This window comes from Pinus tabuliformis, chromosome 6, assembly GCF_031772625.1.
Source record: "Pinus tabuliformis cultivar Carrire ecotype Pingquan chromosome 6, CPIR1, whole genome shotgun sequence".
NCBI classification, from domain to species: Eukaryota; Viridiplantae; Streptophyta; class Pinopsida; order Pinales; family Pinaceae; genus Pinus; species Pinus tabuliformis.
In genome coordinates, this window is record NC_142292.1 from 1532982275 (window position 1) to 1533054363 (window position 72089).

Genomic DNA, 72089 nt, shown 5'->3' on the forward strand with positions numbered 1-72089 from the left:
AATCACATGCATATTCCATGCATGCCAAAACTAGTGAGGAAAACATACATGCAACTCTATACCTGGAAGAAAATCTCATTGTAGTTGTTGATCCCAAAGTCCTCTTGTGCTTTCCTGCTCTTCCTTTGCCTTCTCGCTCCAAAAGTCCAAGTATGCCACACTCCTCCAAGTGTGCTCCAAGAAAAATCTAAGTGTCCAAGAGTATGAGAGAGAGAGAATAGAATGTGAGCTCCAAAACTGAACCGAGAAAAGTCTGTGAACAGATCCTCAAAAGCCTTCTTTTTAATGAGACCTCTGTTTTCTTCATTTTTCCATTATTTTCCTTCATTTTCCTTCTCACATGCAACTTGTGACCTTTCACCTCCCTTTTCTCCTAATTTCCATTATTTTCAAAAATAAATGTGCCAAAATTCCATTTTTCCTTTCCAGATCCTTTTCCATTGCCTTTACCAATTTTCTTAGCCATTAATCAATCACCATTGATCCCCATCACTATGATTTTCCCAAACATTCAACTTGGAATACGTGTCCCATAAACAATGGTTATTATTTTTCCTTTATTAATTTTTATTCATGGAATTTTCATGAGGGTTGTTATAGAACCCTCCCCCTTGGGGGAAAACCATCCTCGGTGTTCAACAACACATACAACCAATAAGGCTATTGTAAGCAAAACATACTGCCCATGGAGCTTTATAAATTAGCTTATTGTTGTATTTACAATGATCATCCTGCTGAGAATCAAAACGACATAACAACATAACAAGTATAACATCCTAATGACATGACACCCATATCGCTTATTGGAGCTTTATAAAATAGCTCATGGTGGTATTTACATCCATATACATATGTACATATACCAAAAAATCCACTCAACTAGCGCATAATGAAGGATACATAGCCCACATCTGATCCACCATCTCTCATGTAGATTTACCGGGCCCAAAGTGCTTCCATTGCACTTTAACCTGCTCGATTTCTTAGTTCCAGAGCATGATCATATTTCTATGTAAAATGCATTGTGGTTTCGGCTAGAATTCACCTTCTCGTTCTACCTGCAATACAGAATAGGCAATCACATGATCAACATCTTTAACATACTTCTTCAGCAATGACACATGGAAAAAATGATGCACTTTCACTGTCAGAGTTAGTGCAAGTCGATATGCTACTAGCCCAATCCTCTCATTAATCCTGAAAGGTCTACAAAAAAGGGGTGTTATCTTGGTACATGATCCAATCTGCAAGGAGATATTCTTCAGTTTGATGTACAAGTACACATGTTCCCCAACTTGGAACTCCTTAAACAACCTATTCTTATCTACATATTTTTTCTGCCTATCCTATGTTTATTTCAAGTTCTTCTTGATTACCTGCATTTCTCGCTCCATGTCTTCCAAAATGTCCAGTCTAATCAACACCCTGTTAATTGTATCACTCCAACATATGGGACTATTACAATTCTACCCATACAATGCCTCAAACATAATCATCCTCAGGGACTCCTAGTACTCATTGTTGTAAGTGAACTCTACAAGTGGAAGTTATTCTTCCCACTTTTGTTGCTGATGCAAGACACATATCGTCAACATGTCATCCAATATCATGTTGACCCTCTGTAGTTGTCCATCTATCTGAGGATGATAATTGTACTGAAGGACAACTTTGTGCCCAAATCGGCAAATAAGTCCTTCCAAAACTTGGAAGTGAACTTCGCATCCCTGTCTGACACAATATTTTTTAGAACTCCATGCAATCTGACCATGTCCCTAATGAATACTAATGCTACATCACTAGCTGAGAATGTAGAATTCACGTGAATGAAGTGTGCTATCTTTTTCAACTTTTCCACCACTACCATGATCGAATCATGTTGTCTCACTATCCTCAGAAAACGTATGATAAAGTCAATGGAAATGACTTCGGATTTCCACTATGGAATTAGAATCAACTATAGCACTCCACCTGGATGCTTACACTCTACCTTCACCTACTGACAATCCAAGCACCAAGCCACAGACTCTAATATGTCTCTCTTCAAATTAAGCTAATAATAGAATTACTTCATTGCTATCAACGTCTTCTGATAACCTGAGTGTCTTGAATATGGTTTTGCATGAAAATTCCTAAAGATCACCTTTTTGAGTTCACTGTTATTTGGCACATATATCCTGTCCCTAAATCTAACCAATCCATCTACTGTGAGATGATAGTCCACATCCAGTGCACCTCCATCTTTACTTGTATCTGTACCCATACCACTACATGCACCTATACCTGTACCGTACCACTACATGTACCTATACCTGTACCCACACCACTACATGTACCTGTACCTATACTCTGCTGCAATATGTGCATAATCTCCATATAACTGTCACCCTGCTTAGCTGCCTACAAGATCCTATCCTGCAAATCTATCCCATAGCATCTCATAGTTGCTATGTGATTTACCTATATTTGCCTGCTATGAGAATTTCTACCCTGTTCTCTTTACCTTTGATATACCTGATCTCAAAGTCAAACTCACTGATCGTAGCCAACCACCGAGCCTTCTTTCCATTCAAATTCGGTTGGTCAAATAGATGCTGCAAACCACTGTGATCATTAATCAATAAAAACCTCTTGCCAATAAGATAACGCCTCCACATCTTCAATGAATGTATGATCACTAGCAACTCAAGATCATGTGTGGGGTATTTCTACTGGTGCTCATTCTGTTTCTGTAACTCATAGCATACCACCTTTCCATCATGCATAAGGAATCCACCAAATCCTCTGTTGCAAGCATATGTACATACTACAAACTCCTTATGCAGACCTACAATCTTTAACATGGGTACATGTGTCAACAACTACTTGAGCTACTCAAAACCAATCAGATACTCCTTTTTCCATTTAAAATTATTACCTTTCCTCTGGAATGATGTGATAGGATAAGCAATTCTCGAGAATTTCCTGATGAACCTCCTGTAATAAAATACTAACCCCATGAAATATCTCACCCCATCCATATTCTTGGGGACTGCCCACTCCATGATAATTCTTACCTAATCTAGGTCCACTGCTATGCCATCGTTGGAAACCACATGTTCTAAATAGTGTACCTCAGTCTGAAAGAAACTGCACTTGCTGATCTTAGCATACAATTGATGCTCCCTCAACAATCTCAACCTTGTTGCTAAATTATTAATATGCTCTTCTTCATTTTTTGAACATACTAATATATCATCAATGAACACAATAAAAAACTTGTCCAAATTTGGATGCACCACACTATTCATCAAGCACACAAAGGTATTTGGAGCATTAGTTAAACCAAATGGAACTTCAACAAACTCAAATGCCCATACCTAGTCTCGAAAGTTGTAGTGTAGATGTCATCTTCTTTAATGCATACTTGATGATATCCAGATCTCAGATCAATCTTTGAGAACATTACTTCTCCCTTCAACTGATCAAACAAGTCATCAATCCTCAATAACAGATACTAGTTCTTGATGGTCACTTTTTTCAACTACATGTAATCAATGCATAACCTGAGAGTACCATCGTTCTTCTTCACAAACTTTATCAATGTGCCCCATGGTGATACGCTTGGCCTAATGTATCCCTTGTCTGACATTTACTTCAACTATAGCTTCAACTATACCAACTCTCAAGTTCTCATCTTGTAAGTTGCCTTTGATGCCGAAGCTTCCCCTGGCACCAACTCAATAGAAAAGTCAATTTCCCTATGACGTAGAAAATCTAAAATATTTGGAGGAAATACATCCTAAAACTACTGTAGAATTGTGTACCTACTCAAAACATTTGTATCCTCAACTTACTTACCCTTGTTACTAGAAATTTGCACTGCAAATAACACACACCGTTTCCTGCAACTATGTTTGGCCTACATAGTTGTCACCATTATAATTGATGTGTCTTTCTTCTTACCCCGCAAGAATCTTAGTTCCCCATTGTCATCCAACCACTCAATGGATTTGTTGTAACAATCTACCTTGGTTTTATGAAGGTACAACCAATCCATGCCAAAAAACATATTGTATGATCCCAAGGTAATACATTCAAATGTGTTGAGGTAGGCATACCATTCAAATAAAAATCACAAGCTCTTACCCTATGATGAACTCGTTTATTGTACCTATAGCCAACTGCAATAACCAAGATTCTACATGCACTTATTTTTTCAAACCACACTTATCCACGAGTTCAAGATCAACATAACTATAATTATATCTAGGTTCAATCAAAATATAAATAACTTGATCACAAATCTTAATGTCCATCTTGATAATAGATGTTTGGTGATCTGCATGTCTATTATCCAACATTGTATAGATCTTAGGAATACTCTATCCCATATCTCCCACTGTTTGTGCCTCTTGAGAAATTTAGATCTATGGTCTACCACCTTAATGATGTGGACAATCTCTCTTGCGATTCTCTCCTCCACAAGTCTAGCACTACAAAGGCTTCCAACCTTCATCATTGTTATGCTCCTCAGATTGAGGTCCTTGTTCTCTGTGAGATGCATTGAACTTCTTAGATGGAATTTTATTCTCTTTATTACTTGTACCCTAAGGTCTTGATCGCTTCTTGTCCCATTTTCCTTTGTTCGTTGCATTAACTTTCTAGTCCATCTTAGTCTCAGATCTGTGTTTTGATTACTCGTAACAATGCTTTAGCTTCCAAATGGCCTCCTCCAATGATCTAGGCTCATCAAACTCAATCCTGTCCTTGAATTCTATTGACAACCCACTTATGAATCTTTGAATATTGGCCTTCTCCTCCTTGAAGTAAGGCACATACCTCAACATCTCCAAGAAATAGTTAGTGTACTCATCTATCATTGATCACATCTTTAGCTCATAAAATTGTTTTTCCCTGTCATGAAAGTATCTCTATGATAGGTACTTTTTCATGAATGATCTCTCAAATTCACTCCAAGTCAACTCCTCCTCATAAATATCTCTGTCGTTCTTTACATATTCCCACCATATATGTGCTTTACCTTTAAGACTGAATGTAGATATTATGGTTTTCATATTCTCTGAATAGTCATGCAACCTAAAGAACTTCCTCATACCAAGTAACCATGCCTCTGCATCGTGTGACTTCTTCATCTCTCCATCAAACGTAGGTGGATTTTATTTCTTAAAATCATCCAAAAAATATCCACTTTCACTCGTCCTATAAGGATGTAACAATGTCAATCACAAAGCATGTCAGAACCAAAACTAGAATAGTACCTACGTCCATCACCTCTCCTATTTGGAGTGTCCAAGAGCCTACCATTTCTAATCTTGTCATCTGTATCTGACCTATATCCACCAGTAAACCTATTCCCCATTAGTTCTATCCTCTTCCTCGTGGCTGATCTGAAGTGGTCCATGTCGTTGATGTCAACTAAACCGAAGCACAATAAACCAACATACATTAACATACTTTGTGGATGATACTTTGTATGCAAGATCAAAAAATCAACATAATACATGTATAACATATTCATGATAACATTTAGAAATATAACACATAAGCATATAAGATGTTGAGCCTCAAACCTGCATTTCTTTACACATCCTCTCAGCCTCCTTTTCCTATTCATTTCCTTCTTTTGCCACTCATTCCCTCCATCAAATTGCTCAAATCATTGTATTTTATGACTTTTTACATGGTTTGCTAATTATGCTAATGACTGTTGTTGGTTTAGAATTTTGGTTCAAAGTGCTGCGTTTCCGCAGCTGATCCCAGTTTCCGCAGCCAACCCCGGATTCCGCAGCTGTTTTATTAAATGACATGTTCCAGGTGTCCTCCGGGAAGAAGAGCCACATGGGCAAGTTCGTGGAACCAAGGACATGGTGTGTGTCCTTCCAGCTCACCCAAACCGGTCATAAAAACCCGTGGTCAACGAGGAAGCAAATACGGTCAAACAGAGGTCATTGGCGGTGGCACGGCTCTGCGTGTTCTGTTTTGGAGCACGTGAAGAACAGGTGGCATCTCCCTTAGCCACGAAGACAGTGGGAAACATGAATCCAACAGCAGATTGAATGCCCACAACGACCGTTGCCTAAATCCGAGGACGCAGCAAGATTACGCGTTTTTACACAGCTGCTTGAATAGCTTAGTTTTCGTTAAGTTAGTTTGCTTTCCTCTGCTATAAATAAAGCGTCTTTGAACGCTGGATAGTTAGTCATTATTCCATTTTGTAAAATCTGTTGAAAACTCTTTTGTAAACGTTTTATAAGCTCCCCACTGTATTTTACATTTGCTGATTAATCTATGAGAAGACTGTTCTGTTTCTAAGCGTGTAACTGCTCTTTGGATTGGCTGAAGTAGGCAGAGGGCCCCTGTTTGCTACAGCCACTGTACAGTAGTTTTACTTTTACTTTCTCGCATTTATTTTTCTGATTTCATGTATATTAATGTACAGTTACCTTTATGAATTGCTGCATTTTATTTTTCAACATGTATATTAGTGTACATAAACTTTGAATTCTGCTGATTTACATTTCTGCACTTTTGTTCATGACTGATCAGTGTGTTATGCAGGTTTCTTAGGCGAGCCCGGGACAGTTTTCTTTCTTTTCTTTTTACAACTAGTGGCATGTGTGATCATCTTGTCTAGGCTTCTGACTTTTACTTTTCTGCAGTGTGATTTTCATTAGTATCATTTCTTTTAACTTGCACTTTACTTTCTGCTCAATAGTTATCAAGTTGTTCATTTATTGATGGTTCTTTTTCTATAATCAACTAACTTTATTGGAGCCAAAATATCACTTAGTGCAGCTTGGTTTATTTTGCTTTAAGACTCACATTACTGACCTGTTCGTAATTGTTCTCACATGATTAAGAAAGGGTTAAAATAGTGTGATTTGTCTCACTTAGATTTCACATTGACTAGATTTAAATGAAGAGTTAAAATAGTGTAAAGTAGTGTAAAGTAGTTGTTCTTGCTTTTAATTGAGTTAATATAGATTTCATTTTCATTTTCATCAGCAGCAGAGATACTGGGCCGATGCCATTAGCCCTTTATTTGATTTTAAGCTTTGATTTTATCACAATTGTTGTTCAAGCTTTCTTTTAGAATACCCTTTAAGTTTCAAGAAATCACTTAGAAATCATCACAATCACCCACGTTCACTCACTTTATTACATCTCCATCACATCACATTAGGAAAGATACAATCAAAAACAAACCAAAAAGATAAAAACGACAAAAGATTAAGAAAAGGTTATCTAAGTACATATAGTACACCTCACTTCATCAGCTTACGAGCCCCGGGTTGACATTTAAAAGTTGCAATTTAGACATCACTAAATTGACCAAGGAAATTGATAACATCTCAAAGTATGCTCTCCTCTTGCACTTAATGTGATCTGGAGGATCAGAAAAGAGAGAGTTATTGGTTTAATAGTTTCTTGAGTATGCTCTCTTCTTGCACCTAGAGTGACCTGGAAGATCAGAAAGAGAATTATTAGCCCGACTTGAAGAAAAATAAAAAAAAATGACATGCATAGGGCAAGAGATTCTAGGGGAAGGTTTTTAGCTAGAGCCAAAAGTTCGATTTTTACAACTCCATCTACTTCAAGGAATAGACAAGAGACACCTCCATCATCTCCAACTTACACTCCTAGCCCTAGGATTCCTGGAATTCAAGAGGCAGGAGTCGACTCTCCCATACCTTCCATCGAATCTGAATTAGAGAGAGATCCTTTCCTTCTTTCTCCAGAGAGACAAATTGTAATTGAAGAAGTAGAATCACCTGAAGAAGAGGGAGAAATTCCTTCTCATACACCTTTAGTAGAAGAACCAGAAGACTCTGAAGTCTCCAGGGAAACTAACATGACAGAGGAAGGAGCAACTGGATTTGGTAGAGGTAGAGGTAGAGGAGGAGGAGGAAACAGTGGAGGAGGTAGAGGTAACATTGGAGGAAATAGGGATGGGGATAACTCATTCAGGTTTCCTATAGTTGATGAGGACTCCCGAGCCACAATGAAAAACATCTCACCATCTGTCCTCCCAAACTTCCATGGGTTTAGGAATGAGGACCCTGAAACATTTCTATTTGAGTTTGAGGTAGTGTGTCGAACTTATGATTATCTGGATGACTCTCAAAAACTCAAACTGTTTCCTTCAACATTGAAAGGAGCAGCCTTGAAATGGTTCATGGGATTACTCACTCAATCCATTAGGTCTTGGAATGATATGAAACAGGCATTTTTGGATAGGTACCTGGACTATTGTATGCCCACCAATCACAAGGATGAGGTGTTCAAAATGATGCAAAAAGAAGATGAAAACTTGGAGGAATTACTTGAAAGATTTCAATATAATCTGAAAAGAGCAAAAATGAGTAACTTGGATGAGGAAACCTTGAAAGCCCTTTTACTAAAAGCCATTAGAGATGAATGGATAGATCTTTTGAATATGATGGGAAAAGGGGATGTATCTCAACTTCCACTTTCTGATATAGCAGAATTATGTGTCCATCTCTCAAGGGGGAAATCCAAAACTCAAAAAGGGCCTAGAGATCCTTCTCTCATCAGAGCAAATAAATCTGCAACTGGATCGGTAAGTAGGGCTGAGATTGGCAACATGCTTGATGAATTCAAAACTGACATCTTAGGGAGTCTTAGTGAGCAACTAGACACCCTTAAGATTCACAATAAGCAGAAAGCAGAAGCTGAGGCTTTGGCCATCTTTTGCCCAAAGTGTAGGAAGAAACATGCTCTAAGGGAATGTCCCTTGGATGCAAAAGTTGTAGAAACATGTGTAATTTGTTCAGAGAACCATGAGACCAAGGATTGTCCTTCAATTCCTAGGCTCAAAGCTGTCTTTCAAGAAGATCCAAATACAATCGAATCTCTCTGTTTTGTTGCAAGGAGACCTTGGCAGGGGCAACAAAATCAAGGGTTTAACAACTCTATGAATTTTCAACCCCAACCAAATTGGAATCCTTGGCAACAACCTTGGTCCCAACCTCAAAATTCTTTTCAATCATGGGTACAATGTATGCAAAATCCTTATGGGAGATTTGCTCAATTTTACCAATATCCTCCATCTTTTCAAAACCAACAAGCTCCACAACTTCCAAATCAAAATCCACAACTATCATTGCCATTTCCACAACAAAAACCTTCTCAACAGAATCCAAATTCTCAACTCTTGCTTCCATTCCAACAGAAGTCAAATCAACTTCCTTCTCAGCCATTGCCAAACCCCAATAATAAAAACCCTCAAAATGCCTACATGATGGAAGGTCAGCAATTTCCTACCTATATGATTGTTCCTCTCAATGAAGTACAACTCAGATCAGGTAGAGTCTTAGATAAACCTTCTATAAATGATCAAAAGCAAAGCATTTTTGAGGAAGAGTCTCTTGAAGCCAATAAGGGTTCTGAAGCATCTCTTCAAAACCCAAACACTCAAAAAGAAAAAGAAAAAAAATTAACCCCCACAACTCCCATAGCTGAGCAACCTGCATCCTTATCCACACCTCCTTTCCCTGAAAGATTACAAATTGATAAAGGAGTGGAAAAACAAATTTGGTTGCCTGACTATAATTTTCTAGATGAATTGAAGAATGTCTGTATCAAGATTCCCTTGTTACAAGCCATTAAAGAGATTCCTATTCTAGCAAAAACAATAAAGGAGTTGAGTCTTAAAAGACTAGGAAGGAAACCAAGAGATACCAGAAGGATCCACCTGGTAGGAAAAATTGCAGATATCATGATGGGAAAAATTACTATGCAGAAATATGTAGATCCTGGTAGTCCAATTGTCAAAACACATATCAATGGGGTAGAAATACCAAATACTTTGATTGATTTAGGGGCTGCTATCAACATCATGAGTAGACAGACTATGGACCAGCTAAAACTTCCTAATCTTCTTTTTACACCTACTTTATTGCAACTTGCAGATCGATCAATTATTAAACCAGATGGTGTATTAGAAGACATTCCAGTCTCCCTAGACTCTTGGGAATATCCAGTGGATTTCATGATTTTAACTCCCAAGAGTAATCTAGGAGGACATCCTCTTATTTTAGGAAGACCTTGGCTAGCCACAGCTGATGCTTTCATAAGTTGTAGGTATGGGGATATGTATATTTCTGATGGTAATTCGACAAAGAAGTTCAATCTGTATCCTCTAGCAAAAGCAATTACAGAAATAGGGGATAATGAGTGGGTTGATGATGAAGATACTATACAGCCTGTCTTTACCATTTCTGAGAGTAGTGAAGATAGTCAAATTCTGAACACATTAGAAAATTTTGAACCATCTTCAGAATATGACCACACACAATTTCAGTTGGATTCTGACATTGAGTGTCTATCATCTAGACAGATGTCTCTTTTCTCTATGGAAGAATTTGGTAGTTCTGCCATTGAGATTTTTCCAGGAAAAACACTGAATATCAACGAAAACTTGGAAAAATCACAACAGAAAGAGCTAACCAAAGTCTTGCAAAAGCATTCTACTGCATTTGCATGGGAATATACAGATATGAAAGGTATTGACCCGAAGACTTGCATTCATCACATATATATTGAGGAAAATAGTAGACCAATCAGACAACCTCAAAGAAGGATGAATCCAAACCTTAGGGAAATAGTGAAAGAAGAGCTCCAAAAGTTACTTAATGTAAACTTCATTTACCCCATTTCAGATAGCCGGTGGGTTTCTCCTTTGGTTATAGTACCTAAAAAGAATGGTAAATGGAGGGTTTGCATTGATTATAGGGAATTGAACAAAGCAACTTTGAAGGATCACTTTCCTTTACCCTTTATTGATCAAGTATTAGATACTTTAGCAGGTAAAAAGTATTTCTCATTTCTGGATGGTTTTAGTGGTTACAATCATATTCAGGTAGCACCTGAAGATCAGGACAAAACCACATTTACCTGTCCATGGGGGACTTTTGCTTACCGAGTACTTCCTTTTGGATTATGTAATGCACCCGCAACATTTCAAAGGGCAGTATTAGGAATCTTTTCTGATATAATTCATGATTGTGTAGAGGTCTATATGGATGATTTTACAGTTTATGGTAACTCATTTGAAGAAGCATTAGAAAATTTGGAAAAAGTCCTTATAAGATGTAAAGAAACAAATCTTTCATTAAGTCATGAAAAATGCTTCATGATGTTTACTGAAGGGATTGTTTTAGGACATCATATTTCAGGAGATGGAATTAAAGTTGATAGATCAAAAGTTGAAGTCATCTCCAAGTTACCTATTCCAAATTGTCAGAAAGATGTTAGAAGTTTTCTTGGATTTACTGGATATTATAGAAGATTTATTGAAAACTTCACTAAGATAGCATCTCCGCTTTTCAAATTGCTTACAAAAGACTGTGAATTCAATTGGGATCCTGACTGTCAATCTGCATTTGAAACTTTAAAAACAAGAATATCTGAAGCACCCATTTTGAGAGGACCAAATTGGAAACTTCCTTTCCATATTTCTACAGATGCTTCAGATACAGCTCTAGCAGCTGTGTTGGGTCAAAAGGATTTAATTCCTTATGCCATTTACTACACCAGTAAAAATTTGACTCCCACTGAGTTAAATTATACTGTGACTGAAAAAGAGTTCTTAGCCGTTGTTCATGCAATCAATAAGTTTAGACATTATATAACCGGCTATGAAACTTTTGTCCATACTGATCATTCTGCAATTAGATATCTCATGAATAAACCTGTTACTAATAGCAGAGTTACAAGATGGCTTTTACTTTTACAAGAATTCAATATTGCTGTGTTAAATAGACTAGGGAAACAAAATACAGTAGCTGATTTCTTGTCTAGAATCCAAAATACTAATGAAGATTCTCCTGTAGAGGATAAGTTTCCAGATGAATATTTGTTTTCAGTAACTACTAAAACCCCTTGGTATGCAGACATTGCTAACTATTTGGTTACAGGGAAGCTACCTCCACACTTATTTCCTAATGAGAAAAGGAAAATCATTCAGGAAAGTTCAAAGTATACATGGATTTCTAATGAATTGTTCAAAACAGGGCTAGATTGTGTGATCAGAAGATGTGTTCGGGAAGATGAAATGTCTGACATCCTTAAGGCATGTCATGATGAACCGTGCGGTGGACACTTTGCTGACAAGAGGACTGCCTATAAAATCCTTTATTTGGGATATTATTGGCCTTCTCTCTTTAAAGATGCAAAACAATATGTTAGAAGGTGTGACAGCTGCCAAAGAGGTGGGAGACCAACTCTTTCAAATGAAATGCCATTAAAACCACAGGTACTCATCAAACCCTTTGAAAAATGGGCTTTAGATTTCATTGGACCTATCAATCCACCATCTAGACAAAAGAAGTATATATTGGTTTGCACTGATTATGTTACTAAATGGGTAGAAGCCAAGGCATTGCCTTCTGCCACTGAAAATTCAGTTGTTCAATTTCTTTTTGAGGATATTTTTACTCGTTTTGGTGTCCCAAGAGAAATTGTGATAGATCAGGGAAGTCAATTTACATCTAACTTGATGGAGAAGCTGATGGAAGAATACAAAATTAAGCATAGAAAATCTACTCCATACCATCCGCAAGCAAATGGTCAAGTGGAATCCACAAATAAAGTTCTTGAGAGCATCATCACCAAAAATGTTCATCTCCATAGAAGAGATTGGGCAGAAAGGCTTCCTGAAGCCTTATGGGCCTATAGAACTACATGGAGGAACACAACAGGACATTCTCCCTATGAACTTGTTTATGGGAAAGAAGTCTTGCTCCCCATTGAGTTTCAAATCAAGACCTTCAAGATGGCAGTTCAGTTGGGGATGAATCTATCAAAAGCCCAAAAGCACAGAGTGGAGCAGCTGAATGAGCTAGATGAAATAAGACAAGATGCAATTTTAAGGACTGATCTAGTTCAGCACCACAGAACTAAGTGGCATGACAGATATATCAAGGAGAGAAAGTTTCAAAAAGGAGATTGGGTGTTACTGTTTGATTCCAAGTTTAAAGACTTCAAAGGAAAATTTCAAACTCATTGGCTTGGACCATATGAGATTGATGAAGTCTTTAGCAATGGAGCAGTTCGAGTCAAGACTATTGATGAGTTTCAAACTCCTCTCATTGTGAATGGCCACCGATTGAAAATTTATCATAAGCCACTCTCAAAAGAGGACTTTGTCAAAATATTCCAAGAAAATTCTACAATGAGGCTGGTGGAGAAGAATTCTTCTCCTCCATCAGCCTAGTTTTTGTTTCTTTCAGTTAAAAAAAATAAATAAATAAATAAATAAATAAATAAATAAATATCTCTTGTATAAGCCAATCTTGAATTGGCAGTCTTATACAGAAAATATAAGGTGAAAATCAGGGGCACCTGGCACTTTATATTTTCCAAAAAAAAATCTCTCTCTCTCTTTCCATCTCATTCGCCATTTCATTTCATCCACCTCACTTCCATCTCCATCTCCATTCCACTTCATTTTCATTCCATTTCATTCATCTCATTCCATTCCATCAATAAAAGTCCCTCTCAGGACTATTTCATTCAGTTAGTTCTTTTTCTAACTATTTTGTGAAGTGAAAGGAGTGTTGTCTCAGTTTCCGCAGCTGGGAACCGTTTCTGCAGCTAACACCAGTTTCCGCAGATCGAAACGATTTCCGCAGCCAGCACACTCTGTCTCTACAACCAGGATTACTCTGTTTTCAAAAAAATCACAGTCAGAGGTATCATCATCACCAAGGGCAGCAAGGATATGAGGCATCTGCAAGATTAGAAAGCAATAATGGGTCAGCAACCTTAATCAACACATGGAAAACTCATGAAGGTATGATCAAAATCTTTTCCAAACAACAATTTAATGTCATTTTATGCATAATTATTAAATCGTGGAAAGAGCCACTAAATGCAATGATTAGGCAAGATCATCCCACTCCTCCTCCACGATAATGCTTCATCCACCTCATACCTTTTTAACGGTCCCCTAATCATCATTAATTCAAAACTTGAAACGGGGCTGCTCCTCCATTACTGGTCGTACCTCTGTGACGTAACCCAATGTACCACGACTCTCCTTACCGTCATTTCCGCAGCCAACGCTGAGACGTGTGCGTAAGCCACCCGACTCTAAAGGATTCGGCCGTTATTCCGTCCACTTATCACTCTATTTCCGCATGCATCGAACTCATTTCTCGTGTTGTCTTCTACTCCCTCGTACTCACACCATTTCCACTTTCATTTCCGCTGCAAACTCCACAGCTCTGTTTCAAACCCTGATTACAGTTTTGCAATACGCCTTGCATTTCGTTACGGCTACTCCACTTACAGCCGTAATCCACCTGTGTTTTTTCCCGTAAGCATCGGCTACACCACTTACAGCCGTAATCCACCTATGTTTTTTTCTCGTGAGCATCCTCCTTGAGCATCCACACACAGTCAAAGCTTCAGCCGAAGTTGAGAGCCGAAGATGGGGAAGCTGCTTAGAGCTGAACCTGAGGGTCCGAAGTATTTAGAAGGGTACCCACAGACGAAGGAAGCATTAAAGAAAGCGAAGTGGTTGAAGTTCATTCAAAAATTCAGAGGGTATGATAAGGAGGTAACGAAAGCATTTGCTCGATCCTTCAATGGACACACCGTGGAAGTAGGGGACCTGAAATTCACAATAACAGAGGCCACAATAGCAGCAGCAACCAGTTTACCACAGCAGGGAGACAGATGGTTTAAGAACAGAGGGCTGGAAGATCAGGGATGGAAAGACATGCTTAAGAACCCAGGTATGGATACTTCCATATTTACCAAAGGAATTCCTGTGAACCTAATTAAAGAAGAATGGTCTGCGCTGTTATTACTTGTTCAGAAGTTTATTACATGTGAGGGTAGGTTTGGCACTATGTATATGTACCATGCAAGGATTATGATGAATTTCATGGAAGGCCATGCCCTCAATTTACCCTACTTTCTGTTAGCAAGCCTAAAGAAAATGAGTTCCATTGTCCAAAAGCATGTAGGCCATATTGAATCCCACTTGTATCATCACGGGTTCATTAGAATTCTCATAGAAGAGCAATTGAAGAATAACAAGGATACATGGGAAAAGTTTCTAATCAGAAACCATTTCCAAGAGGTGACTGAAGCCTCTAGCAGCTCCCCTAGAATCCCAAAAAGAAGTAGGAGAAGAGAAAGAGATGTTACAGCCCAAGATCCTCCTATAGTAGAAACTCAAGAAATTGCTCAAGAAGAAGAGGAGGGAGCCAAAACTAAGAAGCAGAAAAAGGATAAAGGGAAAACAATTGTTCAAGAATCACATCCATCACCTGAACCTTCAGTAGAAGAAGACTCTCAAACCTTGGTTGATAGACTAGCACAACTTCAAGCTGCTGCCCTCTCAAAGAAGAAACAAAAAGAAAAACAAAGTGCCCAGCAAAAGAGCACTAGTGCACAAGTGAGAAGAAGCAGTAGACTTAAAGGAAAAATGAGTGTGACTAAACAATCACATTTCATTGACTTAGGAACACCTAAAAAAGGTCCAGCTCAGCAAGATATAGAGGCAAGTCCTCCACGTGAGGAAAGTCCTTTTCAACAGGAAAGAGAAAACAGTCCTCCTTTATCAGAATTTGAGTTCAGGCCGAGAAAAACACCTGAGGTTGATTCCACCCAGCAAGAAGCCTATAACTACTTAGAGACCTTGGAGCAATCAGTTGCAGGTCCAAGCACTATATTGCCCCTTGATGAACAGGTCAAATCTTTAAAACAGGAGGTGTTTGAGCTAGAAGTCCTGAACCGGCATATTAAACAAGAAAACGAAGCATTGAAAGAACAAAGCAAGGTGGACAAAATTGTCCATGACAATACCATGCTTCACTTAGGACTCTGGCAGAAGAAGAACAGAAAATTGAAGAGAAAATGTAAGAAGCTGAGCAGGGCATTGATCAATTTGAAATTCAGGTGTTTAGTCAGAAAACCAAGGACAATTTTGGCAGCAAGGAGAAAGAGAAGAAGGCTAGATGTTTTGGCAGAAGCATCTGAGCACATGGATTGAAAAACAATGACAAAGTTTTGGTTGCATGAGGACATGCAACACCTTCACAATGGGGGTATGTTGAGCCTCAAACCTGCATTTCTTTACACATCCTCTTAGCCTCCTTTTCCTATTCATTTCCTTCTTTTGCCACTCATTCCCTCCATCAAATTGCTCAAATCATTGTATTTTAGGACTTTTTACATGGTTTGCTAATTATGCTAATGACTGTTGTTGGTTTAGAATTTTGGTTCAAAGTGCTGCGTTTCCGCAGCTCACACAGGGTTTCCGCAGCTGATCCCGGTTTCCGCAGCCAACCCTGGATTCCGCAGCTGTTTTATTAAATGACATGTTCCAGGTGTCCTCCAGGAAGAAGAGCCACATGGGCAAGTTCGTGGAACCAAGGACATGGTGTGTGTCCTTCCAGCTCACCCAAACCGGTCATAAAAACCCGTGGTCAACGAGGAAGCAAATACGGTCAAACAGAGGTCATTGGCGGTGGCACGGCTCTGCGTGTTCTGTTTTGGAGCACGTGAAGAACAGGTGGCATCTCCCCCAGCCACGAAGACAGTGGAAAACATGAATCCAACAGCAGATTGAATGCCCACAACGACCGTTGCCTAAATCCGAGGACGCAGCAAGATTACGCGTTTTTACACAGCTGCTTGAATAGCTTAGTTTTCGTTAAGTTAGTTTGCTTTCCTCTGCTATAAATAAAGCGTCTTTGAACGCTGGATAGTTAGTCATTATTCCATTTTGTAAACTCTATTGAAAACTCTTTTGTAAACGTTTTATAAGCTCCCCACAGTATTTTACATTTGCTGATTAATCTATGAGAAGACTGTTCTGTTTCTAAGCGTGTAACTGCTCTTTGGATTGGCTGAAGTAGGCAGAGGGCCCCTGTTTGCTACAGCCACTGTACAGTAGTTTTACTTTTACTTTCTCGCATTTATTTTTCTGATTTCATGTATATTAATGTACAGTTACCTTTATGAATTGCTGCATTTTATTTTTCAACATGTATATTAGTGTACATAAACTTTGAATTCTGCTGATTTACATTTCTGCACTTTTGTTCATGACTGATCAGTGTGTTATGCAGGTTTCTTAGGCGAGCCCAGGATAGTTTTCTTTCTTTTCTTTTTACAACTAGTGGCATGTGTGATCATCTTGTCTAGGCTGTTGACTTTTACTTTTCTGCAGTGTGATTTTCATTAGTATCATTTCTTTTAACTTGCACTTTACTTTCTGCTCAGTAGTTATCAAGTTGTTCATTTATTGATGGTTCTTTTTCTATAATCAACTAACTTTATTGGAGCCAAAATATCACTTAGTGCAGCTTGGTTTATTTTGCTTTAAGACTCACATTACTGACCTGTTCGTAATTGTTCTCACATGATTAAGAAAGGGTTAAAATAGTGTGATTTGTCTCACTTAGATTTCACATTGACTAGATTTAAATGAAGAGTTAAAATAGTGTAAAGTAGTGTAAAGTAGTTGTTCTTGCTTTTAATTGAGTTAATATAGATTTCATTTTCATTTTCATCAGCAGCAGAGATACTGGGCCGATGCCATTAGCCCTTTATTTGATTTTAAGCTTTGATTTTATCGCAATTGTTGTTCAAGCTTTCTTTTAGAATACCCTTTAAGTTTCAAGAAATCACTTAGAAATCATCACAATCACCCACGTTCACTCACTTTATTACATCTCCATCACATCACATTAGGAAAGATACAATCAAAAACAAACTAAAAAGATAAAAACGACAAAAGATTAAGAAAAGGTTATCTAAGTACATATAGTACACCTCACTTCATCAGCTTACGAGCCCCGGGTTGACATTTAAAAGTTGCAATTTAGACATCACTAAATTGACCAAACATAAGCATATAACCATTATTCTAGCTAGAGTCCAGTCATCAATGCATGACCTTATCAACTACACGTACCATGACTTCATGCATGACAACAACCACCACATCACTATACAATTGACCACATGTGAATACTAACATGCATAAACAATGCATAATCAACCATGCATTCATGATTACACACTCCACAATAACACCATCAACTTCCCATGGAAACCTCACTGCAACCATAACCTATACCAGAAAAATGTGATAATCACATGGTCTTACAACACAAGAAACACATATGCAACCGACATGAATGCATAACCAAGACACATCCCATCTAGTCTGAGGGGTGAACCATGCTTTGATACCACTCTGTAACACCCTCCTCCCACATCTACCCAAGTAATTGACTAACCGAGGTAAACATGTGACGAAAAGTTATTATGATATTATTCGACTCCCTATGTGTCTGTTAAGGAACTGGAACTGACAGAACACATCGCACAGACCTTCCAAATCATAAACAAAACTCGTAGGAGCCATCCCAACTACTCGGGTATCTAACCCCTAAGTCTGATTAAAGTTTTAATGCTAAACCCCTGAACGCTCCCTTGACATGGACTAGGGTGCGTGTAGGAGGCTCCAAATTCTCCCACAACAAGGGCAAGCGAGCGTGTGGGGACTCTTTTGCCCAATGTTGTGCTTGTTAGAACCAGAATTAGAGTAGTACCTATGTTCATCACCTTTTGTATCTAGAGTGTCCAAGAACTTGTCATCTCTGATCGTGTGATCTCTATCTGAACTATACCCACCAGCAGACATATTTCCATATGCCCCATTAGTTTTATCGGCTTACTCATGGCTGATACAAAGTGGTCCTTGTCGCTGCAATTCTGAAAAACTCTAAAGTATCACTGCATTTACCTCTGCTTGTTTCTCATGTTCTTGTATGATTCTTTCATTGTCTTCCTTACAACTTCTTATTTCCGCCTTTAACCTTCTTAGTGTGTCGACCAAATCAGAAGAGTTCCCAACATGACATTGCTCATCTGATCCATAGGGAGAGTCTCGGGAACTATAGTCTATCGTCTTGCTAGTCATATTTGATATTCTTCCTGCAAGGTATATCATGTTAGCTAAACCAAATCACAATAAACCAATGTACCTTAGCATACTTTGGGGAGGATACCTCATTTGCAGGGTCAAAAAATCAACGTAATACATGTATAACATAATCATGACAACATATAGAAATATAACACATACACATATAACCATGTAACCATCATTCTAGCTAGAGTCTAGTCATCAATGCATGACCATATCAACTACACATACCATGAGCTCATGCATGAAAAAAACCACCACATCACTGTACAATTGACCACATGTGAATACTAACATGCACAAATAATGCAAAATCAACCATACACTCATGAATACACACTCCACAATGACACCATCAACTTCCCATGGCAACCTCACTGCAACCATAACCCATGCCATACAATTAAAACAAGCACATAGTCTTACAACACAAGAAAAACATATGCAACTAACATGAATGCATCACCAACACATATCTCACCCAGTTTGAGGGGTGAACCATGTTGTGATACCACTCTGCAATACCCTCCTCCCACATCTATCCAAGTAACTAGCCAACCAAGGTAAACATGTGATGAGAAGTTACTATGATATGATTTGAATCCCTATGTGTTAGTTAAGGAAGTGGAACCTACGAAACACATCACATAGACCTTCCACATTAGAAAAAAAACTCCCAGGAGACATCCCGACCACTTAGGTAACTAGACCCTAAATCCCACTGAATTTTTAATTCACCAAACCCTTGGATGCTCCCTTCATATGGATCAGGGTGCATCTAGGAGGCTTGAGACGCTCCCACATCAAGGGAAAGCGAGCATCTGGGGACTTTTTTACCTAGTATTGTGCCTACAACTCTGGGATTTATGTCACTTTTTCAGGCCCAGAGAACATCTCACTACCCAAAACTCAATGATACCTTCAGAGATGAATTTACACAACATAAAAATGATACATTTATAAAAAAAATTACAAGGACTAGATTATACCCCTTCTAGCCATGACAGAAATTTCATCAAACATGTCACAAACATGAAAGCTACAGGTCTTAAAAACATAACCTACTATAGGGGTCTCATACTTTTCTGGGAATAACTAAGAAGCATTGATGATTAAACAAATTAGCTACAATTTCATCTATTAGGCCATAGATACATTGTTCATTCATTTACAAGTAAAAACATGATGAGCTCCATACATAACCACTGTCATAATACATGTACATAACCAACATAATAAAAACATAAATACCAAGGGAAAAATAACCATATCATCCACATATAAACCAATATAATACTCATGAATTAACAAGGGGAAATAACCTCATTCTTTCACATCATGAAGATGAACCACCGTTGCTGGTTTGAAACGTCAATCTAAAGAAAACTAATGCGATGAATCCCAAAGATGATGTACACAAATTTGAAGATCGCAGAAACCTTAAAGACAAAAAGACCTCATATTAATTATGAAAATGCCAACCAACTGTGGGAATTCCAAGAACCACCTAACTGTAGACATGGTTGAGCCAAATCTCTCTTCAACCAGTCACCCCGTGCCATATTCGAAGCATGAATGTCGGATCTCATGGAAAATCCATCAAAACCAAACAAGGACTTTGAGAGGCCAAACCACCTCAACCCATCAAACAATGATTCCACCTCATGTCCGGACATCACAAACCATCACTAGATTGTTCTCTACCGAAGCCTTCTAGAGTTCAAGAGCATTTGTTCCAACCAACGCTTTCAAGACTATTAACTCAACCCACAACTATCGTTGGGCGTCCAAAGTGTTTGTCTAACCAGGGATTCCAGGACTAATAACTCAACCCACCAAGGGATTCCAAAGCGTTTGTACAACCAAGTCTTCCAAGACTAGTAACTCAACCCAAGCTATTACAAGGCTTCCTGAGCATTTGTCCAACCAAGGGTTCCAAGAAATAGTAACTCAACTGAAGCTAAAGGAAACATGAGAACTAACCGAAAAATGAATAAATGAACCCACAACACCATTGCTATCCAGGAAATGACAAGGATAGGAAAATCCGTTGTCAAACTAGGAAATCCTCCATGTCAATGAAAAATCATGACCAATAAACCACATGCACATGTCATGCATGCCAAAATTAGTGAGGAAAAAATGCATGCAACTTGGTACGTGCAAGGGAAACCCACTATAGCTAGTGATCTCGATGTTCTCTTGTGATTTCCTTCTCCCTGTTTTCCTTCTTGCTCCAAAAATCCAAGTATGCCACACTACTCCAAGAGTGCTCCAAGAAAACTCTAGTGTCCAAGTGTACGAGAGAGAGAGAGAGAATACAATGAGAGCTCCAAATCCAAACTGACAAAATTCTGCGAACTAATACCCATAAGCCTTTTTATTAATGAGGCCTCTATTTTCTTCATTTTTCCATTACTTTCCTTCATTTTCCTCCTCACATGCAACCTGTGACCTTTCACATCCCTTTTCTCCTAATTTACATTATTTTCATAAATAAATGTGAGAAAATGCCATTTTTCCTTTCAAAAGCCTTTTTGATTTCCTTTTGCCAACTTCATTAGCCATTAATAAATCACCAGTGATCCCCATCACTATGATTTTGCCCAACATTCTGCTTGGAATACGTGTCCCATCAACTGTGGTTATTTTTTTTCCTTTATTAGCTTTTATTACATGGAATTTTCACCAAGGTTGTTACAAGGAATCATAGCTAAAATCCTGTAGGGAACAAATGTTAGTAGTCAAGCATAACTTTGTTAAAGAAAATGTATTGGAAAATCTAGGAAAAGAATTGATTCTCTTGCCACAGAAAGCACGAGTGGTAGAAATAATTACACTTGGGGAAACGAATCCCACCACATGTCCAAGATTTATTGCCTCAACCAATTTTGAAAGCAATATGTTTAATCTTACGATGATTCATCCTGATATAGATGAAAACAAAAAACTAGTGGGTTCCATAGCTTCCTCCTTGGCCATCATTCTTGGTAAATTAACTTATCCTAATTTGAAAAATTGGTATTATAAAACTAGTGAATATGTGCCCTAGAGATAATTGGATCAACTCCCAGCAATAGAAAATTGTAGGATATGCTTGAGTAGGTATCAAAAGAACTCTATAATGCACAAGTTACCCTAAGAACTAAAGTTAATTGAATTAAGGAATTCGAGGATGAAATAGTAAAACAATAAAGACACCCAAAGGATGGTAGTTCCTTTAAAAAATTATTGGAAGAAAGGAACAAAGATAAAGAGACTAAAGGAAAATTCCAAAATCCACGATTATGATGCAAGTACTCTAATAGCAGCCTTGGAAAAGAAAGAGGAGATTGAAATAAGTTGTTGGGTCCCTATAATAGTAGTGATTACCCCATTACTATTGTAGTTGTACCCCTTATTAATATTGTTGTGCCCCTATTGTCCCCATATTGTTATTACTGTGCCCCATAGAATCCCTCTATTTTTATTTTTGTGGCTTATATTATTATTGTTAGGTCGGCTGGGTTATATTGTGACTCCTTAGACTCCTATATGTAGAAAGGAGGTTTTGTCATTTGAATCATCCAAGAATTGTTCATTTATGTAATGTAAAGGAGGTTGCCCCCTTGAAGAGGCTAAATGCGAAGGCGTTGATCTATATTTTCTATCTTTTCTTGAGTTGGTTTCATAACATTTGGTATCAGAGGTTTGGAATCTAGGGTTTCGCTTCTCCAAACAGGTCATCGTGGAATTTTCGCTATAACTTCTTTTTCTGCGAGGTTTCAGAAGCAAAAAAAAAAAACCCATTTAAGACATCGCGCTAAATCTCAGGTCCGAATTTCAGAGCTTTTCGCACTACATTTTCAGAGATATGATCTGAGGAAGTTGGTCCTTTTGCAAAATCCTGAATTACATTCAAAACAGGTGACCTGGGGAAAATAATCATAACTTTCTCTCTGAGCATCAGATTGAAATTTCATCAGAAGGTACAGAAAGAGGACGGACTTTAGTTTCTTGTATATATTTTTCAGAGCTAAAGGTCAAAACAGGGACACGTGGCACGTTGTACAAGTTCCCTCTACTGAATTAGTCTATAATCAGGTCACTGTGGGAGATTTGGCATAACTCTTCATTGGAGAATCCAATTGGGGTCAGACTAGTGGCATTGGAAAGAGGACACAGAGGGCTACCGCAGGTCACAATTTTAGAACTGGATGATCCGAAATTACAGAGATACATCAGAGGCAAAGCTCCTACAAAGTGAAAAAAAGTGTGTATATTTTTTTAAATGTTTGCTTAAGCTTGGTTTGAAAAATTATTTTGAAGGAATTCAAAGGGCATAGTAAAGAATTATTATCGGTAATTGATGCCCTGAGGAAAGAAAATGGAAACACCTAGTAGGTGACCTGAAAGCTCTAGCATGACTCATGAAGAAGAGGAAGAAATGCAACATGATATATCAAAATTATGAGACCAAGTGCAACAAGTGTCACTTGCACAAAAAGGAACATAATCTAAGATGGATGGTTTAAAGAAAGGCGTAGAAGCTGAGATGGATTGTTTCAATAAAGGCGTAGAAGCTAAGATGAATGACGTGGAAGCTAAGATGGATGATTTGAAGATAGATTTGAAGACATACATGGAAGAATTGAAGATAAATATGAATAAGTTGCTACAAGAAAGGGTCACTAATGGTGAAAGGGTAGTAAAGGAAACTCATGATGAGAACAAAAGAAATGTTAATCATGATTCCATAGACTCTAATGTTGGATCGAAGACCCACCATATTCCAAAAATCGATATGAGGAAGTTTGATGGCAAGGATCCCGCAACATGGATATTACAGATGGAGCAATTTTTCGATCTCAATAATGTGCAAAACACACAAAAGGTACGTATTGCAACTTTATATTTGGAACCAAATCAGTTTGTATGGTATCAATGGCTTTGCTCTCGTAAACAATTTATCACTTGGGCAATTTTTATAGAAGAATTGATAGCACATTATGAGGATACAAAAAGCAACACTTTTTTTAGCCAATTGATAAGTCTCAAACAAAAGGGTTCAATAATGGAGCACATTGAGGAGTTCCAAAAATTGAACATAAGGGTAAAAGATATTCCAGAGGAGCATAGGATTGATGTGTTCATAGGGTCTTTAAAGGATAATATCCAACATGATGTTCACCTTTGGGAACCTGATTCATTAGAGAAGGCATTCAGGTTAGCAAGAAAAATGGAAAGCAAAATTATGGCAACCAGGAAGCATACCACTCACAACTATAAAGATGGAAGTGTTGTTTCCCTAGTCTTCCACAACCTATAAGGTTGACACCACAACAATTGGAAGAAAAAAGAGCAAAAGGGCTTTGTTACAGTTGTGATAGCAAATACACTAAAGGTCATAAGTGTGCTGAGAAGAAATTATTCTACATAGATTGTGAAGAGGAAGAAGAAAAGGAGCAAGAAAGGTCAAAAGGAGAGGATATACTCCAGGAACAAAGCCTAGATGAAGAACAAATGAATCCGACCATATCTTGTAATGCATTGGTGGGAATTACCACTCCTCAAACCATCAAGATAGAAGGACAAATCAAGAAGAAAAAGGTAATAGTGTTGATTGATTCAGGAAGTACCCACAATTTTATTCATTGTAAGGTAGCAAAAGAATTGAATTGCTTCCTATATCCAGCACCAGAGTGTCAAGTGATGGTTGCAAATGGAGGAACAATAAATTTCTCTGGAAAGTGCCATAATATCAAGCTATCCATGGGAGAATATGTATTGACTAGCCCAATGCTTTCCATTCCAATGGGAGGTGCTGATGTTGTACTAGGAGTCCAATGGCTACAATCCTTGGGTACAATAGCTTTTAATTTTCAAGAACTTTTCATGAAATTTTCTGTGGAAGGAAAGGAAGTTGAATTAAGGGGTATTGCAGGGAAACCAGGAAAGATAATCAGCTCTAATGGTATGACAAAGCTTCTAAAAAAGGAACAAAAGGTGTAATTGCACAATTATGTTCGCTAGATGTTTCCACATTGGAATCATCTATTTCTCCAGATCTCCAAAAAGTCTTGGACAATCATTCCAAGGTATTTGAGACTCCCAAAGGTCTCCCACCTATTCGTGATCATGATCATGCTATTCATCTGATTCCAGGAAGTGTTCCTCCAAACATCAGGCCGTACAGATATCCCTATGCCCAAAAGAGTGAAATTGAACGTATGGTTGCAGAAATGCTAGAGGCTGGTATAATTCAACCGAGTCAAAGTTCTTTCTCTGCTCCAGTAGTATTGGTGCACAAGAAGGATGGATCATGGCGCATGTGTCCGGATTATAGGGAGCTCAACAAGCTCACTATTAAAGATAAGTTTCCCATTCCTGTCATTGATGAATTACTGGATGAATTGCATGGATCAATTTACTTCACCAAGTTGGATCTTCGTTCAGGATATCATCAAATCAGAATGAAGATTGAAGACATTCCAAAAACATCATTTAGAACTCATGAGGGTCATTATGAATTTTTGGTCATGCCTTTTGGCCTTACCAATGCACCTTCAACATTTCAAGGTTTGATGAATTCAATTTTCAAACCATTCCTTAGAAAATTTGTGTTAGTATTTTTTGATGATATACTAATCTACAGCAAGTCTTGGAAGGATCATGTTGAACATGTTGACAGGGTGCTACAACTATTGGAGGAGAAACAATTATATGCAAAAAGATCCAAATGTTTCTTTGGAGTACAAGAGGTGGAATATCTGGGTCATATTGTATCTCATGAAGGAGTTAAGGTAGACCCTAGCAAAATTAAAGCCATTAAGGAATGGAAAATCCCCACATCCATAAAGCATCTGCGAGGATTTCTCTGGTTGACAGGGTATTATCGCAAGTTTGTTAAGAATTATGGGAGAATAGCAGCACCTCTAACAACATTATTGAAGAAAGATGCATTTTCATGGACTCCAGAAGCAACAAAGGCCTTCGAACATCTTAAAGAGGCAATGTGCCAAGCACCGGTCTTAGCTACACCGGACTTCACAAAAACCTTTATTGTGGAATGTGATGCTTCAGGAAATGGAATTGGTGTGTTTTAATGCAAGATGAAAGACCCATTGCTTTTGAAAGTCGTCCAATCAAGGGAAATTTTTTACACAAAGCTATTTATGAGAAGGAAATGTTGGCAATACTCCATGCACTTAAGAAATGGCGACCCTACCTAATGGGAAGACACTTCAAGGTAAAAACGGATCATGATAGCCTTAAATACTTTTTAGAACAAAGATTATCCTCTGAAGAGCAACAAAAGTGGGTCACAAAGATGTTGGGTTATGACTTTGAAATCATCTACAAAAAAGGGAAGCAAAATGTGGTGGCAGATGCACTCTCAAGAAAGGATGAGGATGTGGAAGCATTGTTGTGCACCATTTCTATTATCCAACCAGATTGGATAAACGAAGCAAGGGAGGAATGGAAGAATGACGAAGAAGTGTGGGCACTTATTCGAAAGTTACAACAAGATTCCAGTACGTCTGATACATTTAGCTGGCAAAATGATTCGTTATGGTACAAAGATCGCTTATACCTCTGTAAGAATTCCCAGCTAAAACAAAAGATTCTTATGGAATTGCACACTTCTCCCTTAGGAGGGCACTCAGGATTTTTAAAAACTTACCACAGGGTTAAGAAGGAATTTTTTTGGGATGGCCTTAAATCAATATTCAAAAGTTTGTGGCGGAATGTTTGGTTTGCCAACAAAATAAAGTTGAAACAATTAAGACACCGGGTCTATTACAACCTTTATCCATTCCAAGCCAACGTTGGGAGGAGGTTTCAATGGATTTTATCACAGGTTTACCCAAGTCTGAGGGAAAGAGTGTCATCATGGTGGTAGTTGACAGACTTACCAAGTATGCACACTTTTGTGCATTATCACATCCATTTAAAGCCAGTACAGTTTCTACTGCATTTATGGAAACAATTCAAAAGCTACATGGAAACCCAAAGATTATTGTAAGTGACAGAGATCCCATTTTCACTGGAAATTTTTGGACAAAATTATTTTCTTGTCTTGGTACTCAGTTAGCTCATAGCTCATCTTATCATCCTCAATCTGATGGGCAAACTGAGATAGTAAACAAATGTTTGGAAGGATATCTTCGTTGCTTTGTATCTGATAAACAGACACAATGGGTCAAATGGTTGCCTCTGGCTGAATGGTGGTATAACACTTCCTTCCATACAACAACAAAAATGACCCCATTTATGGCACTTTATGGGTATCAGCCACCATCCATCACATCATATTTAAGAGAAAATTCTAAGGTTCAAGCAGTGGAACATCACATCGAACATCAACAACAAGTCCTCCAACTCTTAAAGGATAACCTCGTGTTGGCACATAATAGAATGAAACAACAGGCAGATCAACATCGCAGTGAAAGAAGTTTTGATGTAGGTGATTGGGTATTCCTACGGCTACAACCATATAAGCAAATGTCCCTCAAGCAAGCTAAGAAGGATAATAAATTATCACCAAAGTATTATGGTCCGTACAAGGTGTTGCAAAAGATTGGTACTATGGCATACAAATTGGAGCTTCCTGCAGCTTCTCGATTGCACCCAGTTTTCCATGTTTCATGTTTAAAGAAGGTTATAGGCTACAAGCTCCCAGTTCAAACAATATTGCCAGAACTTGACGAGGAAGGAAAAATTATATTGGAACCAGAAGCAGTCACAGAAACAAGAACTCGACAGCTACGAAATCGATCAATTTCAGAGTATCTTATCAAGTGGAAGAACTTATCCGCTGAAGATTCCACATGGGAGGATGAGAATTTTATACAGAAGCATCCAAAACTACTCAAGTTTTGAGGACAACACTTTTTTGAAGGAGAGGGGCATGTTGGGTCCCTATAATACTAGTGATTACCCCATTACTATTGTAGTTGTACCCCTTATTAATATTGTTGTGCCCCTATTGTCCCCATATTGTTATTACTGTGCCCCATAGAATCCCTCTATTGTTATTTTTGTGGCTTATATTATTATTGTTAGGTCGGCTGGGTTATATTGTGACTCCTTAGACTCCTATATATAGAAAGGAGGTTTTGTCATTTGAATCATCCAAGAATTGTTCATTTATGTAATGTAAAGGAGGTTTCCCCCTTGTAGAGGCTGAATTCTAAGGCATTGATCTATCTTTTCTATCTTTTCTTGAGCTGGTTTCATAACATAAGTTGTAGAAAATGTAGAGGGCACTTGATTCAAAGGAACATCAACTCAAAGGTAAGAATAAAAGATGGAGGGACTCAAAAAATAATTTGAAGAAAAGGAAAGGAAACACCTTAGCATAATTGAAGAGTATAAATCAGTTATAGATAAAACTTTAGAAAAACTACAATGGATGCAACAGATTCTGATTGTTTAAAACTCTCCCAAATTAAATTTTCATAGCTAGAATAACAGATTAAAGAAGTGGAGTCCGAGAAAGAAAAAAATGAAATAAAATGGGAACCACAGGTGGAAATAAAAAACAAAACAATCGAGAAAATACACAACTCCTTCAAGGAAAAGAAAGGAGAGATTCGATCTCTTCAAGAGATCATAAAGATAATTTTTGTAGGAAAGCATGTCTTGATTGAAACTAAGGAAGAAATATGTGGACATATTGAACAAAAAATTGCAACAGTTAGATCATATGTTATAATCCCATCAGAATGTGAGAAAGTAGTGATGAAAAATACCAATATCAATGCCAAAAATTTTAATCCTCATTTGGAGGAAATATTAAAAGATGTCAACCAACCTATTGACTTTTACAACTCATAATATGATGAGACACTTCAAGACATAACCTACCATATAGATATGAATGTATCTTCTCCTCTCCATGGTAAATGAGAAACATAAGTGTCTCTTGAAAATTAAGGATGAATTTCAAAGGGCCACAAGGATTATCAATGATTTTAGAACTAAATGGATTTATCTAGAAAGGTTTTTCATCCCTTCCTTTTGGGAAAATGAAAATTAGTTAATATCAACAAAATATTTCCAAGATGAAATAAAGGCTACTCAATAAGATCTGGGGTGACTCACAAATATCAATGAAGGGGTTATCTCCACACAGTGAGTGGTAAATTCACTTTGCAGGAATCTCAATACATCTGCAATAACAGGTAAATTAATATAGGGCCTTCCTCCAGCATGTTAATAACTTAAATCTATTTTAAATTTGGCATTCTCCAAGTATAAAAGTGTGACATGGATATCACCTATAAACTAGGATGAGATTGCCAAAGTTAAAAATCACTTGAACTTATGGGTCATTTTAGACCAATGACTACTGCTACGTAGATTGTCCCCCTTATGTAGTCTATGGTGCAAAATTACGAGGAATGGGTAGAGGCCAATTTTGGCATGACCTTATTTTCTAGACCAAATATGAGGGGACCTCAGGCCATATCATCAACTACCACATCAAAGAAGTCAACTAAGGTGACTAATCAGTCAACCCAAGGAAAAAGTTCCCAAAGGAGATAGTCAATTTGGTTTATTTAATTAAAAAGTCATCTTTCGTTTAAAAGACAATTATTTTGAAGTAGTTACATTAACTTTTATGTAATACCATATTTCTCATTTTGAGGGGGTTGATTTTTAGTTATAGAAACATGCTCTTAGGAAAGAAAGGTTTGTCTGCACCTGTTTCACTGAGCTAGTCTTATGTTATGTGAATCTTAATTAATAAAGTCTATGAAAATGATACTTATTTTTAATGTTTATATCATGTTATGTTATTAGTACTAAACAAGAATTAGTCAATTATGAATATTGACTTCATAAATTTTTAGGTGACTAATGAATTATCTGAGAAGGAATCTTGCATAGTATTATATTACTTGGGATAATTCTGAGTAGAGGGAGCTCTCTTAGATGAACTAAATGCCTGATACTTTGCTTGATGATGAGAACTTGACATCACTTAAATAACGTTATTTGTTTGTCTTTCTCTTTAACTGTTTGCATTATAGTATATATTTGGGCATCGAATTTATGACTTGAGCACTTTTTGTGTCTGGCATAGTGTGAATTCAATGAAAATATGATATCATACTTGATGGGTCCCATCCATAGGTATATTTTGAAGTTCATTGTGCTATCCTACAGCCCTTAACACTCTCTTGTTCTCACATTAATTCAAATTTTTAGCCATAATATTCTTAGTAGGAAGACTAAAGGGTGTTTATCATATTGTATGGCCTAAAGTGATTAATATGCAGGTCAAAGAAGCATTTGTATAGATATTTATCATGCGGGGCTTGGTGGAGACACCAGGAGAGAATATAGGGAGCTTGTTCACCTCGTTAACTCCCTAACTCAACTTGATATCACAGAATACTCTCCAACAACTTGAATTCACTAGAAGCCAAGGACCTCCAAGTGCATGACTAGGAAAAAGGGAACTAGATCCAAAAATATTGAGATTTTGGTGGGGATAATTCCTCCTTTCAATGAAGCTGTCCATAATTTTTTGTTGTATAAATAAACCAGTTGAAAGGCTCATTAGGATTTGAATTTTTGTTGCAGCTAAGAGTAGCTATTGTGAGCCTAGTGCTTGACATTGTCATTCTTATCTTTCATGATGATTAAGATTGTTATTTTATGTTAATGACAAATCTACTATTGATCTGCATCTGAGTTAGTTTTGGAGGGTTGAAACCCTTGGTTTTGGGCCCAACCCATAGGCTTTAGTCCCTCACCTATATTTCTTTCTTGTTCTTGTTTCAGAGTATTACAATTTCCTTGTTTCAGTAGTTGTTATATTATAAAAACTTGTGATTGCAGGCTTTCCTATGACATCTCATGTCAGAATAGTGATTGGAAAGATCCACAAACATAACTCAAAAATATTTGTTGATGATCTCTTGGAAATGGATAAATGTCAGTTGAAATTCTCTTGCATGTCTAGTTTTTGCAATTTAGAAGTTGGCATCATGGTTTGCAAATTAGGGTAGTGTTTTATGATAGTATAGGTCTTAATAAAAGCCAACTCATCTTTTCCATGATAATTTATCTCACTGTATTATTAGTCATTTGATGCATGTGTTGGCTAGCTATAGGAACTATGCTTGTTTCTAAGGGTGCACACACCTTTCCACATCCACCTGGACCTCTTCATCTTCTTTCTAGGTACCTTTAACAACCCAGGTGAAAATTTGATGTAATAATGTAAATAAAGGAAAAATAAGACCACGGGTAAGGGACACGTATTCCAAGCTCAATGTTGGGAAAATATATCCTAGTGGGCATCAGTAGATGTGTGTTTTGGCTAAGGAAAATTGGCAAAGGCTAAGGCAAAGGCATTGAAAGGCTAAAAATCATTTTTGGTGCATTTGTTTATGAAAATAAAGGAAATTAAGAGAAAAGGAAGGTAAAAGGTCACAGGTTGCATGTGAGGAGGAAATTGAAGGAAAATAATGGAAAATGAAGAAATCAGAGGCCTCATTAATAAAAATGCTTTTGAGGATTAGTTGGCAAGCTTGGACAATGTTAAAGTTGGTTAATGTAAGCTCTTGGTGAGTTCAAGTTTGGAGCTCTATCATTATTCTCTATCTCTCACTCTTGGTCACTTAGAGTTTCCTTGGAGCATTCTAGATTTTAATCAAGGAAGGAAATGTAAGCAAAGGAAAGGAAAATCAAGCAAGGATCAAGGAAATGAAATTAGGATTCAAGAAGCTTCAGCAAGAATACTTGCAGGTAACCTTTTGCATAAGTGATTTCCTAGCTAGTTTGGACATGCATGGATTTGCATGTTGGTGTATGGTTCTCTTGTTATCGGTGGCATGGTTTTGTTGAGTTATGATAGTGGATTTCAGCCTAGCGTAGCCTTTTTCCAGATGCCATGGTATATTGTGATGTTTATTTTGGTTTGTGATATTTGGTTTTCCAGATGGATTTCAGAATCCAGGGCGGAGGTGGTCTCAAGTTCCATTCCCAAAGGCCTAGGATTCCCTTGACTGGTTTTAGTGAGATACACGGTAAAGCCCGAGGGAGAAGTCTTGGTTTAGGGCCTAGCGATCTGAGTTTGGATTGTAGTAAAGCCTGAGACATAAGGAGACATAAAATTCCTCAAGGATAGTGATGGATTCCAGATCACATTCCAAGTTCTGTTTGGTTGTGATTAGAGCATTGGTTTTGGTGTGATCATGGTTTGATGAGGTTGAAGGTGGTTTAACCTCTAGATTCCCTTGGTTGTTCTTGGATTGGTTGTTTTATGAGATGCCACATTAATGCTGGGAATATGGCACAGGGGTGACTGGCTAAAAGAGAGATTTGGTTCAGTCATGTCTATGGTCAGGTGGTACATGGAAGTCCTAAACTTGGTCGGATTTTCCTCTGATTAATAAAAGTTAAGTTCTCTTAATTTTGTACTGATTTATTTATGGATTTAATGTCTTTCATATCGTTGATATTTACATGGTTTTATACTAGTTATAAGCATGGTTATGTTACTAGTTTATGTCATGGTTACTTCGTGTATTTACTTGTAACTATTAGATGGGTGAATGAAAGACCTAATTGATGATTTAGTAGTTCCATGGAGAAGGAGGTAACCCTTCTAGTTATGTTTCATAAGTTGTTTCAATCGTTTATGCTCTATCTTGTATCCTATACATGTAGGGGTCATTTATGCCAAGTGTTTGACAGAATGCCAGTCACAGTTGGGGATGCTCAAGCCTAGTCCTGAGGGTGATTTTGATTGATCAACATTGTTATCATGTTTTTAAGGAATTATGGAAGTTACAATAAGTTTTGGGTAGTGGCCATGACTATGGGCTATAAATGTGGCTTAAACCTCGGGGTTGCTGGCATAGAACTACAATTTTGGTCCACAGCTGCTGGCAGGCACGAATGTGAGAGTGACTTTGGGTTTTTGGTCGCTCCCTTACCCTTAGAATGAGAGCGACTATGGCCTAGTGTTGTAGAATAGTAGTGGGACCGAGGGACAGGCTATCTGAGTGGCTGACTTGTCTCCTAAGGGTTCTGTTGATGATGTTGGATGACTGTATGTGTTGTTCTAGCGATTCCACTTCCTTAAGGTCACCAACGAGATTTAATCCCTTATAGTAACCTCTCTCATCATATGTTTGCCTGGCTGGTTGGCTGCTTGGGTGGACCTTGGAGGACGGGGTGTTACAGATTAGTATCAGAGCATGGTTGTTCTCTCCTTCGGTGAATGTGTTGGTCATGCATGCATGTTAGTTGTATGTTTGTCTCTTACACTTTCATTCCATGTGCTTGTTGCATTACAAAATGATTGGTAATGATGGTACTAAGGTTATCATGAGGAACTTGATGTTGATTTTATGGAATGCATGGTCAGAAGTATATGGTTGGTTACATGATTATATGTAGCTTGATTACATCCTTGTATGCTAGGTTTCATTCTTTTATCTTTGATTATATGTATCATTCTTGTAGGTTGGCTACAAGAATTGATCACTTATGCTCGAGTACATGTGTTCATACATATGTGTAGTTGATTAGGAATTGCTTATGCATGTTGATAGTTTCATGTGGAAATGTGTATAATGGAGTAATGGTTGTTTTCATGCATGAGGTCATACATCTATTTTTGACATGGTCTTGCTGTGATGACTGGACTCTAGCTAAAATGATGTGAATATGGTTTGGTACTCATGTTTTATATGTCTATATGTAGTTGTCATGCATGTATGGTCTTGGTTATAGTTATGCAAGAATAGTACGTAAAGCATGCTCTGTGAAGTCATGGTATCAAATTTAGGTCATCATGGTGTTATTGGGTTATGATGGTAATGTGTTGGCTGAGATAGAGTAGGAGATGAAAATTATCATAATGAGGTTGCAACATTAGACTTTGGGGTAAGAAAATATCATCATACAAGTATTGTATGTTTGGAATGTAGCTATGTAAGCCAAGGATTGTTATATGCATTAGGTTTATGTACATGTCTTTTGATGTTATGGTTACATTCATGATAGATGTTAGTTGATTAGTGTACTTATATGCACATGTGTCAGATAGTCAAGAATAATAGTAACCTATGGTTGTATGCATTTCTATTGTTGTTATATGTTAGATAACTTGATGATTAGGTTATATGTTGTTGATGAAATATATTATAGGTTAACATGTGGTTGTTAAATGATAGTTAGCTTGATCATTAGGGTTATATCATTTATACCTTGATGTTATATGTATCACACTAAGTTGGATTTGCCTATGCATATTGTTAGGGTCACGACATTCAAGTACGAGTCAACTTGTTGTGCGGAATTATGTTGTACTAATCTAGACCGATCGTACATGTTGATTGCTATGAATAAACAATGATTGTTTATAAGTTAGGATGTGAACATGTTAGCTAGTGAGTATTTGGATATCACGATCTTATTTATGTTTGGGTTAATATATTGTGAATATATATCGTGCTAATATGGTTTCATTGTGCAGATAAGATTTCCTCTCCTGAGATACATTAAGGTACAAGTTTTCTTACGTCATATACTTGGTGCTTGACCGTTTGATTATGTCGCCTATTGGTGTTTGAGTGTTTGTTGTCTATTACGGCATATAATTGATTTATTTAACATGGTATGTTGCAAGTTGGTTGAATGTTTGATGAATTGCATAATATGAGTATGTGTTCAAATGACCATATTTTAAGATGGATGTACTTATACATATCTGTAGAGATAGTTGATATGTACTTGAATGTAGTTGATAGTTGTAGGATTATGTCTAACGACTATGAGTTGACTATGGGTTATGACATGATTGTTTGTAAAAGTTGATTTCAAATTGATAGATATGATTGTCTTGATATTTGGAACATGTGTGAGCGGTTGCAGGAAACATGCTTGGTATTAACCTGACAAGGTAATAGTTGACGTGTTTATATAACTAACAGTTCGGTGATGTGACGGTATATAGTAAGTCACGATTGCAACAAGGTAAAAAGGTAAATGAAAGGAATTAAGCAAGAATTCATTTGGCCATGTTTGGAAACCCTAATTCCAAATGAATGAGTACTTTGCACACAAGATTTCTTCTTAACCTTGATTTGTTTGAAATTATGTGGACATGTGCTATATTCATGGACATGTAATTGACATGTATATTAGCTAGTCTCTAGTTACAGGTGGATTTGTCAAGGGAATTAGAGTTCCTTGAGAGATGACATGGACAAGTTAAACTACAAGGCAACGTGCTTGGCACAACAATATAAGGTATCTAGTGTATTGTTATATTTATTTATGCACTGACAGTTATGTGTTTATGGTGGTATGATCTAGGGGATTGCATGGCAGAGAAATTGCCATGAAATTTTGAAGAAGTCTCTTGTTGAGATTTCCTTGGGAACAATGGTGATTGAGTCATGGTGCTTGTGGTTATTCTTGTGCTTTTGGTCTTTTGTGATTGTTGCACTTGATTTGTGATTTTGCGTGTGTCTGGTGCATAGCTATGCAACTTTATTGCGGTGTCATGTTATTGGTTTTCATGGTTTCTTTATCTAAAATGGAGCAGATTAGTAATGATGTGCTAATTCCCCATTCATAATTAAACCCAAGATGCTTATCATTTTCTTTTCAAGTGCTTAAGGATTCAAGACTTTTTCTTAATTAACATATTTTCATGAGAGTTTCTTATGTGAATGTAATGAACAATTTAACATAATAAACATATGTTGAACAACAACAATATAAAAGCAACAAACTTCAAAATATAACACACAACAAGCACATGATAAAGGAGTTCACCCCTCCTGGTCTACGTCTCCTTGGTCCAACTTCCAATGGATTGGGCCTCCCTATTATGCTCAAATTACATCAAAAGTGTGTTTACAATGCTTAGATGCCTCTGAAAATTGTCTCAATGAGTTCAAAATACTAAAAAATTTCCATATAGCCTCTTTTCACATCCAATTTGGATAATTACAGAAGAAGTTATGACTTCTCCCAGTTTCTCCACTAATTGTTCCACAAATTGCTCTAAAAATGACCAAAACCCCTTTTTCGCTCCAAAATCCACTAAGGAAGTGAAACTTTCACCACACCACAGGCCATATCATGTCTGCCATATCACAATCGCAATCGGCTAAGATACGAGCTCTTAACACTACAAAATTCTGTGATGTGGGGTTATGGACCCAATGGGATATTGAATCGGAACTTATAAAACTCCCGCGTCTGGAACCTCCTACTCATTTTAATCAACGAGTTTAGGAAGGCACAAGGTCTTGTTTACCCTGCAAAACACTGTGATTGAGATTTTGCTGACCTGCCGATGTATTAAAATGCAGCATAAAAATTATCGCGTTCGGGCCTATAACATTCAAAACTCAACCACGCTGGGGTCAATTCTTATTGTCACTTCTTTCCTGTGATTGTGAAATGCGATCTCATCACATCATAACCCTGAACCTGCCAGGGGTCAATTTGTAACACTGAAACACTTACCTCTACGATATGTCATTTGCAAGGGCCAATGGTGGGCTACCATTTGGTGCCTCCTTATTCACTGAATACTTGCCACATCATCCCTATCCTACCATGTAGGCAAGCCGAACATGAACTTTGACTTGCTCTAACTTCTACATACAAACTCGGATTTGAGTGTTGTTCACACCATTGGATTCAGAATGACGAGCTCTTCAATTTGAATATAACTTTAAGAAGATTATGACACTTCGATTTTTTAGCATAATTCTGAGCCCCTAGTCACTCCTCCCCACTAGAAGCCTTTTGGACCCAAAAGGATCACTTTCAATTAGTGAAAAGATGAGGTTAATATTCCCTCACCTTCCCCACTTCAATCCATTTGGCCTTTGATGGATGTGTACCTTTGAGACCCACTCGATGATAATCAATATTTTCCTTTTTGGTTGAATTTCTTCAGTCGTAATTCTGGATGAAGCTTCCAACAATGCGCTTCATCATGTCCTTACTTGGAACAATTATTGCACATGAGTCTCTCCCCTTCTTTCTTAACATAACCATTTTTCTACTATTTTCCTTTAAACTTCTTCCCGTTTCCAACACTCTAAAATGGCTTCTTCTTACCTTCTTCCTATATATTTTTCTGTCTTGCTTCGAGTGTGTAGCTTGAATGTAGACCTCATCAATATTCGTGGGACTGAACATAATAATGGTATGTTGAAGATAGCTATGAAACCATCCTATGTATTTCAGCAAGGTATCTTATGATTGTAAGTCTACTCATAGTATAAGGGCTCTTTTGCTAAACTCTTGAGTATTCTCTTGCACATTTTAACCTTTCAACTGTTTGCAATTTTGCCAATTCATAATGGATTTTTACATATGAGCTAAAGGGTACAGTTGTCTTTTTATAGCAACAATGAAATCAGACCAAGTAATAGAGATCTTACCATGTTTCTTGAACTCGTCTCAAGTCCTTGATTCCCACCATACAAGTGTTGCACCCTCAATTCTCAATGAATCCAACTAAATATTGATATCATCCTCTTGAACGTTCTGATTTCTGCAATACACCTCCAACTAACGAATCCAATTATCCAACTTCTCTGCATTAACTTCTCCATTGTACATAGGCAACTGAAATTTAACATCAAGCTTCAGAAAAGGTGATTTACCAGCCCCTTTTAAAGAATGATGAGAGTATGAGTAATGGTGGTATTGGTGGAAGAGCGTGAAGATGCTTTCGAAGATGAAGATGAAGAAGATGGTGGAGATGGTGGAGGCTTATCTCCATTCCCATTATTTCCTTTTCCTTTATCCTTTTTTCCATTACCTCCTCCTAAAGAGCCTTATCCATTGGGAGGCTTGAAACTTTCTCCTTGCAATATGTTGTTCCTATCTTCACAGAGAACCTTAACCATCTTTGTCATATCAAAGAAAGCCTTTCAAAAGGCCTCCCCATCTTATGTCATGATAGGTTCTCCTTCATGAGACATGGTCTCTGAAGACTCTACTACAACTTGAGGCTATACTGGTGTTGGAATCTCTACTGCAACTTCTGCAACTTGAGGCTAAACTAGTATAGAATACTTTGGAAACCTTGCTCTTCTTCCCTTTGACCCAATTTCAGGTCTTTCAACCAGATTTCCTTCACCTCTTTTGAGCTTTAACCTAAGTTGTGAGCATGACATAAACTTGCAAATAATTAAATCCTTCTTTCACAAAGAAAATCTAGTAAGAAAAACCAGTGCTTTGATACCAAATTGATCTGAAATGGAGCAAATTAGTAATTTTGTGCTAATGCCCCATTCAAAATTAAACCAAATATGCTTATCATTTTCTTTTCAAGTGCTTAAGGATTCAATACTTTTGCTTAATTAACAGATTTTCATGAGAGTTTCTAATGTAAATGTTATGAACAATTTAACATAAAAAAACATATGTTGAACAACATCAATATAACACACAAAGCACATGATAGAGGAGTTAACCCATCCTGGGCTATGTCTCCTTGGTCTAGCTTCCAAGGGCTTGGGCCTCTCTGTTATGCTCAAATTACATCAAAACTTTGTTTACAATGCTCAGATGTCTCTGAAAACTGTCTCAATGAGTTCAGAATGTTAAAAAATGGACATCTAGACTCTTTTTGCATCCAATTTGGATAAGAACTAAAGAAGTTATGACTTCTCCCAGTTTCTCCGCTAATTGTTCCACAAATTTCTCTAAAACCGACCAAAACCCCTTTTCCGCTCCCAAATCCGCTAAGGAAGCGAAAATTTCACTGCACCGCGGGCCATATCTCAATCGCAATCGGCGAAGCTACAGGCTCTTAACACCTGAAAATGTTGCGATGCAGGGTTATGGTCCTGACGGGATATTAAATTGGAACTTATAAAACTCTCGTTTCCGAAACCTCCCACTCATCGCAATCGCTGAGTTTGGGCAAGCACAAGGTCTTGTTTACCCAGCAAAACACCGTGATTGCGATTTCACTGACCCATCAGTGTATTAAACTGTGACATAAAAATTATCGCGTCTGGGTCTATTGCATTCGGAACTCAACTACATCGGGGCTGATTCATGTTGCCGCTTCTTTCCTACAATTGCAATATGCGATCTCATTGCATTGCAACCCTAAATGTGTCAAGGAACAATCTACAACACCGAAACACTTACCGCTATGATATGCGATTTGCGAGGGCCAATGGTGGGCTGGCATTTGGTGCCTCCTTATTCGCTGAAGACTTGCCACATCAACCCAATCCCAATATGTAGGCAAGTTAAACTTGAACTTTGACTTGCTCTAACTTTTGCATACGAACTCGGATTTGAGTTCCGTTCACATTGTTGGATTCAGAATGACGAGCTCTTCAATCTGAAGATGAGTTTGAGAAGATTACAACACTTTGATTTTTGAGCATAATTTTGAGCACCTGATCAGTTTTCTTCTTGGTTGTTTCTTGGTATTTCCTTTTATGTTTTGAGTCTTGGGAATTTTTTAGGAAAGAGGAAAGTTAATGGAGCTCGGAAAGAGTTGTGTGGTACCCAATAGGTAATGTAATATTTAGATCAATCTATGTGCATGAGTAAGTGTAGTGGAAGGTAAGACTATGACAGTCGGATTGTTTGGTCCATAGCAGTAAACAAATAGTGGTAGTATAGACATGTGAAAGGTAACTAGAAAAGGTAAAGTAAATGGATTTGAGGTGTTAGATGCCCTTGCTATGTTGGGAAATGTTGTTGTGCACAAATAGGGAAGTTCTCTTAACATATACCTTATGTTATCTAGTAATTATGTTATGATCATGATGATGTTGATGTTTATATATGTATTTATGTATCTATCTATGTCATTTTTTGAAAGGGTTGTCAGGGATCGTTCTTATGCAGGTGAATGGCAAGAAGAGGTTCCTAGCCATGAGGAATCAGGTGGGAAGAGTAGTCATGACAAATATACAAGGCCAATATCATATGGTTATAAGTTGATATTATGTGATTATATTATGTCTATGTTATGCACAAGTTATACAGAGGGATACAACAATGAAATGAAAGCAGCGTGGTATGCGACATGTTGGGACAAGCATGGATAAGGCACTGGAAGAAATTCTGCTTGGTAAAGATAGTGTGGTTTGGATATGAAGTACTATTGTTGTGCATATGTTGTATATGTTGTACATGTTTCATCTATGATGTTGTGCGCATGCAATGTTATGTATACATAGCATGTTTACATGTTGTTTATGCAATGTTATGTACAGGATGGTATAGATAGTGTTGTGTGAATATTGCATATGTAGTGTTGGGTATAGATGGTGCTATGTACATGATGGATATATGGTGTTGTGTGCATATGGTGCTATGCACATCTTGGATATGTAGTGTTGTGTATAGGTGATGCTATGTACATGTCAGATATGCAGTGCTATGTACATATGATCTTCTATGCATGTTTTACATATGGCGATATGTACATATGGTGTTGTCTACATGTGGTGTTGTGTAATATCATGCATGTGATGTTATGTACATGTGGTGTTGTGCACTTGTCATGCATGTGATGCTATGTACATGTGGTATTGTACACGTTGTAGAAATGGTGCAGTGTACATATGACATTGTGTACACGTTGTGCAAGTGCTGTCGTGTACATGTGATGTTGTGCACATGTTGTGAAGGTGGTGTTATGTACATGTGATGATGTGCACACATTGTGCAAGTCGTGTGGTGTATAGGTGGTACTGTGTACATGTTGTACATATCACACGGGGTACATATGGTATTATGTTCATGTCATACATGTTGTTTTGTGTACATGCGGTACTATGTGTATGTACACATGGTGGGGGAGAAGGCACTAGGTGTTTGTCGAGTGTGGCAACCGATCCGAGGTGCGTACAGAATAAGGACAAAGGTGGAAGCTAAGGATTGATTAAAGGATAAGTATCAGTATTTTACTTCAATTTTATTATGCATGTGATTTATGATTATGGTATATGATGATTACATGTGATCTAGGATTCTAGTTTATGATGGTTACATATGATTTATGATTTTGATGGTTATGTTTTGAGCTAACCTAATGTGATATTTTTATACATGTTGATTTGATCAAATATGCTAGTGTGACATTTTGTGACGGGAAGCGAATAGGATTGAAACTGTACCTTATTGAGAAAATACCAATGAGGTATGATTTGAGGTTATTCAATTTATTTGAATCTAATGGAAGTTATGTGCTTGGAACAAGAATGCATGAACATGCTAGATTGAGTGGCCGAAATCGACTGTAAGAATTGGCAACAACAACAAAAGGATTGGAACATTTAGGAGTATGATGGTAAAGCACTTCAAGAGCAGGGCCATTGTGGGACACTGGTACCCAATAGTGTTCATCGATTTCTTGGAGCATGTTATGACCGATATGATGGTTTGAGGCAGGTATATATTGCCTTGGTTTTTGTATCTTCCGATGCGAGGAAGCCTTGCCAAGCGATGGATCATCCAGGATAGGTGTTTCCAGGGAAATTGGAGGGTGAGTGACTACATAAAAGGGGGTGACTGGATTTCCCGAGGGACTGTGTAGTAGAGAAGGAAAGGTCACGAATATATTAGTTTTGGTCATTAACATTGCTCGATGGAATCATATGCACATTGGGAGTACGCCCTGGAACAATGAGCTGGTAATTGTTCATTAAGGGGGAAAGCGGCGCAGGATTGTAGCGTTGGACATTGGATGCAACTTTGACTATGCCAGTGGATTCTGGATTTCTTGGGAAGGAGGTGAATCTTGGTATTACTTTGAAGGTAGAGGTGTGATCCTCTAGATTCCCTTGTTGATTGAAATGGGCATCGTGTCCTTTTATTTGTTGGTTTAGCAAATGTGCATATGTATATATGTGGTTATTTTCAATACCATAATGAGTTGTGTTACAAATCTCCAGTATGCAGTATGGTTGTTATCTGGTCATGTTGTCATGATGTTTTTCTTTTGAGCAGGTCATTCATTGTAAATACTGCAATGAGCTAAGTTATAAAGCTCCATGGGTAGTATGTTTTATTTTTAGTGGTCTTGTTGAGCTCTTGGTGTGGTTTAACACCGAGGGCGGTGTTCCCCAAGGGTGAGGGTTCTGTAATAGCGCTAGTGAAAATTCCATGTAATAATCTAAATAAAGGAAAAATAAGACCACGGGTAAGGGACATGTATTCCAAGTTGAATGTTGGCCAAAGATATCCTAGTGGGCATCATTGGATGTGTGTTTTGTCTAAGGAAAATTGGCAAAGGCTAAGGCAAAGACATTAAAAGGAATTAAAAGGAAAAAGGGCACTTTTGGCACATGTATTTATCAAAATATAGGAAATTAATAGAAAAGGAAGGTAAGAGGTCATAGGTTGCATGTGAGGAGGAAATTGAAAGAAAATAATGGAAAATGAAGAAATCAAAGGCCTCATTAATAAAAAGGCTTTTGAGGATCAGTTGGAAATCTTAGACAATGTTAACGTTGGTCAGTGCAAGCTCTTGGTGAGTTCAATTTTGGAGCTCTCTCATTAAAATCTCTCTCTCTCACTCTTGGCCACTTAGAGTTTCCTTGGAGCACTCTAGATTTTGATCAAGGAGGGAAATGTAAGCAAAGGAAAGGAAAAGGAAGCAAGGATCAAGGAAAGGAAAACAAGTTTCAAGTAGCTTAGGCATGAATACTTGCATGTAACCTTTTTCATGTGTGACTTCCTAGTTGGTTTGGACATGCATGGCTTTACATGTTGGTGTATGGTTCTCTTGTTGTCGGTGGCATGGTTTTGCTAGGTTATGACAGTGGATTTCAGCCTAGCCTAGACCTTTTCCAGATGTCATGGTATGTTGGAATGTTTATTTTGTTTTTGATCTTTGGTTTGCCGGATGGATTTCAGAATCCAAGGTAGAGGTGGTCTCAAGTTCCATTACCAAAGGCCTAGGAATCCCTTGATCGGTTTTAGCGGGATACACGGTAAAGCCTGAGGGAGAAGTATCGATTTAGGGCCTAGTGATATGGTTTGGATTGCGGTAAAGACTGATAGACAAGGAGATGGAAAATTCCTCAAGGATAATGATGGATTCTGGATGACATTCCAAGTTCTATTTGGTTGTGATTGGAGCATCAGTTTCAGTATGATCATGGTTTGATGAGGGCGGAGGTGGTTTAACCTCTAGATTCCCTTGGTTGTTCTTGGATTGGTTGTTCTATGAGATCCCACATTCATGCTTTGAATATCGCACGAGGGTGACTGGCTGAAAGAGATATTCAGTTCAGCCATGTCTATGGTCAGGTGGTACGTGAAAGTCTTAAACCTAGTCGGATTTGGCTATGATTAGTAAAAGCTAACTTCTCTTACTTTTGTGTGGATTTATATGTGGATTTAATGGTTGTCATATCTTTGATATTTACATAGTTTTATGCTAGTTATAAGCATGGTTATGTGATTGGTTTATGTCATGGTTACTTCATGTATTTACTTATAACTATTAGATGGATGGATGCAAGACCTAATTGATGACTTAGTACTTCCATGGAGAAGGGGGTGATCATTAGGGTTATGTTTCATAAATTGTTTTAGGCATTTATGATATGTCTTGTATCCTAGACCTGTAGGTTGCATTGATGCTAAGTTTTTCATAGAATTTCAGTCTCGGTTGGGGATGCGTAGACCTATTCCTAAGGGTGGTTTTGATTGATCAGCATTCTTATCATTTTTTGATGAATTCTAGAAGTTACAACAAGTTCTGGGTAGAGGCTAGGATTCTAGGCTAGAAAAGTATCTTAAATCACTGGGTCGCTCGCACAAAACTAACAATTTTGGTCTAGAGTCACTAGCAATCAGGCCTATGAGAGCAACTTTGGGTTTCTAATTGCTCCGTTTCCCATAGCATGAGAGTGACTGTGGCCTAAGAGCTATAGAATAATAGTGGGACCTAGGGATAGGTTTTCTGAGTTGTTGACTTGTCTCTTGAGGGTTCTGTTGATGATGCTAGATGACTATATGTGATGTTTCATCGATTCCACTTCCTTAAGGTCACCAAGGAGATTGAATCCCTTAAAGTAACCTTTCTCATCACATGTTTTCCTGGCTGGTTGGCTGCCTAGGTGGACCTGGGAGGAGTGGGTGTTACAGTACCTTACCTTGCTTCCAAATTATGCCTCTTAATGCACTCTATCAAGGTAGATGAAGGATACCATGGGCATAAACTTGGGTGCAAGATTGGCCTCTAAGGGGTACTAAGCTTGGCCAAGGGGTTCCCACACCTTTCATTCACATCCTCGTACATTAATCCACATTTCTAAACCTCCAAGACACCAATTAGTTCCTTAAAGAGCTCTTAGACATCCTCCTGTAGAAAAACAGGCCCCCCTGCTGCAATGTATGACCTTCTATAGCACCTCCTATAGATGACATGTAGCTTTGTTTTCTTCAACCAATTTTGCTCCAAACTTTGACTCTAGCATATTTAAGATGAATAGTGGCCCCCATAATGTGCTTTTATGATTGTGGAAGACTCTAGGACCACTCCGACCTCATCCTTCCATCACCGCAACCATTAAATAGAAAAACATCGTTAGATTTAGTATTTTTCTTCATAGGCATGTTGAAGATTTGATTTCTCAATTTTAAGAAAGTGTAAATAGATAAAGATGCATGCAAAGTAGATTATGGATTTGAATCAAGTGTGAAAGTAGAGTAGCATGGGTTATTCCTACAAATAAATTATTATTTTTCTTATGCAATTCTAATTAGAATTTACATTTGATGATTGGAATTTTCACCTTTGTAGTTAGAATCATGTTCATTTGAGCATTCATAAGAGATTTTCACTATAATTAGTCGGAGGAGTAGTCTTTGAAAACCTTGATCTGATTTCATGAATAGGAGTGACATGAGTATAACCTAACTTGTTGTGCATATAACACTATCACCTCTAAGTTTGTACAAACCATGGGTTGATAATTGAAGTCGATAAGCCCTTAGGAGTTTCAAAATCCTTGGTGTAATATCGGGGCTCATCAATTTTGGGTGTCATTTCCAGGGAGGTGTCTAAGAAGGTGTTGTTCCTTCTTAAGCATTATTATTTTTTTTTTGTATCAGTCTTACTACTTTAAAAAAGTGAAAAATTCAAAACTTGTTCTTTCATGCATCATATAAGTAGGGATAACGAAGGGAAATGCTTACCAAAAACCCCCACCCCCTAAAGTACCCAACCTTCATTCTTCTTCGGTGGTTGTGAACTTCCCTCTCTAACAACAAGGGAATTAGAAGCCACTCTAGGTGAGCAACCTTAAAATTTTAAATAACCTATAGTAGAAGAAGAACGTATCTCACCTACCCAAATTATGGTTGAAAACAAGAACAATGAGATTTTCCCTATCATAGAAACGAATGGAGAGGCAAGAATGAAGAATATAATCCCTTCTTCCCTTCCACATTTCCATGGTCTGACCTCTGAGGATCCTGACACCTTCATGTTTGAGTTTTTTGTTTTTTGTATGACCTATGACTATGCCTCTAATGAGAAAAAGATGAAGTTGTTTCTTCTACCCTCAAAGATGCAACCTTGCGCTAGTTTATGGGTCTACTTGGAGGAACCATCACTACCTGGGCCCAAATGCAACAAGCCTTAAATGATAAATATTTGGATTATTGTAGGTCCAAAGAAATAAAGGAGGAAATATTTAGGATTACTCTTGGACTTAATCAATCTCTAGAGGACTATGAGTAAATATTTCAACTTAATTATAGGAGGGCTAGCTATACACTAGATCTTGAGTCACTCAAGCTAGTTCTTCTCCGAGGGATCAGGGAAGATGTGCTGGAAACCCTCAACATTCTATTAGGAGGATATATCTACCCATTAACTTATGATGACATCAAAACTGTATTCAAGAATCACTCTAAGGCTGCTAGAAAAAGGGTAGGTCTATCAAAAGCTTGGTTAGTTACTCTCCCTCCACAACAACCATCAAGCATGAGACAGGCAATATGTTGGAGGATTTCAAGAGTGAAATATTGCATATATCTCCAGAAAACTATGACCAGATCATAGTGCTCGTCTCCTTGATTCAAACGGTGTGAATGACACTCAAATCCAAGTTTGTATGCTCCATATATTCACAGTCAAATTTTTGGTCAAACTTGGCAAAGTGGTAGGCTTAACGAGGCAAAAATTTGGCCGAGTCCCGGCACACAGAATCCGACCACCAAAATGGGAAAAATTTTCGAATTGTTAAAATGCCCAATGACCCTTATTTTCAGCAAAATAGAAAAATACCAATATGGTTTATAAAAAAACAAAAAAAATAATTAAAATAGGGGGAGGGGGGCGAACCCACCCACCCTACTCATCAACATTTCAATATATAATATAAACCCAAAATGGGTCGGTGGGTCACCACCCCTGCCGATCCCCAACGGTTATACTAGAAATTTCCCACAAAGGTACAAACATACCCCGAAGGTATGAGATATTTGGGAAAATCATATGGCCAAGATTTGGGAATATTTGTCATTCATCTTTTTGTTTGAAGTAGCAAGTTTGTCTTTTTGTTATACATACAACATCCATAAATAGAAATAAGAGCTAAAATCTAAGGAGCTCATAATTTCATTATGTTCATGGAAAGATGCATCTAGGATTATCCAGTTCCTAACCCCTGTTAACTTTCCTATTTAGAAGGTTCAAATAATTTATTAATGTTATATTTCACTAATAGCATATTTAATATACACAACATGATTTTTAAATATTTGGTTTCCAATGACATATGGATTTGCATATATTTGGTTTCCAATGACATATGGATTTTTTAATTATCCAACCTTGACTTACTTCCAAGTCAAGGTTGTGTTTGTATTCAAGTAGGTTTTGAATAGCCTTAGTATTTTCAGTCAGTTGTATCAACAAGGATTCATGATCTTCCTTCAAATATTGATAGTAAATTTTCAATCATTCTTGTTCTATTTGCAACTAAGAAACAATAGACTGCAATGTAAGGACTTCATGACAAAGAAGATCAACAACCTTCATCTTTGGGGAATAGATAACAACATCATTAGTCTTGTCATAGAAAAAAGGATAAATTTTTCCACATCTCAATCGAGTTATGTTTAGCTGCTATGTGTACCTGTCGAATGTCTGATATAGATTACCTAATGAGTCCTCTTTCTTGTATATAATTCTCTTACCATACAACTAAATATTTGACATTAGTTGGTTTCTTGTTAGTACCATTAACTATGCACCATAGGTTCTCACTATTGAGAATATCTATCAACTTTCACTTCCATGGAATATAGTTAGTGCCAATCAACTTAGAAACTGAAACAACCTCTAAAGTCATGATGAATAAACTAAGAAACTAAGAAATTAAGGAAAATATGTAAAAAAAGGAGTATCCAACAAACTAGATTATTATATCCTTGCTGCCATTTATCTACAATAAAAACATTATTACAACAGTTACAAATAAGTTCACAAAGGAGCACTTGGACAACTAGTCAATAATAAGTCCATAAAAAACTAATGGACTCACTCATTTCCATTATATTTTTGCTTGTTACACATGTTGAATTAGTTTCAATTGTTAAAATGAAAATGAATTTCATAAAACAAATAATGGTCATATACCATGTTTATAAAAAAAAACCTACAAGAACACTCGAAACTTCCTTTATAATTTTCCACCATAAACACTAAATCATCAAATTGAGATAACCAAATAATATACCAAAATTTGTTGTATTATTATATGAAATTATAATATAATATTATTTAATCTACACAATTATTATTATTATTATTTAATAATATACCAAATATGACTTCCTATAACAAATATTGCTTATTATAGTAAATATGGATTGTAAAATGCTCTAAGTTAGTCCCCTTATTTTTGTAAAATATTTTTATTTTGAAAAATAAAAGATATTATTGCAATAATGAATTAAGATAAAATAATATAACCCAGTAAAAACACAATAAGATCATATAATGATATATTATGTTATTAATATAATAGAATGATATATATATATATATGACGTGAAAATGATAATATATTATATTATATAATTTCATATTATATGTTGTGTGAATTAATATATAACCAAATGGATCAAACTTCGTACCCCATAATAGTGATATATCAAAAATATTACAACACCAATGCTTATCCATCGACATGAAAACCAAGTTATAAACCATGCGAAATGTTAATACTTAATGTTTCCAAGTTTGTGAGGTTCGTGATTCCTGTTTGAAAGGATTGCCTATAGGCAGATATGTAGAACTCGTTGGTGCAACAAACCCCCATCGTACAACAATCGTGTATCCCTTTTTGCTTCATTCCATAATACTAACTACAACGCCAACCAATAGTGGAAAAATAAATACCAACTACAACAATAGTAGTATTAGGTGGAATAATAGTGTTGTTGAAGCAATATGTGTAGTAGGCATGAGAGGAGTGAGCTTTGCTAAGTTGATAAGTAAGGCTTAAGACAACATTGAAAATCCAATTGGTTTTGAATTGTCTCAGATGAGAGAGGAAGATTCGAGCATTTTCTGGAAGTAATTTCAATAAATGTTACCTAATCTTTTCATATAAGTGGTGGGTTGCTTTATAAACGTTTTAATCAACAAAACATTTTCAGGTGGATTTTGGTGATTCAAAACCAAATCAAAAAACAAAATCTGAAAGAAGAATTAGCGTGATTAGAAAGTTTTGTATTTTTCATTCTCTATGTACCCATAACTCTGTCATTTAGCTTTGTCATTTATTTACATAATGCTCTCTCAGAGTTAGTATGAGAAGGTAAAGGGCACATTACACAGTACATCATAGTTAGAACGAGAGGGTGTAGTGCAAAGTTCCAATTTTGATAGATTAATTTGATTTAAACCAAATAATCGTCAATGTTTTGAGTGCTGAAGAATTTCAGCACCCTATCACGATGAAGAGCGACACTGAATAATGCTTTGTAATTCCTCCACTCACATTTCGAAAGTGTGCAATTGAAGAACCCATTTCATCTTCCCTGACCTGACTGGCAGTATGGAATGTTCCTGATGTGCAAAAGCTCCATTGTCGATTTTCTCGACAGAGAAAAAAAACCTATAGGGCGTGCACAAGCAGGAGGGAAATTCATGAAGATTGATAATGGTTAACATGCATTGTGTAAGTAGCGTGCCTTGACAAATCCAACAGTGGTAGTTTGATCGAACTAACGAAGGAGAATAAAAAGGTAGGTGATGGTGGGTAGTGAACAAATTCAGAAAGGAACACCTTCGATGTAAATATATGTATAGAGGTGGAGCCGACGGGGTTTAAATTGGCCCAACCCGTTGGGCTGGCCTTGCACTCGGGCAACTCCAAGTGGAACCACATATAATGCCAACCACAACCACTAGAGTCATCAAAATGCAATAAGTGTTATACATATAATGTTATAACCACCAATATATGTTATCATGCCAACTCCAAAACAATATGCCACCGCATGTGACCGCGACACTATATATGTTAACCGTTGCCAAAAATTACACAAACCACCAAAGCATATTGTTAACGCCACACCAGATTTAACCATCGTGCTCTACTTATGATATGCATTGTTTAAAATTGTTGTGGGCGGGTTTTGATGCAGTTCACCCCCATGTTAATTGTGTGCTTTTCCCATTGGGCCAATGACCCTATGTCTTAATATTAACCCACTTTATTATATATAAACTCACTCAATCATTCGAACCAATGGACCAACGAAGGAGCACCGATATGGAATAGAGCAGAACCATGAATGATAGAGGGTGTGGAACCTTGAACATGGAGAATCTTAAGATGTTGAAAAAATTTCTTTTAGGGCTAGAGGTGCCAGTGGCAGAATTTGTCAAGCTTAGAGTCATTTTGGATGTTTTCTCTCTAGGAGTCCAATCGTCCAATCAAAATCTCCATCTGAGAAGCAAAAATGCAAGTGTTCAACAACAAGGAATCTTTGAAAAATATTGTGGAATCTTAAAGATTCCCTTAGAGGAAGATTTTGGCCGAGATAGAATGGTGCCAACTTTATAGTAATTTTTCACAAAATTTCACAGGGAGTGTAATGGTGTCTTCAGAATATTCATCTGAGCAACAAATTTTTTGGCCATCTTCAGGAGTGAATCTTTGGGGGAATCTTCAAGATCCCCGAGGGTCCAGATTTTGATGGTGTCAGAAAGGGGAAATGTTTATAGTCGTTTGACATGGTTTCACGTCATGAATTTAGTGGTGATGTTCGTTTTAGTAGTTGAGCTTTGAATTTTTTGTCCATCCCTAAAAGTGGAGGTATATGATGCAGTTATGTGATGCTTTTCTTCTGATTTGTTGAGATGATGTTTTTGTTATTGAGATCCCTGATTACCATTATGTTGAGGGATACTTGTATGCCACATCTTGTGAGAATTTGTTATCTTGTCATGTTGAAGGAAGGCCCATTTGAGTGAGAGTTCCTATAGGGAGAACGACTCATAGAGAGACATACCATTCTTGTTGAGGGAATTTTCTCATATGAGTGAGAGTTCCTGAGAATGTCTCATGGAGAGACATGCCACTTTGGTTGAGGGTATTCATCCTTGTAATGACAAAGAACACACCATGTACATCATCATCTTGCAACATTAATAAAACGGCCTCCCCACTCTTGACACCAGGGACTGGAAATGTAACCCACGCTGGGTGAACTCTGTTATAAATGCATTTGTGTTCATTGGTTTGATGGATGTCATCATGTTTCATCTTTTTTACAGTATGCATATGTGGCTTTTCATTCTCTTTTAAATTCAATTATGCTACTATCATAGAAGTAAAAGATCTTGGAGAATTCCAGTAGCTAAAGAGATCTAGATCATTAGGCTCTATGTCTCTCACATGTGCAACATTCTAGGATTTCTAGTCTGGAGTAGGAGGCCAAAATTGTAGGATTAAGTTGTAGGAGGATGAAGTGCAAAATCTGTAACTGGAAGAAGGAAACCCCTTGTCTAGACCTCGTTGACCATGGAGAGTTGTCTTTCTCCAAGTAGGTATCAGAAGGAGGTTGTATTAGGGTTTCCAAGAAGCTACAAAGATGAAGTGGTAGGGCCTAAGTTGCAGGTCGAGTAGCAATAGATGGGAAGTCAAAGTTGCAGTTCAAGTAACAATGTTGAAGCTGGCAAGTCGAAGTTTCAAGGAAGAAGTAGTTTGGTGCAGATTCAAAGGACTTAAGGAAGGGCCGACTTGGTACTGTGAGAAGGGCCTGGTCTAGGGATCAAGTCATTATATCTCATTTGAAGTAGATGAAAAGAAGCAAAGAGTTTCTGGGTTTTCCCTTTGGAGGGTTTTTTCCCTAGCTGAGATCCCATATCTGTGTCCTCTTTTGTTGTTGTTGTTTCTTGACATTGTTTGATGAAAATATATAGCTAAAGAACATAAAGAATATAACTAAATATTCACAAGAAAATATCAAGGTTAAAGGAAATAAGTTCACTAAGCTGCCACTTTACATTTTCTAACATGGTATCAGAGATAAGGTGATCAAGGAAGGTGGTTGATAGGACACTAGAAGGAAGTTACTTGTCAAAGGGAAAGGAAAGAGGAAACTCTCAAAACCTTAAGAAGAAGACTACAAGGAAGAGTAAATTTTGAAGGAATCTTGTTGAAGAGTCATTGGTGGAGGACCTTCTAATATAGGGTTTCTAGATTAAAGTAGATAAACAAATACATCAATCTCACAAGAAGAAGTTTACTTGGAAGGCATCAATCTTGGAATTTGTTGTTGAAAGAATCCTACCGAACATCTTTCAAGGAAATTTCTACATGGATATTGAAGGAATCAAGAAAGTTGGCAACATCATCAAGAAGAATCTTGGTCATCAAGTAATTATCATGATATTACATAATGGCTAAACCTTCAAATCATGTGAGTTCTTTCTACAAGGAGAGAAATAAGCTCATTAGGGCATAAAATTATTTGGCATGGAAAAATAGGATTGAATTGATACTAATAGAACAAGAAGTGATGGAATATATCATTGGGAAAATTACTAAACATAATAAGGAAAGGACACAAGAATGAGAAAAGTACGAGAAGGATAAGTAAGGGCACAAAGGATTATAATTGAATCAATCAAGGATTTTTTTGTTCCTTTTATGGAAAATTTGAAGACTTCCAAAGGAATGTATCACAAGATATTGAATTTGTACTTTGAAAGTACAACATGTCAAAAGATTTCTTTGTAGAATACGTTATATAGAATGAAGAAATCAAAGGATAAGGATAATGATATGGCATCCTTCCTCATGACATTCTCTTAACTAAGAGACCATTTTCAAGAATTTGGCAAACCGATCACTATTTCAGAGGTGACCATACGTGTTTTAAATGAATTTCCACCAGAATGGAGAAACTTCCCAACAAGTATCTACTCCAACAAAGATTCAACTCCCTTGGATTAGTTGTTGGAATAATTCATTGTAAAAGAGTCAAGGATCAAGGTCAACGATGATATGGGATTAGATCAGCAAACTCAAGCCTTTCTAGCCTGAGTCAAGAAGATGAAGAAGGTAAAATTTGGCAAGTGCAAGAAGAAAGATATGTCCAAGATTCAATGCTTAAAATTACAAGAGGTACTATCCAAATCAACAGAACAGTAAGAGAAAGGATAGGAGTGAATCTCATGTAGCCAAAGTCGTGGGAGAACCTAAGAAGAAGGAAAAGAAGGAAGAAGTGGAGGATATTTACTACTAGGAAGATTCACTATCTTCTAGGTTCTTCATGAATGTTATTTTTATGATATTTATTGCATAAGAATCATAAGATAGAAGCATATGATAGTAAAATGTTTGGAATTTATATGATTATGTTGCTTAGTATAGATCATCTACAATATAATGTTATACCATTTTGCACAATGTTTATCCATATATTATCTAACTTTATGTTAGAGGTTGTCATCTTTCTGAAATGGATCATTATGATTTGAGAAGGACACTCATCTTGGAAATTCGTTAGGAAGAGCATATTGACAGTAATAGTATGCATTTTATGTAATCTGGAAACATGTTGGTGAAAAGGAATGAAGGATTGCAATGGGTTAGGATATAATCATTTGTGAAATATATGAATAGCTAGATAATTGGATAAAAGCATAGGAATGTATGATGAAATGAAAACACTGGATAAGATTCATGTACATAATAATCTTGTGAAGAAAGTTGGTTAGAAAGATATGCTTAAGTATTTATGATATAGGAAGAAAAATAGAAATTGGATTATTGAAGAACGTATAAAAGGTTAGGAGTTTCTCTAGAATATGTACTTGATATTGAATAACATCTAGTATAATCTCCGAATGAAAAAGTTGTAACTTGGTAATCAAGTTCGATCCTTGGGCACTCTAATGCAATAAGGAAAAATTCAAGTGGATATGGTCGATGAGGATTTTGATGGAATGAGAAGGTCGCCATGATGAGGTAAGTATATTTCATTTATGGCTTGGTTATCGAGATAAATTATTATTTTTGGCTACTAGGAAAAGGATGTTCGAAGAATGCATGATGACAATTGAGGTAAGTTCAACTCTATGGATGAAGAATGTTAAGTAGAGATCAATATCAGGTACCTAGAAATTATGAAGTCAAGATAGGTCCATCTTGGGATTGATAGGGTAGTTGTGCAAGAAGATAATCTGAAGGTAAAACAAGATCACTTTCATAAGGAATCCATGATTAAGATTGAATATTGGGAAGGCTCAATACAATTTCTCCATGCAGAAGAATAAAGCAATGAGAAACAATGATGACTTCAATCCTGTCATAAGAACGAAGAGTGGAGATGGTTTCATGATACTTTGAAAAGAAGTAGGCTCGATGCAAGAGATGCATAAGAAATAAGGATCCACATAGCTATCGAAAAATAGTAGCTAATATTCTGATGGAGACAAGTTATAAGGCTTGTGGTGTTGGATTTCGTTATTGAAAGGTGTTGAAAATGCAACAAGAAATTCCTAATTTATTTTTTACTTGATTAAATTAGGAGACATTCGAATTTAAATTTCATTAAAATACTCGGAGGTAGCCAACTATGGGGTGACATGGGTATTTTCGGTCAGTTAACTCAGTAAATTCGAGTTGGAGACACTTGAGTTCAATTCTACATGATTGATTTCTAATTTGTAGCTATCTATTTCAATTAATTTGAGTTATTGTCAGTGTAACTAGTTCTCACTATTAGTAGAACTAGTGGAGGTTCAGTCAAGGTTGTGTAACTTTTTTCACAATGAATGATCATCTAGTTAAACGAATCAATCTACCTAAATTAATTCATGCATGCAAATAATTCACGTTACCCAGTTAAGATTGGAGTTCAAGGGAAGTCTACTATCAATTGTAAACTATTCCAAGTTGTATAAGTGGTGCATGCAGTCAAAGAAGGGACTAAAGGAATTGCACAATTCCCAATGAGTAATTTACCTAATTAATAGGGGTCTAATTCCTCATCAAACAATGATAGGAAGTAAGAGTCTGGCAGGCTGAGAAATTGGATAAGTATTGGATTGATTTAGTCCGTGAGGCAGTGAGATAGATTATATTAGTGCAGAGGTTGCTCAGGCTTGAGCAAGCATTGTATTTATTCTCTAATATTTGATTAATGAAATAAAGATAGCAAGAGGTTTTCAGCAGTTTCTTTCCCTTAGATAATCTCTATGTATGTTTGTTGAATCATGATGCAAGTTAATGATTTGTGTTCTCGATCATGATTTCCTTTCCGTAGATGAGTAGAGTAGCTTCAAATATTGTGATCAAGTAAATTTCATTAGAATTTTTTACTCTACACATTAAATTTCTACACAGTATCAGAGAAGGAATCACAGTAGAGAAGAGAATTTGAAGTCGCATTTGCAAGTGGATCGAATTTGTAGGATCAATTCTTCAGAGCTAGCAGGATGGATTTTTATGGATGGAGACTCAAGTATGCCCTTAAGAGTAGCTCAAATTATATTTCTTGGAAGGACATGATGGAAGCAGTGTTGGAAGATAATGGGCTCAAGGAATTCATTAATAATGATATCCCAAAGCCTCCAACATCTAATGCTCAAGATCTAGTAGAATGGAAGAAGTATGTAGCAAAGGTGAGGAGGATCATATTGGAGGGAGTTCGAGACAATATTGTCTTGAATATCCATGGGAAAGAAACTCCATATGCAATGTGGCAATCCTTGACATATTTCGTTCTAGAAAAATAGTGACCATACGAAGGCGGAATTGAAGGACACACTTTAGAATATCAAGATGAAGAAGGGTGACACAATTCCAGAGTACCTCAGTAGTTCCACATAGTGTCATGATGAACTTGGTCAAGTTGGTTTTATTGTAGCAGAGAGTCATTTGGTAAGCCTAGCACTTCTAGGCCTTCCTAAGAGGAGTAACAACTACGCAGATTCAGTAAATGGAAGGGAGAAGCTATCGAATTGGGAGCACCTTTGGTACAAGAGGAGATAAGGTAGAACACTAGAGATGAAATCTCATCCAAGGGTAATGATGAGGAGAAATGTTCCTTGTACAGAAAGGCAAAGAAAGGGAAAGGGAAGAAATCCCAATCCAAAATAGAATCGGGTCAAGGGAGAAAGAAGTAATACTTTTCCAAAATCAAGTTCTTTCACTATCATGAACTAGGAAAACATGTTATGAAATGTCAACACAAGAAAGTAGGCAAGAAGACCATAGAAGGAACATTGAGTGGAGCCTTGGATTGACAGTTTGAACTTGATTTTACCCTCATTGCATGCATGGCAAGCACAGTGATGGGTAGTGTGTGGTATCTCAACAGTGGTGCCTCATTCCACATGATGGGGAATAAAGAACTTTTCAATGAATTGGAGGAGAAGGATCTCCAAATGCACATCAAGATTGGAGACGATGGAAGGTATAGCATGACCAAGTTTGGTACTATTACTTTTCAGATGGAGTCTAGCTCCCCTCTTAGGATCAAGGATGTGATATTTGTACCGGGTTTGAAGAAGAATCTAGTTTCCATCACAGTGTTGGAAGATTGTGGCTACAAGGTGATATTCAGAAAAATAAAGGCTTTCTTGAGAGACATCACCACGGGAAAAGTGAAGCGAATAATGGTTTGAGTGAAGAACTTATACAAATTAGATGTGGAAGACTATGAAAAATTGAGAACAAAAGCATAGAAGGTGTAGAGACAAGGTATTGGAGAATTATGGCCTAGAATACTTGGCCATTTGTATCATGGCACTTCGAAGATCATGAAATATATTTCTACAGGCCTCCCTAATGGAGCACTAGAGCAACAGGATACATGAAAAGGGTGTACTTTGGGGAAGTACGCAAAAGCCACCTTTAATGATTGTGATAACATGGTGCATGCAATCCTTGAAAGGATCCACTATGATGTATATGGACCTTTCTCGGCAACCTCCACTGCCAAGAACATCTACTATTTTATATTTGTAGATGATTTCTCATAAAAGTGCTAGATCTACTTCATGTAGAAGAAAGACCAAAAAATCTCCAAATTTGTTGAGTTTAAAGCACTTATTGAGAAAGAAACTGGCAGGAAATTGAAGGTTCTCGGGAGTGATAAATACGGTGGGTACGTGTTGAATGAGTTTAAAAATTTGTGTTCAAAGGAAGGCATTTGACGGGAGTTGAAAACACCTCATAACCCACAACATAATGGGGTGGTTGAAAGGAATAATATAAGTATTCTGAGAGTAGCATGGGTGATGTTGCATGACCAAATCCTACCACTAGACTTGTGGGCTGAAGTCTGCAACACATCGGTCTATTTGTAGAACAAGAATCCTCACAGGATTCTTGACATGAGTACACTAGAGGAATATTTTTAGGGAAGAAACTAGATGTGTCACGCTTCAGGATCTTTGGATCATCAATTTACTGTCATGTTTCCAAGGAAGAAAGGAAAAGTCTAGACCCAACAATAGAGTTGGGAATATTTGTGGGGTACACAAAAACACCTCACAACTATCATGTGTACTTTCCATCCCTTAGGATGACAATGGTCAGAAGGGATGTGAAGTTTGATGAGAAGACAATGAGGTGTTCTCTTAAGGGGGAGCTTCAATTGCAGCATGATCAGGAGATTTTGGCTCGAAAGGAAGAACCTTGGGAATTTGGGTAACAACCAAAAGCAGAGGAGGAGAGAGTGGAGGCATCCACTCAAGAAGAGACATCTAAAGAAGGAAGGAAGTGAACCAAGGAAGCTGATAGATTATTGCAGGATGATAGAGAGAATGTGGGAGTTCCCACATCACAACACAAGTAGAGGAGGTCACCAGATCAGTACACCGGGTACATGGCTCTAATAAGTGAGCTAGTTGAGATAAAAAAACTCTCATTCAAGGACGCAGTGCAACAACCAGTATGGGTTTATACCATGGTAGAGGAATATGATTCCATTCTACGAAACAATGTTTGGAAAGTGGTCCCAAACCAGTAGACAAATCAGTGGTTGGTTCAATATGGCTTTACAAGGTAAAGCATGGAGTAGATGGGAGCATAAAGAAACACAAGGCCATATTTATGGCCAAGGGGTTCTCTTAGGTGGAGGTAAATGACTATGAGGGGACCTTTGCTCCGGTAGAAAGGTACTCATCCATTAGGTTAATTCTAGCACTATCAACGTAGATGGGTTGGAAGATCCACTATATGAATGTGAAGAAAACGTTTCTCAATGGAGTTAATGAGGAGGAGGTGTATGTATATTGAGAAGTCAGAGGGGTTTGAGACTTTTGATAGAGAGTTGCATGTGTGTAGACTCAAGTGAGGATTATATGGACTAAAGAAAGCACCCCGTGCTTGATATATCAGGATCGATAGCCATCTCACTGGTTTGAGCTTCGCAAAAATTGAAGCAGATGAAAACCTTTATCACATTGTGGTATGATGTAAATTGTTGATTATTATTTTATTTGTCAATGACTTGATACTTACTGGTGATGAAGAGTTGATTATATCTTTCAAGGAGGACCTTGCAAGAGAGTTTGAGATGAAGGACATGGGAATCATGCATTATTTCCTTGGTTTGGACAGGAGATGGGGAATTGTTTGTCTCTTAGGGAACGTATGCGAACAAGATATTGAAGAATTTTTGAATGGAGAGTAGCAAATCCATGGACACTCCTCTAGCAAGTAACTGGAGGAAAGAGGATGCCACTTCAGGATAGGAAGTGGAGGCTACCATCTATAGGAAACTTGTGGACATGATCAGACATATTTTATGGTGTTAACCATCTTAGTTAAGCCATGCTTAAGCCAACCAAACTGTATTAGAAGGAAACAAAGCATGTGTTGAGATACCTCAGAGGCACTACTTAATTTGGTCTTTGGTACAAACAGGCAGAGGGAGTGAATATGCAAGGCTTCATAGATGCAGAATTAGTAGTGAATCCATCAGACAAGAAGAGCACTTCAAGAGGAATTTTTCAGTGTTGGGTCAGCAGCAGTTTCTTGGTATAACATGATGCAGATATTTGTGGCACTTCACTTAGCGGAAGAAAAATAGATGGCTGCAAGTCAAGCAGCATGTGAGGTTATTTGGATGATAAATATTCTTGTTGGCTTATTTTTTCAGAAGATGGCTCCTATAGTGATTTAATCTGGCAATCAAATTTGAACCAAAGTCTCTGAGAATGTTGGGTCCCTATAATACAAGTGATTCCCCCATTACTATTGTATTTGTATCCATTATTAATATTTTTGTGCCCCTATTGTCCCCATATTGTTATTATTGTGCCCCATAGAATCCCTCTATTGTTATTTTTGTGCCTTTATATTATTATTGTTAGGTTGGCTTGGTTATATTGTAACCCCTTAGACTCCTATACATAGAAAGGAGGTTTTTTCATTTGAATCATCCAAGAATTGTTCATTTGTGTAATGCAAAGGAGGTTTCCCCCTCAAAGAGGATGAGTTCTAAGGCATTGATCTATCTTTTCATGAGCTGGTTTCATAACATTTGGTATCAGAGCTTTGGATTCTAGAGTTTCACTGCTCCAAACAGGTCATCATGGAATTTGCGCTATAACTTTTTTCTGCAATGTTTCAAATGCTAAAAAAACAAACCCATTTGGGCCGAAATTGTTCTGAACCTTGGGTCCAAATTTCAAAGCTTTTAGCGCTATATTTGCGGAGATATGATCTGAGGAAGTTGGCCTTTTTGCAGACTCCCGAATTATATTCCAAACAGGTGACCTAGGGAAAATTGTTATAGCTTTTGTTTTGAGTATCAAATTGAAATTTCATAAGAAGTTACAGAAAGAGGACGGACTATAGTTTCATGTGTATACTTTTTAGACCCGAAGGTCAAAACAGTGACACGTGGAACTTCATACAATTTTGCTCTTCTGAAAAGGTATATAATCAGGTCATCTTGGGAGATTGTGCATAACTCTTTCTTGGAGAATCTAAATTTGATTAGACTAGTGGCATTGGAAAGAGGATGCAGAGGGCTACTGCAGGTCACAATTTCAGAACTAGATGATCCGGAATTACAGAGATACATCAATTTCAATATCAAGCTCCTACAAAGTGAAAATGGGTGTGTAATTTTTTAAAACTTTGCATAAGATTGGTTTGAAAAATTAGTTTGAAGGAATTCAAAGGGAATAGTGAAGAATTATTAGCATTAATTAATGCCCCAAAGAAAGAAAATGGAAACACCTAGTAAGAAACCTAAAAGCTCTAGCATGACTTGTGAAGAAGAGGAAGAAATGCAACATGATATATCAAAATTACAAGACCAAGTACAACAAATTTCACTCTCACTAAAGGTAAATGAAGCCAAGATGAATGGTGTGGAAGCTAAGATGAATGGCATGGAAGCTAAGATGAATGGCATGGATGCTAAGATGGAAGCTAAGATGAATGGCATGGACGATAAGATGGAAGAATTGAAGATAAATTTGAATAAGTTGATACAAGAAATGGTAACTAATGCTGAAAGGGCAGTAAAGGAAACTCATGATGAGAAAAAAATAAATGTTAATAATGATTTCATAGACTCTAATGTTGGATTGAAGACCCACCATATTCCAAAAATAAATATGAGGAAGTTTGATGGCAAGGATCCCGCAACATGGATATTACAGATGGAGAAATTTTTCGATCTCCATAATGTGCAAAACAAACAAAAGGTACGTATTGCAACTTATATTTGGAACCAAATCAGTTTGTATGGTATCGATGGCTTTTCTCTCGTAAACAAATTGTCACTTGGGCAATTTTTACAGAAGAAATGACAGCACATTATGAGGATACAAAAAGTAACACCTTTTTTAGCCAATTGATAAGTCTCAAACAAAAGGGTTCAATGATGGATCACATTGACGACTTCCAAAAATTGAACATAAGGGTAAAAGATATTCCAGAGGAGCATAGGATTGATGTGTTCATAGGGACTTTAAAGGATAATATCCAACATGAGGTTCACCTTTGGGAACCTGATTCATTGGAGAAGGCATTCAGGTTAGCAAGAAAAATGGAAAGCAAAATTATGGCAACCAGGAAGCCTACCACTCACAACTATAAAGATGGAAGTGTTGTTTCCCCTAGCCTTCCACAACCTATAAGGTTGACACCACAAAAATTGGAAGAAAAAAGAGCAAAAGGGATTTGTTACAGTTGTGATAGCAAATACACTAAAGGTCATAAGTGTGATGAGAAGAAATTATTCTACATAGATTGTGAAGAGGAGGAAGAAAAGGAACAAGAAATGTCAAAAGAAGAGGATATACTCTAGAAACAAACCCTAGATAAAGAAGAAATGAATCCGACCATATATTGTAATGCATTGGCTGGAATTACCACTCCTCAAACTATCAAGATAGAAGGACATATCAAGAAGAAAAAGGTAATAGTGTTTATTGATTCAGGAAGTACCCACAATTTTATTCATTGTAAGATAGCAAAAGAATTGAATTGCTTCCTATATCCAGCACCAGAGTTTCAAGTGATGGTTGCAAGTGGAGGAACCATAAATTTCTCTGGAAAGTGCCATAATATCAAGCTATCCATGGGAGAATATGTATTGAATAGCCCAATGCTTTCCATTCCAATGGTAGGTGCTGATGTTGTACTAGGAGTCCAATGGCTACAATCCTTGGGTACAATAACTTTTAATTTTCAAGAACGTTTCATGAAATTTTCTGCGGAAGGAAAGGAAGTTGAATTAAGGGGTATTGCAGGGAAACCGGGAAAGATAATTAGCTCTAACAGTATGACAAAGCCTCTAAAAAAGGAACAACGAGGTGTAATTGCACAATTATGTTTGCTAGATGTTTCCACATCGAAATCACCTATTTCTCCAGATCTCCAAAAAGTCTTGGACAATCATTCCAAGGTATTTGAGACTCCCAAAGGTCTCCCACCTATTCGTGATCAAGATCATGCTATTCATTTGATTCCAAGAAGTGTTCCTCCAAACATCAGGAGGTACAGATATCCCTACGCCCAAAAGAGTGAAATTGAATGTATGGTTGCAGAAATTCTAGAGGCTAGTATAATTCAACGTATTCAAAGTTATTTCTCTGCTCCAGTAGTATTGGTGCACAAGAAGGATGGATCATGATGCATGTGTCCGGATTATAGGGAGCCCAACAAGCTCAATATGAAAGATGAATTTCCCATTCCTGTCATTGATGAATTGCATGGATCAATTTACTTCATCAAGTTGGATCTTCATTCAGGATATCATCAAATTAGAGTGAAGACTGAAGACATTCCAAAAACAACATTTAGAACTCATGAGGGTCATTATGAATTTTTGGTCATGCCTTTTGGCCTTACCAATGCACCTTCTACATTTCAAGGTTTGATGAATTCCATTTTCAAACCCTTCCTTAGAAAATTTGTGTTAGTATTTTTTGATGATATACTAATCTACAACAAGTCTTAGAAGGATCATATTGAACATGTTGACAGGGTGCTACAACTATTGGAGGAAAAACAATTATATGCAAAAAGCTCCAAATGTTTCTTTGGAGTACAAGAGGTGTAATATTTGGGTCATATTGTATCTCATGAAGGTGTTAAGGTAGACCCTAGCAAAATTAAAGCCATTAAGGAATGGAAAATCCCCACATCCATAAAGCATCTGCGAGGATTTCTCGGGTTGACAGGCTATTATCGCAAGTTTGTTAAAAATTATGGGAGAATAGCAGCACCTCTAACAACATTATTGAAGAAAGATGCATTTTCATGGACTCCAGAAGCAACAAAGGCCTTCGAACATCTTAAAGAGGCAATGTGGCAAGTACCAGTCTTAGCTACACCAGACTTCACAAAAACCTTTATTGTGGAATGTGATGCTTTAGGAAATGGAATTGGTGTTGTTTTAATGCGAGATGAAAGACCCATTGCTTTTGAAAGTCATCCAATCAAGGGAAAGTATTTACACAAAGCTATTTATGAGAAGGAAATGTTGGAAATGCTACATGCACTTAAGAAATGGTGACCCTAGCTAATGGGAATACACTTCAAGGTAAAAACGGATCATGATAGCCTTAAATACTTTTTAGAGAAAATATTATCCTCTGAAGAGCAACAAAAATGGGTCACAAAGATGTTGGGTTATGACTTTGAAATCATATACAAAAAAGGGAAGCAAAATGTTGTGGCAGATGCACTCTCAAGAAAGGATGAGGATGTGGAAGCATTGTTGTGTGCCATTTCTATTATCCAACCATATTGGAAAAACGAAGCAAGGGAGGAATGGAAGAATGATGAAGAAGTGTGGGCACTTATTCGAAAATTATAACAAGATTCCAGTACATCTGATACATTTAGCTGGAAAAATGATTCGTTATGGTACAAAGATCGCTTATACCTCTATAATAATTCCCAACTCAAGCAAAAGATTCTTATGTAATTGCACACTTATTCCTTAGGAGGGCACTCAGGATTTTTAAAAACTTACCACGGGGTAAGAAGGAATTTTTTTGGGATGGACTTAAATCGGATATTCAAAAGTTTGTGGCGGAATGTTTGGTTTGCCAAAAAAATAAATTTGAAACAATTAAGACCCCAGGTCTATTACAACCTTTATCCATTCCAAGCCAACATTGGGAGGAGGTTCAAAGGATTTTATCACAGGTTTACCCAAGTCTGAAGGAAAGAGTGTCATCATGGTGGTAGTTGACAGACTTACCAAGTATGCACAATTTTGTGCATTATCACATCCATTTAAAGACAATACAATTTCTACTGCATTTATGTAAATAATTCAAAATCTACATGGAAACCCAAAGATTATTGTAAGTGACAAAGATCCCTTTTTCATTGGAAATTTTTGGACAAAATTATTTTCTTGTCTTGGTACTCAATTAGCTCATAGCGCATCTTATCATCCCCAATCTGATGGGCGAACTGAGATAGTAAACAAATATTTGGAAGGATATCTTCGTTGCTTTGTATTTGATAAACAGACACAATGGGTCAAATGGTTGTCTCTAGCTGAATGGTGGTATAACACTTCCTTCCATACTGCAGCAAAAATGACCCCATTTATGGCACTTTATGGATATCAACCACCATCCATCACATCATATTTAAGAGAAAATTCTAAGGTTCAAGCAGTGGAACATCACATCGAGCATCAACAACAAGTTATCCAACTCTTAAAGGATAACCTCGTGTTGGCGCAGAATAGAATGAAACAACAGGCAGATCAACATCGCAGCGAAAGAAGTTTTGACGTAGGTGATTGGGTATTCCTACGGCTACAACCATATAAACAAATGTCCCTTAAGCAAGCTAAGAAGGATAATAAATTATCACCAAAGTATTATGGTCCGTACAAGGTGTTGCAAAAGATTGGTACTATGGCATACAAATTGGTGCTTCCTACAGCTTCTCGAGTACACCAAGTTTTCCATGTTTCATGTTTAAAGAAGGTTATAGGTGACAAGCTCCCAGTTCAAACAATATTGCCAGAACTTAATGAGGAAGGAAAAATTATATTGGAACCAGAAGCAATCACAGAAACAAGAACTCGACAACTACGAAATCGATAAATTTCGGAGTATCTCATCAAGTGGAAGAACTTATCCGCTAAAGATTCCACATGGGAGGATGAGAATTTTATGCGGAAGCATCCAGAACTACTCAAGCATTGAGGACAACACTTTTTTGAAGTAGAGGGGCATGTTCGGTCCCTATAATACTAGTGATTCCTCCATTACTATTGTAGTTGTATCCCTTATTAATATTGTTGTGCCCCTATTGTCCCCATTTTGTTATTACCGTGCCCCATAGAATCCCTCTATTGTTATTTGTGTGCCTTTATATTATTATTGTTAGGTCGGCTTGGTTATATTGTGACCCCTTAGACTCCTATATATAGAAAGGAGGTTTCGTCATTTGAATCATCCAAGAATTATTCATTTGTGTAATGTAACGGAGGTTGCCCCCTCGAAGAGGCTGAGTTCTAAGGCATTGATCTATCTTTTCTATCTTTTTGTGAGATGGTTTCATAATAGAGAATCCATTATTTCATGATCGATCCAAGCATATCGACTTTTGGTATCACCATCTAAAAGATTGTGTGCACATGTGGGTTATCTTGTTGTGGTACATTCCAACCAAGGAATGAGATCCAGATATTTTAACAAATTCCTTATTAAGAGGAAAATTTGAGTTCCATAGACCTCATTGACTTTGGATAGTTCTCTTGCTCTAAGTAGGTCTCAGAAGGAGGTTATATTAGGGTTTCTTAGAAGCTGAAAAGACGAAGTAGCAGGGCCAAAGTTACGTGTCTAGTAGAAATAGTTAGGAAGTCGAAGTTGTAGGTCAAGTAGTAGTGTTGAAGCCGACATTTTTGAAGTTGCAAGGCAGATGCAGTTTGGTGCAGATTCAAAGGACTAGAGGAAGGGATGACTTGATACTGGGAGAAGGAATTGGTCTAAGGATTGGGTCATTGTATCTCATTTGAATACTATTCTAATAAGAGAAGAGTTTATGGGTTTTCCCCTTGGAGGGGTTTTTCCTTGGCTGAGAGCTTATATATGTGTCCCATTTTGTTGTTTTTGTTTCTTAATATTGTTTGATGAAAATATATAACTAAATAACATGAAGAATATAACTACATATTCAAAATAAAATATCAAGGTTGAAGAAAATAAGTTCAATAAGCTGCCACTTTACATTTTCTAACAGTGTGAGTTTGATAGAGAACAAATTTCCTTGAAGAGTGCACATAGAAATAGGGAGAATCCCTATTTAATAGGAGGCTTATTGCACTAGGATTTAGGGTTCAAGTGTAAGGAAATAGGGCTCAAGATTGTGCATAAAATTAGGGGGCAGGGATCAACAATATTGCAAGGGTTTTAAGCCTAGTTCAAGGCAAGAAAGAAAGGTTGTTTTAATATTGAAACAAGTTGTATTTGTAAGAGATATATTTTTCAATTTCTATTGATAATAAAGCATAGGCTTTTCCTAGTTGGGTTTGCTGAAAAAAATGTTGTTGTTGCATTATGATTGTGTGTTTATTTCTAATCATATTCCACCACAAAATTGGTAGATAAATTATGTGTTTATATGAAAATAAATTAGTTTCATATTGTTCTTATTAGCAGTTGCATAATTTTGCGGATTTGCTACAAAATTCTTTTTTTCAATGAGAGACACACCTACCTATGGTCAAAACTAGTCTTCCCCTCAAAATCAAGTCACCCAATTAGATTCAATTCCTACTTGACCAAGAAATTTGGCTCTCCTACAATATCCAATCACCCCAAAAAATTTATCCTTGGAGTAGCTACTGAGTTACCCAAATGATTTTCGCTGCCTATAACAGAATTCCTAGAAGAATAAAAACCATATAGAGATAGACCAATCCACACGTGAAAGTTGCAAGAGAGAGAAAAAAGGGAGATTTTGTCCTTTTTCTTCATCCTAGTTCATCTTTGTTGACCTTTTCTAGCTTCCCAGAAACTACCTTGTGTGAGTGAGATTGAATGCCCAAGTCGAGGAGGAGGAACTGCCTTTATATAGTGATTTGTCTAGGTTGAATGGGTGTGTCTTTATTTAGGGCTGACTTGACTTGGAGGGAGGATGACCTCACAACTTTTGGAGCCAAAAATTACATTTCAAAGATTCAAATTTTCATCTTTAAAAGTTGCAATGGGAATTTGACTCAAAATAAATTTTCTTTTGACTCTAGAATTTATAAATATGCTTTGTAATGATAAAAAAAATGAAGTGACCAAATACACATTATGAAGACCGACCATAGTTATAAATTAAATACTCCCTCTTATCTAAGGAGGTATGCATAATAATTATCATAGGTGTTCTCAAATTGACTAATTTCTCTAAAGAAAAAGGTTATCCATCATCACCAACATCATCATCTATCATCATCATTTTCTAGTGGCCATATTCATGGTAGTATCAAACCTATTACAATGCCATCCACATACTAGGACTCACTCCTCTAGAGTCGCTCCTCAAATCCCATGGCCTCTTCCTAGGCTAAAATGCTGAGACCCTCAACTAGAAAGCACTCACTCACCCTTCCTAGTGAGAACTCTAGGCCAAAAAATCACTCAACCCTACTTGGTGTGTGCTCAAGGTCTAGATGCTGAAAGGACCTCACTCCACCCTATTCGGTGTGTGATCAAGGTCTAATACCTCACTCCACCCTTCCTAGTGTATGATCAAGGTCTAGATGTTGAAGAACCTCACTCCACCATTCCTATCAACGTCCAGGGCCTCACTCAACCCCTCCTTGTGTCTGATCAAGGTCTAAATGCTTAAGGACCTCACTCCATCATTCATGTCATGTGATCAAGTTATAGAACCTCACTCCACTATTTCTAGTGTGCGATCACGGTCCTCCTCGAAGAGACACTCATTAAACCCTACCTATTGAGAACTTTGGGTCTCTTAGACCATTCTCCATACTGGGAGAATGTCCATCTCTATTGCAAACATATGAATACTCCCTCTTAATGAGAGGGGTAATCTCCACGAATCTCATCTTGTCGCTGAAGCACAAAATATTATCTCCCAGTAGATTCATTAGAATATATATTGTTTTCTCATCAATTGAGTGTATTCAAGCCTTATTGTTCTCCTTTGCACCATGTCACAGATGTAGTGTTAATTAATATCAATATGCTTCAACCTGTCATGGAACACATGATTCTCTAAAAAATTCACATAAATTTGATTATCACAATGTATCACCACCATTTCCAACTCTTGGCTTAACAATCATGTAAACAAATTCAGGATCCATACTACTTCGATACAAGCCTCATTAGTTGTGATGTACTTTGCTTCAGTACTTTCGAGTGAAATCTACCTCTTCTTCTTTCTCATCCATGTTATCATAGTGGATCCCAAAGTGAAGCATACTCTCAAGGTACTCTTCCTATCTTCAACACTTCCCTACAAATCAACATCTATATATCCCTATCATTGTATATCCTTGTTTGCAAGATATATTAGGCCATAATTCAATGTACCATGCAAATATCTCAAGATGTGCTTTATTACAATCCAATGCTCATGCCTTGGTTCTACTTGGAACTAAATCAAGGTGTTTAGAAAAAATCATATGTCCGACCTAGTGTTAACCAAATGCATCGAAAAACCAATCAACCGCTAATACATAGATGGATCTACCAATATAAAACCAAATCCTATTAACTTCTTCAAGTTATTCACCATTAGAGTTACCATGGATTTCTAATCCATCATAACAAATCTATGAAGGATCTCTAACACATAATTTCCTTAACCAAGGAAGACTTTGCTAGGTTTCTTCCATACTTCTAGTCCCAAGTAATAATGCATCTACCTAAGATCCTTCATATCAAACTCAGAGGCCAACCACTTCTTGCACTTAATGATAAGAGTTTGAACACTTGTCATAAATAATTCTTCAACATATAATGATAAGATCACATGTGCATTCTTCACAGCCTGAAAGTAAAGGTTTGGATCAACATCACTCTTGGTAAATATTAGTCTTTCCAAATAGCTATCAATGTGAGAATTCCAAGCTCTTGGACCTTTCTTAAGTCCATACAAGGTCTTCTTCAACATGAAAACATGAGATTCCTTTCCATATACCTCAAAACTTTAATATTGATTTATATACCCCTCTTCCTTAATCACACCATTAAGTAAAGTCAGTATTCACATCCATCTGTTACAATTTCCATCCCAACAAAGTAGCAAGAGAAATGATGGATATAATATAGGTGTACCTAGAAACTAGAGCAAAGGTCTCATTTTAGAATTCTCCCTCTTTCTGAGAGAATCCTCTAGCCACGAACTATGCCTTGTATTTTTTTATACTACCATCTACAACATGTTTAATCTTGTATATCATCTTGGAAGTCACTATTGACTTCCCTTTAGGACTTGGCACAATCTCCTAGAAATCATTCTTCATGATAGATTAATATTATTCATTCATAACTTCCTTCCACAGCTACTCGTTGGTTTCCTTTTCATAAGTAAAATGTTCTACATCAATCATATTAGTCATAAGGGTTGCATACCTAGAAAACCTATAGTGTTTTGTAACTTCTCTGAATGTGACATCAATACCTACATGTACTTCTACCTCTTCCAATGTATATCTAATTCATGTTAGTCTCTTCTTGATCATAGGAACAACAAATAGCTCTACTAGATCTGGAGGCCCTTTTGACCTTTCGATACATTATCTAGAACTCAAATGCTCCTCCCTTGAAGGCTCCTACTTCATTCCATCCAAGGAATGCATGGAGAGTTCCTTAGATTTCCCATATACCAGTTTCCCATCAAAGGTAACATCCATGTTGACTTCAATCTGGCATTGATCTGGAATAGATATTTTGTAGGATTTTGATGATTCGTTTTAACCAAAAAATATTCCTTTCTGACTTCTTGGGTTGAGGTCCTATTGAGGCCTCGAAAATCACTTCTTCAACACATGGGGAAAACCAGTCGGTCTAGACCTTAAGACAACCACTTTTCTGTTTAAGTAGTGGCTCCAACTAGATTGATGGGACCAGTTTCCCAATGAAAGGTTATTGAATGAATGTGTAATGCTTATAGTGAAGTGAAATATATTGATTTGCAGTAATGAATTAAATGGAAAATATATGCATTAATCTACTCTATAACCCGGGATTGTTTAATTTTTATCTAGATGTGATCTATAATGATTTTCCTTAGTAAATGACAATATAGATTGCTCAAACACCAATGGAAATGAAACTATTTCAAGATTATTAGTTTGATTAAATAGTTAATCAAAATAATGTGTAAACTCATATCACATTTAGAATATCAAAGAAAATTGCTTAACATGTATAAAAATATCAATGGCAACATGATCAGTAGTGAATACATGTAACATTGTTCTTTAAATATCAAGTAATAAGCAATCTAAAAAGATAAATTTACTATTTACTTATGAACAAAATAGAGGTACAATGATAGAAATACTAGATGCACTTCGCTCAGCTCATAAAAGAAATAGTAGCAGTTTAATCCTTCTCACAAAGATGATTCCGGGAGTACAATAGTGAAACTTCTCAAAATTCTTTATGAAAATTTGAAAAAACAATGTTCCAATCATTCTATTGAGAAAAGTATGAAATTACAATACTGCAAACTTTCTGGCCTTTCTTCATAAAATTCAGGACCTTTATTGGATACAACACGTAAGCTTAAATAGCAGAAAACAACTGAATCTATTGTGCAGAGCGTTGAGGGTATTTAAACAGATCCCTTCAACAACTTTTAAAGGAAAACAAATGTAGAAGTTTTTGAAAGTGATTTGTTGTATTCATCAACTTTGTTTGTTCCATCAAATTCTCTGGATGTTTTTCTACCTGTTTGAATTAATCTTCCACTTATCAGCACAACTCTCTTCCTTTGTCATGAACCTGAACAGAGAAAACAGGAATTGATAAGATAAACATAAATGAGATGATAAGCGAATTTTATTTGAAACAAATCACGTTTTGCAGGAAATCGGGAAAAACGTAGAGCGCAATAAATCCTGACATAGACATCATGGAGAGGAATTCAGAGTGAGGAGGTGAACTTTACAACTTATTGTAATCAGAAATCAAATTTTGGGGTAGGTCATAAAACAATTGCAATCGATAATTAGGCACAGAACTAAAAAAAAACGCAATCGGTTTAGACCGGGTGTATTTCATACAAGATCCAAAGGGGCATTTTCAAATAAAATCACAATCGCAATCGGAATGGGCAAGAGACAGTAAAAAAATGATATTTTTTTATTTGCAATAGCCGTGGACGTGGGGTTTTTATAAATTATAGTGCATAATCCTATTGTGTCCCGGGCTTATCGCATATCGTAGTACACAATATTTATCGCAATCGCAAATTAGAGTTACAAAATATAAGAAGTGTCCAAAAGACTTGCCATTTGTGATATACGAGATGTCATCAGGGATGATGTCATTGATGACATGGCAGATGACGTGATAGGTGGTGTGGAGATGACGTGGATCTGACATCATTGATGACATCATATTGCAATCAGTCATGAAAGCTCATATCACAATCACACTTGGTATAAGGCTTAACACTTTGGAAATTTACAATTGCGAGGGCACAATATTTTATTGAATTACAATGGATAATCTCATTAGGTCCGGGTTTAATCACATATCGTAAAAGGGTAGGTATCGGACTTGAGATTTTAATGAAGTGAAGTTTATTTTCCTATCAGGTCTGGGCTTAATCTCAATTGCAATTGGTTAAGGCTAAGACTTAAGTTCTTTGGACCCTTTTGTGATTGCCATGGACGTGGGGACTTATGAATTGGGATGGGTATTTTCCTGCCAGGTCCGGTCTAATCGCAATCACAATGGAGTTTGGCAGAGCGGCCTTGAGCCTTCGGAACTTTTTTTATTTGTGATGCGGGGGAGCATGATGAGTCGGAGTTTGTTAAGATTTGACCTCTGGGAAAGAACTCCAATTTATTTTGTTATTTAATTAAATAACCCATAATGTTTAATAATTAAGCCTAAGTATAGTTTGGGTCTCAGGAGCTATTTAATTTGGTTTTTTGGGATAATCAAGGTTTAATACTTGGGTTTTAATTAAAAAGCCTAGGTATTAAACTTTGATTATAAGATTTTATTAACAATTTTTAAGTTGATTTTTTCAATTCTTCCATTTTTTTGTTTGTTTTAGAAAAATCAAAGGCTTTTTTAAAATTAAAGGGTCCCTATTTTAATATAATAAATTTCATAAGAAATTTATAAAATATAAAAATGGGGGTTGTTGAATAGTACGACAAGTTCAAATTTCTTCTTTCCCTTATTCTTGAAGCAAGTTGCAAGAGCTTAAAATTCCTCATCTTGAAGATCTCTAGTCATAAACCTTGATTAGTTTTTAGCATAAGATTCCCATAGTTGTTCAAATGTAGGGTTTTCCTTCTAGTCACTTATACCTGTTGCAAAGGAACCCCATGATCTAGGAAGACCATTGAGTGTTCTGACTACTATATTTTTATGAGGAATGGATTCACCAATTGTTTGAACTTGATCTCTTATTTGTGAAATCCTTAAAAAGTATGAAGCCATAGTGTCATCATTATTCGTTCTTGTATTTCGAAGTTCATTCTTCAATATCATTGATTAAACAATATTCTTGATAGTGATCCAGGTGGATATTGGTGGCCACCTGCCTATTCCACCTAGACCCCCCAGTTAGTTTCATCTATTTCCTTGTTCATTTCAAAGTTTATTAGTTTTAACAGTTTTTCGGGTCCTAAACTTCCTGAGCAGTTTTGACCCCCTAAACAACATTTTTTTGGGGTCCCCAGTAGGCCCATAGCTATAGGTAGGGGCCCGCGGTGAAACCTGTAGTACGAAAGGCCTTTCCAACAAGGTATCTTATGCGCCAAACAAAGATAATATGACCAATTTACGACCTCGGGAAGTTGGTTGCCCAATTAACCCTAACAAGGCCCATAAACTCTTGGTGTTACATCTCCCGGGGTTAGGGTTTTGGTTGTTTAGGGTTTTCTCATGTTTTCCAATATTAAATAGGCCCTTGAGCCTCATTGTAACATAGTTCAGAGG